At 30.8% G+C, this 52,764-nt stretch overlaps 4 protein-coding genes across 4 annotated transcripts in view; 3 read left to right on the forward strand and 1 right to left on the reverse strand.

The window, feature by feature from the left end:
* Nucleotides 1–5,387, forward strand: part of HELRODRAFT_73105 (hypothetical protein) — a gene marked incomplete at both ends in the record, with an annotated part of 15,643 nt that extends 10,256 nt beyond the window's left edge. The window contains 3 exons of the mRNA XM_009013743.1: nucleotides 4,323–4,402; nucleotides 4,942–4,993; nucleotides 5,297–5,387. Of these exons, the coding sequence (XP_009011991.1) occupies nucleotides 4,323–4,402; nucleotides 4,942–4,993; nucleotides 5,297–5,387 (223 nt within the window). The remainder of the gene's footprint in view (nucleotides 1–4,322; nucleotides 4,403–4,941; nucleotides 4,994–5,296) is intronic.
* A 3,552-nt stretch (nucleotides 5,388–8,939) lies between these two features.
* On the forward strand, nucleotides 8,940–14,608 carry HELRODRAFT_156400 (hypothetical protein; the record flags this gene model as incomplete). Its single annotated transcript, XM_009013744.1, has 10 exons — nucleotides 8,940–9,013; nucleotides 9,733–9,998; nucleotides 10,072–10,154; nucleotides 11,975–12,110; nucleotides 12,188–12,329; nucleotides 12,409–12,531; nucleotides 12,634–12,769; nucleotides 13,882–13,979; nucleotides 14,044–14,155; nucleotides 14,474–14,608. The coding sequence occupies 10 exons, from the start codon at nucleotides 8,940–8,942 to the stop codon at nucleotides 14,606–14,608; spliced, it is 1,305 nt and encodes a 434-aa protein (XP_009011992.1).
* Nucleotides 14,609–18,090: 3,482 nt separating this feature from the next.
* On the reverse strand, nucleotides 18,091–26,224 carry HELRODRAFT_73094 (hypothetical protein; the record flags this gene model as incomplete). Its single annotated transcript, XM_009013745.1, has 11 exons — nucleotides 18,091–19,435; nucleotides 20,325–20,449; nucleotides 21,101–21,183; nucleotides 21,241–21,398; nucleotides 24,322–24,433; nucleotides 24,568–24,675; nucleotides 24,944–25,133; nucleotides 25,215–25,360; nucleotides 25,452–25,586; nucleotides 25,784–25,918; nucleotides 26,116–26,224. 11 exons carry the CDS (start codon nucleotides 26,222–26,224, stop codon nucleotides 18,091–18,093), a joined length of 2,646 nt encoding a protein of 881 aa, XP_009011993.1.
* A 6,639-nt stretch (nucleotides 26,225–32,863) lies between these two features.
* On the forward strand, nucleotides 32,864–36,955 carry HELRODRAFT_168052 (hypothetical protein; the record flags this gene model as incomplete). The annotated part of the gene is made up of 5 exons (XM_009013746.1): nucleotides 32,864–32,961; nucleotides 34,912–34,927; nucleotides 35,095–35,181; nucleotides 36,369–36,495; nucleotides 36,594–36,955. The coding sequence occupies 5 exons, from the start codon at nucleotides 32,864–32,866 to the stop codon at nucleotides 36,953–36,955; spliced, it is 690 nt and encodes a 229-aa protein (XP_009011994.1).
* Nucleotides 36,956–52,764: the final 15,809 nt, after the last annotated feature.

Below are 52,764 nucleotides of genomic sequence, written 5' to 3' on the forward strand. Positions count from 1 at the left end.
AAGCGGGGTTCGTGATACTGAGGCGAGTGACAGATGTGGATGGCGTCGAGGGGTATTTCGCGTTTCATCATAGGTAGCCAAACGGCAACCCCCGATCTCGGGGAAAATGCCGTCTAAACGTGTTGTTGTTGTTGTTGTCTCACTAAAGTTTTTTGGTGAACGTTTAGTTTATTAAAATTCAAAATAAACTTATTTTTCGAATTCATGCTGCAAATAAGGCCATATTTCGATTCCGAATGAATCATCATCAGTGCTCCTTGCTGTATATATAGGGAAATATTGACTTTGTCAAGATGAACTTTGACGTTGTAAAAATTAACTTTGGTGTTGTAAAATTGAACTTTGATGCGAATTAGGTGTCAGGTTTCTTAATTGGCTGGTCATCTTCTTTGGTCTCCTTTTCTTCATCGATAGCATCATATTCTTCTTTGTCACTATTTACGATGCTAGTTTTTATTACTTCTTTGTTTTCGTTGTTGGTTGAGCGCCGGGTTGGAAGTGAGGTTGTCATTTTTTTTTTTTTTTTATACTACAGACATATTAACGCCAAACATTCGGTAGAATTTATAGAATATTGTAAAAATTATGGTCTATTATATATATATATATATATATATATATATATATATATATATTGGATTATGACTCTCAGAAATGTAATTATTGATGAAAATCACACCATGTTCTGTGTTAGTTAGCTTCTTATTTATTTTTTTTTAATTTTTCATTAATAATTTTTATTTATAATTTTTTTATTTTCAGCATGATAGAAAATTTAAGCATGATAGAACAAAAAAACGTGAACCCTTTGAACCCTTCCCACCAATAAATTTAGAAACAGAGGAATCATGGTATTGATGACGTGTTATATTGGACGAAGTTGAAGATTGTAATAAATATTTAAATGGCCGTTAAGTATTCAAAGAATAAGCATTGTAGAGGCACAGGATATATATATATACTTGAGCATTCGGCCACATACATAACGTATCAATTCGAACACCGAAGATTGTATAGAATACGGAAAAAACCTTTTTTGTTCTATCATGTTTAAGTGTTCTATCATGCTTAAATTAAATAAAAATTTTGCTTTTGAACTCAAAAAACTTGAGAATGATTTACGATATGCCGTTAAAAAAATTGAAAAATTAAACAGAAAGCTAACTAATGTGGAACATGCTGTGATTTTCACCATTAATATATATATTATTATAATATAATAAGAGTTTATGAAATTTGAAATGAAAATAGAAATATATATATGAGTTAAAACTATTAAATGCATGATCAGTAACATAAAAGTGAGAAATAAACATTATTATTAACATACTTATAATTCAAAAACTTTCTCCAAGAAAACGTTTCAGAACATTTTTTATATATGTACTTTATGTGAGGCTTCTCTTAACCTTTCACCCGCCGCTATATGTTCCCGTCAATATAATTGAATGAATTTTTTATATGTTTCTATGGATGACATTCTAAGATTCCTCACAAAATTTCAGTGACATACGTCATCAAAAAGTCGAGATGTAGGTATGTTCCCATTTGGGATCGTTGGCGGCTACAAATACAAATTTTATAAAAACACTTTTTGTTCGTAATTTTTATTATAACATTAGTATCATACAATAAACTTCAATGATAAAATGAAAATCAATTGTATTATGACAAAATGAAAAGTTTATGCATAATTCTATAAATCTTTTCAATTTTATAAGTTGTGAAATTTTGGAAAACATTTCTCATGCAAACGTTTGCCGCAAATTTCACACCATTTACGGGAATTTTTTTGGCATAAACTACATCTTCCTTGTGTAGTTGATGACAAATAATGTCCAACAGTTGATTCCTTGACGTTCTTGTTGATAGGACTTGTTGGACCACCTTTCCTGCTTCGGAAATCGTTCAGACCAACTTTCATGGCTACTGCAGCAACATCACGTCGAAATTCTAAATGGCTTTTTGCTTGCCGTGATCCTACAGCGTGGCAGTGAAGCCTCCATGCAGCTACTACAACCATATTCAAACCGTTTGCAAAAAGGTTCCACCACCATTTTTTTGATCGAAGAATGGGTCGATAAGAACTAAGCAAACGATCCAATAGGTCAACTCCACCCATATTTTGGTTATACATTGCAACAACTTTTGGTTGTTTCACTGCGACTTTTTGCTTCTGTTTTGCAGAATATCGCATGATGTTTTGGGTGGGTAGGGCACCAATCCAGTTAGAAATAAGGGTGACAACACTGTTGTCATTCCATCGTACGCAAATTATTTTACCATCACCATTGTAGTCGAAATCTCCGCGACTTTGTTTTCATGAGACTAATGGACATTTATTTGTGCGATTTTCTCGTATAGTACAAATTGCTTTGAATCCTTTTTGCCGCAATTCATCCAACAAAGCATACGATGAAAAAAAGTTGTCAAAGTAAATGCTATGTTCTTCTGGAGTTTTTATGACAGATAATAGTTCATTCACTACACGAGTTCCAAGCGGAATTTTTTCTCCAACCTTTTCTGATTGCGTGTGAGAATCCTTGGCACTAGTATAAATTTGCATAGGAAATGGGTAGCCATCGGGACTGCACATCATCCATACTTTATAGCCAAAACGAATGGGCTTACCACGGATAAACATTTTGCAGCTGTGGTGTCCATAATACGGTACCATAGATTCGTCAATACTAAGACTTTCAGTGAAAACTCCGAATTGTAAAAACTTTGTTGACAAATGTCTGTAAAACGGGGCAACTTTTGCAGCTTTACCATTTTCCAGATTCAAATTATCCACTAAATGAAAGTATGTTTTCAATTCTCTAAAACGTTTCCGAGACATGACTTTTGAAATTATGTTGTTGGACAAATCATCAGCAGTAGACCAATAGTGATCTTCTTCAGGAACTTTATGGTATCCACTGAAAATAAGGATTCCGAAAAAACGTACCAATTCATCAGCTGTAGTATCAACACTGCTTAGTTTTTGCCTGGCGTAAAGATTTGTCATTTGTGCAAGATAATCTAAGTAATCTTCTCCAATAAGTTGTATAAAAATTTCAAAAGGAGACTTATAAATAAGATTCGCATCCACCTGAGACAATGATTTAGGTTTCGATTTTGGTAATGGTTTTTCAAAATTATTCTTTTTCATCCATTTAGGTTGGGGACCATCTTTTTTTGACCGTTTTGCTGGTATCTGATGTGTATATTTCATAAAGGTTATGCTAACAAATAAAAAAAGTTATAAAATTGAGACCTACCTTTCTTGTTAAAATTTCCTCGTCTGAGTCATCTGAAATATTATTTGCCGAAGACGCATTTTTCACAATAACATCCAATTCGCCGCATACTTTGCCGGGATCAATGCTATCCAATTGATTTTCATTGATATCCTCAATGTCGGAATCCTCCAGCCGATCATTAGGTAGTAAAATTAAGATTTCACCGTCATCCTCAAGATCATATGCATTTTCAATCAGATTCACAGCTTCAGCTAATGTTAAACAACGCCGAGCAGACATATTTGCGATAATAAAGAACGTAGACTTGATATACAAAGAATCAATCAATCAATCAATAAAAAAAATTGGTTTATATAACGCTTTTTATGACACGTACATTTGCGCCCGGCTGAAAATATGATGAACAAATGAATAAACAAATAAATAAATGTTATTATGTGAACAAATATAAAAATATTTGCAAAAATTTTTTTTTATATTTTTGTATTCTGATCCGCCAACGTTCCCAATTGGGAACATTTAGATAAAAATTGACACAAAAATTGAACCTTATACTTTTTTTTACATGCAATGTGGTCCAAAATCATTGCCAGCATATTGGTAAATAGGAAAACAACAATAAATAGTATAATGATTGAATAATGTTGAAAAAAATTATAAACTTGAAAATGTACCCATCGAGCAAATTTTTGATGAACTTTGAACCTTCATTTTTATTAAACGTCAAAACCTTGTAATATTTATTTGTTACATTTATCGACTTTAATTCAGTATATCCACGCAATTTCATCAAGCTATCTAAAATATTTGAAAAAATAACTAACCATTGAACTTATGTTCCCGTTTGGGAACGTTGGCGGGTAAAAGGTTAACCTTTTACCCGCCAACGTGTGGAGTCATCGTGGGCATAATTATGAAACATTCTCAAATTTTGGTCAATTGCCATTTGGTCAATTGCCATTTCACCATTTGCCCTATTTATAGTGGCCCATTCGATATAGATTATTGTTCTTTGTATGCTTTGCTCTGAATGTTCTTGTCTGAACGATTCATAAAATGTGAAATGATGTTTGACAGGAGAAGACTTCCGGCTGTCATGGTGAGGAGTCACATGTGTGAGAATATGAAAGCTGCAGTCACGTTCATCGAGCAGGGACGTTAGTTCACTTTTTGTTATCAATATTTTCCTGTATATAAGCTATCAAATTTAAAACTTAATTCTAAAAATTAACTATTTTCTTTATTTCAGATTGAAAAAATTAGGAGTTTTAAAACACTTTTTCACGATTTTTGCAAATTAATTTTTAGAAGCATCCAAACACACCAATTTGAATACACGTAATTCAACACACCAGCCATGCTGCATGCAATGGGCAGGTATTTTTTTATTGCAATCCAGTCACTGCATCAGCAGGACCAGCTAGACTTTTAACCATTACAATAATGCCAAAGTTGGCTTCCATTTAGAAAAAGACAACTGAGTATGACTTAGGTTGAATGTTTAGAACGGGCAAAAAAGGTTGATAAAAACAGATGGCCTATCTTCTAAAAAAGTGATGAAAATGACAAGCAATGGATGGCCATATAAACTGCAATAGATACTAAACTGAAAATTCACTCACAATTTTTAATGCATGATCATTGATATTTTTGTTATTTAGTTTGATAATGTCTAAACATCTATCAAATCTCACAGATGTACGAGTAGGACCAGAAGTAGTTACTGATCCTGCCTTCCTCGTAACCAGGTAACTTTGATTATATTCCATTTTTCTTGAGTAGCCCAAATAAACATTGGCATCAAATTTATGATAAATAACGTAATAATAGTGATCTATATATAAATAAAATCCATATCCGTTTTTTGTGGAATTATTCATTACACAATTTTTACTATCTTAACTAATAGAATTTAACAGAATGTTAGATTTTTCTTTTCAATAAAATTATGTCTTTTTGACACAAACTGACGGAAATTATCAGTTCTCGATAATATTTCAGTCTTTTTTTAATTGTTAATAAGCTTTTCAAAATAATTCTTACCTTTGAAGAAATATGGAAGATTTTGTAACATGGTCGCACGCATCTGCAATAAGAAAACATTTGATGGAATATAACGAGATGGTTAATAATTTTTTATAATATTATTATTTTCTAATATATTATATTGTTATAAATAAGAATGTTATTTTTCATTTCAGCGAGATGACTATGAATGAAGCAAGGATATCAATCCACTTTTATTCCGGATGAACTCTGTCTTTGTAAATAATTTTGAACAACTGTCCCACATAGTTTGTTAATGAATAAAAAAATAACTTTATTTATGGATCAGTTTTCTTTTTTTGGCTTTTTGGAAAATATTTGAGCAAGTTGATTAACAATAAATTATAAAAGTTTAGAAAATTGATGGATGTGACGAAATTTTTAGTTAGAGGTGTCTATAAATAAGGGATGTGAATCCTTGGCATGGGTCAAAAAATTTGCGACATTATGCCGAGGGGGGAAAATAAGAGCTAAATTTCTATTGTGAATTAAAAATTTGGACAAACTTTTGTTCGTCAAAAAAAATTAGGTTCGCTACTCATCATAGAATTTAGCTTCCTTGTTATTTACCTTCAAGCCCAAGTTAGATGAAGTTGATATTAATTTCCAATAATTCATTCGTGATGCTGGATTGTTTGCGTAAAGCATTTTAACAGGAACGAACAAATGGTAGCTATGTTTTCTGAAAAGTGAGACAGCCATCAGACACAAATATGCCCTACGATAAAAGTGAGGTCGGTCTTTTCAAGTTAGCTGTTTGCAAGGTGTTCATTGGCCTCGTTTTCTACAAGTTGAGTGGAAATGAACAAGGTAACGGAGAAGCCAACTTCAACGTTTGGCATATATTATAAGGCCCATGAATGACGTACTAACAAAAACTTGTCTAAATTTTTATTCAAAATAGAAATTTAACTTCTATTCCCTCCGGCACAATGTCAAAAAATTTTTAAGTCACTACCAAAGCTTTACATCCCTTATGGACAGCCCTGAGAATCAAGAGCAAATCAAGATAAAAATTATTTAAAGCAGTTGAATGTATTTTAGTCAGAAACAGCATTGCAAATACGTACTCAGTCACGTTGGATTGGATATGTGTTAAGACTTAATGTTTCGAAATGTTGCAAATTATTTACAGTGAAGCAGATTGTAACGTTTGTGGGCATGTTGCATGCAACAACTCGTTTTCGTTGCATTTTAGATATTGTTTCAATATTAATAGTTGACGCAACTTATTTCGCTGGTAATTGCTAATACTGATGACAATCCGGTTTCACTAATTTATTAAAAAAAACTATTTCAATTCAAGCTGCCTGTTTAAAACTTTTACTGAAGATATTGACGACAAAAAAACGGCATGTTCTTGCTGTCAATACACGATCATATCACACACATCCCGCTGGAAGATCCTCCACATGGATATATCCTCCGCATGGATATATCCATGTGGAGGATATCCATGGTCCAATCATAATGGGTGCATGATATCAACGTTTTTCTTGCTTCCAGTAGAGCGTATAATGGAAGGGATACGATAGGATAATTGTAGTTTTAAGTTCCATGGTTGCGACAGAATTTACCTGATTACTTAAATAATAATAAGAAAACATTGTCCCCAAGTATTTGGTCGTATAATTATAAAACGCGTGGATATATACATTACGCGGGTTTGAATAAAAATCGAAGAACATAAGCTAATGCGGCTGCATTAATTGAGCCTTTCCTAAAGCTGTAAAGCATCTTAATATTTTTAAAGATAATTTATTCGTATTTAATCAAATTATGTGCGTGAATGTATTTTAAATAAAAGGGTTTTATTATCGACATATAATTATATAACAGTGTCTTTGATAAAAGGGGTGGAATTTACATAAATTGATTATTATTTACATAATTTTCATAAAATGGACGTGCAGGGGAGCTGATTTTAGGTGACGGTTTATAATAATTCGAGTAGCGCTAATGATAATACCAATGAAATATTGTTAAAATTTTATTTTTTGTAATAACAATTTACAATAAATAATTAAGCAGTGGCTTCGGTCCGGACCGGTTAGTTAAGTTAGGGATAGAAGATAAAATAAATTATAAGATAAATGAGGCGATGATAATGAATCCGATAAATTATCGGATAATCAATAATGTTTTTCATTTTTATCAATTTCAAATAGGTATTTTTGAGATATTTCTTTTAGTTTCTAGTTTACATTTTTTTTACTTTTGAAAGTGTACTTTTATTATTTTTTATTTTGTTTCTAAAAACATACTAATTAAAATTATTTTATATAATTATAATATAATAATAATAGTAATAATAATTATAATGTCATTTGTTCATGTCATTTGACGCCTTTTATGCATAGTGTCCGAGGTACCTGGATGATAAACAAATGTCAGCTCGGCCAGTAAAGGCCTGTTTGAGCAGATGCTGTATCAATCGCTTCTTAAACTTTTCTATCGATGATTGTTAACAGATAATGAGTTGCAAACTGTTTCATATTGATGGTGAGCAATGTGGAAAGCCTTTGTTGGGGAGAGCTGGTTCGTTGATGCAGTGCTATAATGACAGTGCTAACTTCACTTGAAAATGTCAAAACAAATGATGTTTCAAACGTTTCTTGAAAACATGTCGGCTCATGTTGTTGAATTTTTTCAAATATTTATTTGTTTTAAAGCGCAGACGAAAAGCACATTATGAGATTGTATAACATATAAATATAAAATATAATAACATATAACAGCATATAACACGGTATTTATATGAGATTGAGATTATTTATTATGATGTTATCAGTCAAGGAAGATGAAGAGAGAGTAAACAAAAAAAGAAGTAAGATATCCAATTAGAGTAAAACTGTCATGTCTTGTTTCTAATCAATCATAAGTATTTTATATGGCTTTTGAAATTTTCCTTCACAAGTTTTATTCTGATATTATTTATTTTTCTCTTTTCGATTATTCTTCCTGCTAAAAAATTATCCATTGTTTTAAAATATGATTTTTGCCTATTTTACAAATTAAAATTTAAACATGGACTGGCTGCTAAGCCAACTCTATAATTAGGATTGTTTCAAATAAATAGCAATCTAACTTCTATTGGCCTAAACTCTAGATGTTTATGACCATCTAGCATGCTGTAAATCTCTGCAGAGAACACAAATTCACCACAAACAAATATCTCTAACATCTTGTCATCTATCCAGCGACTCACTTTATTTATGTCTTTTTTACTTTCTTTCATACTAATTTCTCATTAGTTGATCTTTCACATCTTCAAAATCCAGGACATCCAGGATTTGATTTTTCATTTTTCTCAGCATCTTCATTTTTATTTTTTCAATCCCCATTAAAATAATAATTTTTGCTAAAAACAATCAAATATTATTGTGAATGTACTAACTGTCGCTGCTTCATTTTTGTAGTTTTGTGGATGCCAGAGCTGCATAACAAAGAACAGAATTTCTTTACCAGTTTAACATCATGGTTTTATTTAAGATTTTCACCGCTAATTATATTTTTTTGATGAAAACTTTTTACCAATTAATTATGGAAGGTTGCTTGCGTTATTAATTTAATCTAACTTAACAAATTTATTTCTATTTTTAAAGATTATCGTTTTTTGGTGGAAAAATTGCCAAAGAATATTTTAAAATGATTGGTGGTTTGTTCATTTATAATCACAAGGGAGAGGTTCTTATTTCCAGAGTTTATCGTGATGATATCGGGTTGGTGAAACTTTATTTAATTTTAATGTTTAATCTTTTCAACATAGATCAGTTTTGATGAGGTTATACAGAATTTTAAAAAGGCATGAGTCAAAATTAACTTAAGACGTCAATCAACAAGCGAGGCAAATTACCAAATATTTTTTTTAGATTTGAATTTGCTAATAACATTGAGAAATAAGTGACTCGAGCAAAAGGTTCCTCAGAATTCAAAGTAGACTGGATTACTCTTTTTCTTCATGAATAGGCAGCAATAAATGGGTCTAAGAAATTGTTCAAGTTGTTTTAGCAGGCAAAAGGCATTGTAAGAAATATGAAATTAGGTTATACAATAAGTATGATGAAATTGTTTTTCCATATTATTATCCTTTAAAAAGTCATGTTCTGACAAATGTAGAATTTGTTCCAGCATTCAAATTGACGAATTAATAAAAGAAAGAATGTAAACAGAATGCAAAGTAATGAAAATGAGTTACATATGTATGATAAAATATTGAGTTATTGAGTCATTTTTTAAGGTGAAAGTAGGTGAAGAAAAATGAATGAATAAGAATTTTGTGACAATTTTGTTGTTAATGAAGCCCAAAATTATCTAAAGTTGGCTGAAAATGATTTTGAGTCATGAAAAGGGTACAGAAAAAGTACCTCTATAGGTTAAGCAAAAATCCAACAATATCTAGAAATGTTATTTTTAAATATTGATTATTTTACATTTTTAGTCGAAATGCAGTCGACGCTTTTCGAGTCAGTGTAATACACGCAAGACAACAAGTCAGATCACCTGTAACAAACATTGCTAGAACAAGTTTTTTCCATATTAAGAGATCTAATGTTTGGCTGGCTGCTGTCACCAAGCAGAATGTTAATGCAGCCATGGTATTTGAATTTTTAATTAAAATGGTTAACATCATGCAATCTTATTTTGGCAAAGTGTCAGAAGAAAATATTAAAAATAACTTTGTGTTGATCTACGAGTTGCTGGATGGTTAGAGCAGTACTTATATTCTATGACTAAATGACTAAAACCTATTTCTTTTAACATTTTTTACTAACTTCAGAAATTTTAGATTTTGGTTATCCTCAAAATACTGACATGGGAGTTTTGAAGACATTCATCACCCAAGCAGGTATCAAATCTCAGGTTGGTTTCCATATATCAAAATCCTTAAAATTATCTTTAATTTTTTTGACCAAATTAGGAATCTATGAATGCTAATAGCAATAGTTTTTTAAGTAACATTTCTTACATGCCTAACTTTAATAGAGTAACACTTTCAGTGTGAGTATATTTTTCCCACAATCTTTTTTATCCTTCAACAATGGAATTGTATTGTGGGGCAGTTTAACATTATGTGGTCAGGCCTCCTTATAAAGAACTTCTGTACAAAAAAATCTATATAACGAACTTTTTTATGTCCTTTGGAATTTTACATATAAAACTTTCTGTAGAAGGAAAATAATTTCTTTATGACGAACAAAATTTATAAAAGTTAAAAAAATATCCGACAATTGAAAAAAAATTGTTGATCATAGTTACATTTTTTTAACCTAAAGTAAGTATATTTTGCATTACTGTTTAACGTATTATGCTTTTTGCTACATACATCGTAAGTTCATACACATAATGTGTTATTTTTCCTATTTTTTGTAATTATACTGCTATGTAATATTACTCTTTGTTATGAAAATAAATTGTTTAAAGGTTGTTTTTCATAAATAAATAGCATATCTTTCATTCTTTCTCCTGCCTTATCCGTTCAGGACATTGACGACCTTGAATACCATCAACCTCCACAAAACTTGATTTTTAACACTTTGCAGTAGTTGAAATGTGGTGATATTCAACAGGTGACACAAGGATTTCACAAATGTTATTTGTTGTTTACCACGATCTCTTCTCCCTACAATCTTTCCAGTGGCTATTGGATTTTCCATTTCTTTCTTCTGCATGATGTGACCGAAAAAACTTTAACTGCATCTGTCATATTTATTTGTGGTATTTTCTTTTCTTCATAATCGAACTGTTTTAATTCTCTAAAACACTCAGTACACCCCATACACTCAGCCAGGCTCAAAAGGAAGAAATATATTCTAAGCTGCTACTTGATTTGTGGCAGTTGAAGTACATTTTGTTCTTTGAGAAGATTTATATGGCATATAAACCCATTTTTAGGCAGTATAGATTTTTTCCAGAGCAAATCTTATATAACAAAATTTCTATGTAGCATATTTTTTTCTTGGAACCATCAAGTTTATTGTACGGAGGTCCGACTGCATTCGGTTGAAGGAGAGTGACTAACTTTGAGCAGAACAGAATGCACTTCAACTACCACACATCAAGTAGCAGCTTAGAATATATTTCTTCCTTTGAAACCTGGATGAGTGATGTTATTGTATTCAGGCATTGATTCTGCAAAATTAGCAAATAGTTTGGCTATTGGTAAAATTGCAATTATTTAAGTTTACAACTATTTAAGCTGTGTGTATGTATGCATTTATTTAGGACAGCTTGTGTACGCTGATATATACAAGCATGAAATGAACTGCATTAAATTATTTTGGATGAAAATTATTTAAAATCATTAAAATTGAAATTTTATGTTATATAGAATGAAATCTTGTGCAATAAGAATTGTTTGTTGATTTTATCCATCTGTAATAAAATGTGGTAAATCTATTAATTGATCTGTTTTTTGCAGTTAGTTTTAATTCAACAAAGTTATTTAAAAAAGGATTTGCCTGAGAAGTTTTATAGACAGTCTTATATATTAGATGATGCTTATTTATTTACATAATGCTTAAAATAATGTTTAAATAGTGTTTTCATTACTTAAAATTTTTTCATAATTTTGAAAAAAAATTTGTTTACGAACTTTTTGGGACTTTTGGATAATAAATAATTATTAGGTTAAAGATTAAATTATTATGTTTTTGAAGCTTTTATTAATGAAAATTCATCAGACAAAAGAAGAGACAAGCCAGATTACGTCGCAAGTGACTGGCCAGATAGGGTGGAGGAGGGAAGGCATCAAGTACAGAAGAAATGAACTCTTTTTGGATGTTCTTGAATCAGTTAACCTGCTCATGTCTCCACAGGGTTCTTACATTATTTTGACTTGACTGTTAATTAATTCTATTAAAACACTCAAAAAATTTCCTCTTCCAAAACTCAAGGCCAAGTGTTGAGCGCTCATGTTGTGAGTCGGGTGGTCATGAAGAGTTACTTGAGTGGTATGCCTGAATGCAAATTTGGTATCAATGATAAATTGGTCGTTGACAGTAAAGGTCGAAATACAACTGACGAGCTCACAAAATCGTTGGTTTTTTGGTTTAGCTAGAAATTGATTATTATTTTATATAGTTGAACTAAAGCATTAATGTTATTTTCTTAAAAGAGCGGGAAAAACGTCAATAGCGATAGATGACTGCCAGTTCCATCAATGTGTGAAGCTGTCGAAATTTGAGACTGAACATAGCATTAGTTTTATACCTCCTGATGGAGAATTTGAGCTAATGAGGTTTGTTGCATATCTTTTTCATCATGATTGTTTCAGTTAGGTGCTAACGATGAATTAATTGTCTTCTGTTTGGTGATGGGGCTATGTTATTGAAAACAACAGGTATAGGACAACAAAGGACATAAGTTTACCATTCCGAGTGATACCTCTTGTGAGGGAGGTGGGCAGGTCCAAGATGGAGGTGAAGGTTGTCGTAAAATCAAATTTCAAACCATCATTACTTGCCCAGAAAGTAGAGGTTTCCATTTTTTTTCTCACTTTCATTTTTTTGATAAATTTCAAATGGACCGCAATGTAGATTCATTCAGTCAATTAGAAGGGTTAAAGGATTGAAAAATAATGAAATATAATAATTAAAATAGTCTACTAAATAATTGCTTTTGAAATGACCACAGTGACGGGGACTTGCTGCCAACACCCAATTTAGAATTTTTTTCCCCGCTATCAGCTGACCTGTATGTATAAGTTATTTTGTTTTGCATAATTTTTATTTGGCCCAGATATTTGCTGCAAATACTACTTCAGTCAACTTTGCAACTGGACATCTTTGCTTTTAGTTGTTTTTGTTAAGCTACTTAGACATTTACATTCAACATTCAATTATTTTTGTTGGAAATAAGGTTACCAACTTTATTGATGTTCCAATTTTTATGAGATATGACAATGGGAATGAATAGTGTTGAGAAAAAATGGAATTTGCATAAAAAACCATTATTTTCATGCCTGTGTGTGCGTACTTCTTTGGATATACTATTCATTAATTTTTTTAATTTATGATTAAAGTTTTCAATAATGTGCTGTTGATTGATCTGCTTTCGCCTTGAAAGCTCAAAATTCGTACCGACAGTTCCGTGAAAGATCACATAATGATTGGGGTAATAGTTTTGTTACATTCAGATTGTGGTCTTTTGGCGGCTGGAAGGTAATTTCATCTAAAAGAACAGGCTTTTTATGATGCAATCTATTTACTTTAAGTCCAAATTGGATTTGTTATAAATCTGTGTGGAGTCAGTGTAGACCAAATTAAAAACCACTGCCCGAAAATTTTGAATGCTGAATTAAATTAAACACTAATCTTTCTGATCAGTCCAGTACCTGATCTATTGACCTCACCTTTGCTTTTTTGTAGTAGGTTAGCAAGGAAGAAATTACGGATTTTACTCAATTCGTGCTCATGTTTTGATGTTTTAGTTAACTTTTTATATCTTATTTGCATTTTGGTTTTTTATTTAATGCAGGAGATGTGTAAGTTCTTCACATGACTTTGTGTTTTAAATGGATTAAAAATTCATATTTTAATTTGGTTGAAAAGTCTAATGTATCAACATAGTATGAAATGAACACACTTAGGTCAGGATCCCAACTCCTTTGAACACAAGTGGTGTTCAAGTCATTTGCATGAAGGGAAAAGCTAAATACAAGGCCAGTGAGAATGCCATTGTTTGGAAGTAGGTGCCATTTAGTTTGTCAAATGAAAATTTTATTTTTTATAAAATTATTTTCATTTTCAAGAATAAAACGAATGGGAGGTATGAAGGAGTGCCAACTGAGTGCAGAAATTGAACTTCTCAGCACTGGAGAAGGTAAAAAATGGACCAGACCTCCAATCTCTATGAACTTTGAGGTTCATCTTTATTCTTTAAGCCAATTTTTTAATATCTAACATTGTGTGTGATGTTTGCGATGTATAATGTCTGATGACATCGGCCAATCCAGTTACACCACTTTTGTGTCCACATTTTGAGGTTAGAAGAGGTTGTTACCCTCACTACTTCTATGCTTGATACCTGTCAAATTAACTTACACTTATTGAGATTTTGCCGCTTTGAATACAAACTGGGTACTTGTCTTACCTTGTCTTACTTTTATTCACACTCCCCCTTGGTTTTTAAACTTTTTGGCAAATTTGATTTTTGTATGATCTAGAATTATTTAATTTTAGGTTCCATTTGCTCCCTCTGGATTCAAAGTGAGGTACTTGAAAGTATTTGAACCAAAGTTGAATTATAGTGACCATGATGTCATCAAGTGGGTCAGATACATTGGGAAGAGTGGTCTCTATGAAACAAGATGCTAAACTTTCGCAGGCGGTTGCTGAATGAACAATATTTTAGTTAACGCATGTCGTGTATGGATTATTTCATGGAAATAATTTTAGTTGGAATATTAAATGGTTAGCTAGTTGTGGTCAACATAAGATTTAAAATTGTATGGCATATATAAAATACATTTTTGTTCGCAATCTTATGATACGGACCATATATGTGTCGCGACTAAATCTTTTGTGTAGTTCAGTTAATTTCGCTTTATTGTATAAAGATAAAGCCACAAAATCATGAACTTCGGGTCAAGCAATGTTCTGTTAATGAATTAATGCAACAACTAGTTTCTTCCTTTAAACCGAGCTATAAATCAATCAAATACGTTCATTTTTTGTTTCTTTCATTATTCAATTTACCCTTTTCAATTTTCTGTAGTAATTGTGAAAAATTATTATTTCCGACATATCTTTTATTTAAGATTGGTAATTAAGTTTTTTTACTTGTTCCATAATAAACAATTTAATCACTTTCTTTTACGTGTCGTATTTGTCAGGAACTTAGTGAAGGATTCACCCATGTCGTTATTATTATATGTCATACGCTTGTTTAAATAATTTGAGGATCATTTGTGACAGTCAGTGTTCTAGCTGTCATTGTTGCATATTTGTTTCAATAGTTGATAATTTGATGTAGCTTGTTATAATTGAAATTTATTACAATAAATATAGTTGAATGTTAACGACTTCAGCAATTTTCACTTTTTCTTTTCCTTACGAGTTAGACAAAACTGTTTTTGTAGCTGTAGAATGTAGAAGAACAACGTATAAAAGTGCTTGAAATCAAGAAGGGAAGTTTCGCAGAACAACGTGGTCATAATCAGTGTCGAATGAAAAATATCCGACTTCGGCCCTTCAAAAATTTCCGAATCCAGGTAAAAGCATGGAATCATATGATTCAATGGGTAAAAGTTTCCGACTCCCAAAAAAATATTTTCAACTTGCATCACAATTTTACTAAAATCTCACTATCAATGAAAAATACTTTTAAAACGCTTAAAATCACTTAAAATAATTGTTTTTGTTAGTAAAATTAATTTATATTTATGTTTTAAAACAAAAATGTGACTAATCACATATTTTTCATATTCATTTATTCAAAAAGCGATTTTCACACTTAAAATTTATTTCCAGTAATACAGGTGATAGCGTGGCTACTATATCTTCCAAAAATCATGATCTTAAAAAAATTTCAAAATAAACAACTTTTTTAAATTCCTAACATTTTCCCCGGAGTCGTTGCTTTTTTGCATATATGTATATATTACAATTTGTAAAAAATTATTGAAGGGAGGATAAAAAGTGGTTTGCCCCTTAAAGTTGGCACCTATGCTTAGTACTAATTAAATAATGGAGGGTGACCGAAGTCCCATTTACGCCATTAAGAATAGCTAACGCAAGTTCTTAAGTCCCATCCTATACCTAATAAAGCTGTTCAAGGCGGGACAGCATATGTTCGCTTCTTTATCAAGCAAAGATGCGAAGCCAATTTTTAATAAACTAGTCTAATTGAATCAAAACCTTGAGTTACATTTTACATATTTCTTGTATAATAAAAGTAATGTAAAACTTGGTCTTATCGTACTACTAAGTGTTGAGTGGCAGCGAAAATAGAATTGAGGCTCACGTCAAAGTAAATGCTTACGATACAAAGTTTGGTGACGTTAATATAATGGATACTCCCCAAACAAATAGATATCCTGTCAAACAAAAATTGAATTGCCTAATGCTCTTTTAAAAATACCTGTATTGCTGCAAGTTTCCAAGTTCACGTTAACTTTCAAGTTAATTTAATCAAGATGTGGAAAACCTAGCATTGTGGGATGTCAGTGAATTTATCCGTGAATGTGTAAAAGCAAAGGATAAGTTGATATATCGATAAACTAGACTTGTTTTTATAACGATTTATTGGGTAGCAAAATCGTTACACATCTCAATCGATGTTCAAAACATTTGTTTAATGGTCATGAAATAAGACGTAATATAATAAGTATTCTGAGAGTACTAATAAACTGTTTTGTGTTACTTACCAGCCATTCGGTGGCGTAACTAATATGAATAGAAAAATACAATGACTGTTTATCATTAGATAATAAACAGCAATAATAATAATATGTAATTTATACAATACCCAATGCATAGCGTTAGGGGCAATCAGGTCAAGTCGCGATCGATATCGTACCCAAATGCTCGACGAAGTAAGTAGTGCTATAAATGCTTTTTATATTATTTTTAATATTAGTAGTAGTAGTTTGGAACGCTTTAGGGACGCTTGGATGTTCCGCTGATAGTAACGTCGCCGAAAGCTTGTTCAAATAAAAATTTCAAAGTCGCTTATTTCGTGATTCCATTTTTGGACCCATTGAAGAAAAACTAAAAGGTGGGAAAGTAATTGCCACTTTTTATGATTGTTAAAGCATAAGAGTTGAAAGTTAGAGAAAATTAAATTAAAGATTTTGAGATTGGAGGGGATCAGTCATGCGTAGGTATTTTAAGATCTTACGCTAAATAGATTTATTGATGATTGTTCTCTGACAGATGAGGTAAATATAAAAGATCCTAGTTTAAAGACAACTTGTATTACAGATTAACAAATTTAAACTGCTTTAGGCAGTTCTTAAAGCAAGTGTGAAAGTAGCACGAAGCGTGAGGCCGAGAGTGGGAGCGGCGTCTTTTTCACAACCCAAGGAAGCAGGTGTTTAGATCCGCATCTGTCCGCCCTGGTTAAGGTGGCGACTTAACATCATTGTACGAGGATTAAAATTAAACATTTCACGCTAAATTTATTTTTAACAATTCAACGGCCGTAACCGTGGAGTAGATGTGACATTTCTTCTTTTAATGCTTTGACGAAATCTGAAAAATTTACATCTTTGGAACGCAAGAAAATATCCAAAATGTTATCCATGCAATAAGCTAAGCAGACATAAAAGCATTGCACAATAATGCTATAAAAATGATTACCTCCTTTCTAGAATATAATACTAAGAAAATATTAACTAATTTAAAATATTTTAATGATGTATAACACCAAAATGGAATGGCACTATTCAAAATTGCCGAAGTCGAGAAATTCTTTACGTAGTCCATCTTTGCCTTATTTCAGCAGAAAATAAAGAGGATGTGGCGTTCCGACCGTTGAATCATTTGGAAATGTCTCGCTAATGATTCGTTTTAGGGTGGTTTGACGTAAATATAAAAAATTCGCAAAAATCTGTGAAGGTACACATGGTTTATTTTTAGAGTACACAAAAATAAAATCCATTCGTGTTAATGTGAAATAAGAAAATGTTTACAAAAGTGGGCAGTTTAAAAAAATTTATTTATTTAAAACATTTAAACAAATTTTTTATAAGTACCCAACATGAAAAAGGCCAAAATTAAATCAAAAGATTGAATTTGGTTAATCTCTACTGTTTCAAAAAATATGATTTGATTTTAGCTAAAGAAATAAGAAAAATTTAAAGGCTAGTACAAATAACTGGTTGTAGACCGTGAACCAGAACGGTAGGTGGAATCTCTTGAGTTAATAATTCTAGTTGCCTGTAATATATTACCTGTTTTCTTTCTGAATCTGGTACAGTGGGCAAATAAAGAAAAAGTACTGCAGTATTTGAAGATTGACTTTTTAATATTTCGTTTACTTGTTGTATATAACTATCAGAGAATATTGGATCCGAATTGGATGTGAAGTCTGAAGATATGTGCATATGATGCATTAAATCGTCTATTTCAACCACTTTGATTTCGGCCCTAATTCTAAAAAGGTTCAAGAAGTCAACTAATAGGGACTCAATGCGCTTCATTTCTGAAGAGGAATTCTGACAGCAGGCAAATATTCTCAAGGACGTGTGTTTCCTCCAACCAGGTACCATATGAAGTATGCATGCCAGTTGCAGCAAAAATAAGCACGTCTTATCAAAATTTACCGATGTTGAATTTAAATTAAAAAAATTAACGGGCCATACATCGATAAACATTTTCTCGGAATAGCTTTCAATTTTAATTTTATCCAGAAGATGAAAATGTCTGAAAAGGCAAACATTTTTCTTCAACTTTATGGCATCTCGAATCATCAGTACGTACTCAAGTTTAGAAAATGATTTTTCTGTATTGACATGGTTGAAAATGTCAAACGCGTCCTGCTCTTGTGCTCGCATCTCGTTCCTCGTATAGAGTTTCATAATATTCATTTTTCTACTGTTAGTTTGTGGAATGAATTTTTTTAATGTATCTACGGGCATAGAGTCATCATAGAAGCCATAACAGACTGTGTTTGGTTTCATTCCACCAATACCAGAAATTCTAATTAAATGGTGAATACCTTGACGGATCGACGAAGACATCGTTAATTCAACAAATGCTTTAGCGTTCAACTTTTCTATCAATTTAACCCAGATAAGGTACTCATTTTGAAGAGGGTCTGTTTCATCATTATCAAGATTTCCGACTTTAACATGACCAACAATGTACAAGCCGCTTTTCTTCAAATCATTTATAAAATCAATAAGTTGGCTGCTCATTCGAGGATTGGCTACTAATAAAAGCATCTGAGGTCTCCAAAATTTTATGTGATCCTTTCTAAAATCTAATAGCAAAAGATATTTTCGAACTTGATGAAATATCAAGGCCTGACTAATGGAACCCCAGTTGTTTTCGAAGCCCCTCATATGAAGGGCAACAACCAGTATGATCAGACACGACAGAGCTATCAGTGCATAAACATAATTTATAAAAAAGCACATCACGATGCAGCCAGCCAAACCAAGGAGAGAGGTTAGAGATGAATAATACTTGAACATGGGTCTGAAATGTAAATATTAATATAAATTAGCCTACGTTTTTAATGATTATTTGATGATATAAATAAATTTTATGATTCAATGATGGTAACTTTAAATTACAGAAAAATTGCGTGTTCAATTCCTATTTCAGATGTTATGAAGAAGGGAAGCTTATTTGTAGGCGCCTAATTAAATGATTCGATGAGTTGGTTATGCAATACATTTCATTTTCGAAAAGTAAAATATTATTTTGGCAATGAAGTCCTATAACTTTCAACAACTTGGTTTTAAAGGTTATTTGTATATTTAAAATTTATTAATTTCAACTAACGATTCCTAATATGAACCTAATTAATCAAAAAATTTATTAAAGCTGATTTTGTGATATTATAAAACCATCAACCTAGTGCTTGTTTGCATGCCCTCGTCGGCTCTACAGATCGTTAATAGGACAAAAAAATTTGATTTTTTAAAACTTCTTTCAATCCAACAACGCGCCCCATTTCAAAGTAAAATTTTTTTATTTTTTCAGTTGAATAACATAATGTACATAGAATAGGCTATTAGATTGAAAATTATTATTCGATAACAAGCAAAGTGCTGTGTAGGTGATAACTAATGAAGGTTAGCCTAAGAAAAATACATTTCCTATAGTTAACTATGAAAAAAACGTGTTGCTTGAAGAAAATTAAATTTTCTTTTTTTTTCTAGGCTAAACTTGAGAACGCACGGGCTAGGTTTAATCAACAAAATTAACTTTAAAAAATATTAGACCCCCCGAACAATGAAAGGCTTTTTTCAAATAGCAGCCCGGCCACGCGAGTATGTCTAGTATGAAGACACAATGAAAAAAATTATCATAGATTTGAATAAACTGTCTGTGAAAAATAGTGAAGCGTGATAACACTGACCTAAAATTAGGAGCTGAAGTGAGTTCAAGTGCCAAGCAAGCCAGGTTGGTCATGGCATAAGCCAGCAGGAACATCTCAGAACACATGGGAGCAATGTTGTTCAACGATCCTATCAGTAGGACCAACTGAAGATGTTTTAAATAATCAATTATGAATGTTTCATATATTATGTTATTCATATCACAACACTTCAAATGTTATGCTAGACACGTTTTGAATCTGATTTATTCAAAATGCCTTTTTGCAATAAGGTGTCCTGAATCAACTTGAAATGCTGAAAAAAGAACTTTTCACAACAATCTTCTCTCAAATTTAAATTTAAATGAAACGAAAAAAATAAACTTTTCTATTAAATAACTTGGCATTCATTTCATTATTCAACTCGAAAACACACAAACGTTATTCATAAAATATTCCCTACCAGTCTCAATATCTTTCATTTCCTCATTAGCGCCACATCTCGCAGTTTTTGTTAATTTAAAAAAATCAGATTTCAGTCTACATACATTTTTTTTTATAACGAGAAAGGTACAGAGAGGTACGTTTAGATTTCTATAGCGATTTGGGGGAAGTTGAAATCATGAATGTAATTAAAATTTTTCGAAAAAAGTGATTAAAGTGAATAGGTGTGCCAGCTAAAAATAATGAAAACGAAAATTTATATGAATTTATAAAATTCTTTAAAATTGTTATTGGCTAGTTAAACTCATTCACATCGATGTCAATAAATATTTGAAAAAACAGCCAACGTAATAAAGTAAAAAGCTGAAACGAACCTGCGTGAGGAACCAGGAGATTAAAACTGCGACAACTGGATTTCCATTTTTGGTGGTCACACAGGCAGGCTTCAGCAGAATACCTAACAACAGAAATCAGCAGATTGACAAAATGAAGGAACTTTAAGAAATGGACTTACCATAAATGTTATCCTTAGCAAGAGCAAATAATATCCGTGACCCACCGATGAGGTTGCCGAGGGCAGCAGAGAGGGTGGCAGCAAACAGGCCGATGGCAACAAATGGAGACCACAAATTCACAGACAGTAGAAAATTATAATTACCGATTAACAATTCCCTGTTTTTGGTGTGCAAAATAAGGAATGATTCATTATAAACTGATTCAATACACATTAACGATTTGTGTTGAAAAATCAAAAACTTGTTCTAAATATGAAATTTCAAAAGTGTGTGCTTTTTTAAATGTAAGTTTCACGACGACAAAGAGTTCAGCAAATGCAGAAACAATTAAAAAGTGACAGTATTGGTTGTTTATTGTTTGATACCAGTAGCTCCACATTGCAGGTGTGAAAATGACGTGTCCATCGCATACGACAAGAAAAGCATTCAAAAACTCATGCAAGAATTGAACAAATCAAAATTAAAGATCCCAATAGAATGTTTTGTTGATAACAAACTAACTCTTTGTGACATGATAATTCAAAACTGCATTAACTTAATCAAAACATCTCTGTATACAAAAGCAACAAATAAATATTTGTGCCAAAATGTTGAAAGCGAATGACGCAAAGCATACTTCAATAGCTCCACAATCACACATTGTTGACAAAAGCCATCTTATACACTCGTTCATATGTACAGTCTGCAAGTGTAAATAACAAAACTCAAAATATATTGGAATGGCTACTATAAGACTAACCATGCCATAAAAAATCATTCTAAAGACAAACATGACGCTCCAACAGACTAATAAACGCAATTACAGGCCTGTTACTTTGAGTAGTGTTGTTTGTAAGCTGTTTGAATCATTTGTCAAGGATGCGTTGATAAAACATTTTGAAGATAAAAAATTGATGGATTACAGACAATATGGACTTACTAGGCAGAGGTCTACGGTGATACAACTTTTGAAAATTATGGTTATATGGACGGAGTTATTGGATGAAGGTGACAAAATTGATATAATTTATACTGATTTTGAAAAGGCGTTTGGCAAGGTATCACACAAAATGGTAATTAAAAAGTTGGCAACGTATGGGGTCAGTAATGGGCTGATTAGATGGATACAAAATTATTTAAAAAATAAAACTTTCTGTAAAAGTAGAAGATCGTCTGTCAGAAAAATATCAGATTACCAGTGGTGTTCCACAGGGGAGTGTTCTTGGCCCTATGCTTTCCATTGTTTATGTTAACAATATGTTCATTGTTTTAAATGGAGACAATGATATAAACCTGTTTCTTTATGCAGATGACGCTAAAGTGTTTAAACCTATAAAGAAAGAAGAGGATGTGATTAGCTCGCAGGGATGTTTAGACAGAATTGTTGATTGGTGTAATGTTTGGAAGGTTAGTATTAACAACATAGATAAGTGTGTTGTTATGAGACTAGATTACGGTATTCATAATAAATACCTAGAAAGCAAAGAAAAAGTACGGGATTTGGGTGTTTCATTTGATAGTAAATTGAAATTTACAACCCAAATATATGAATCAATTAACAAAGCAAATGCGATTCTAGGCATAATATACAAAAATTTTCGTAATTAAAACAAATTTTCTTTCTTACAGTTGTACAAGGGTTTAGTCAGACCAAACTTGGAATATGCAGTAAGTGTCTGGAGACCGTGGACCATAAAAGAAATAAAAGATATCGAAAGGGTCCAGAAGAGGGCCACGAAAATGGTAAAGAATTGTTCCAATTTAAAGTATGCGGAAAGACTGAAATATCTCGATCTGCCCACATTGAGATACCGTAGAAATAGAGGAGATATGATTCTACCTTTTAATATGTTGAAGAGTGAATCTGATGCTGGTCATCCTGTCATTGAAAAGGTGATTGACAACAGAACAAGAGGCCATAAATTAAAGCTCAAAGTTAAAACCTTCAATAAAAATCTAAGAAAGTATTATTTTACAAATCGAGTCATTAGATCGTGGAATGACCTTCCTGAAGATGTGGAGTGCTCTTGTAACATTGTAGAATTTAAAAAGAATGTGGACAATCATTGGTTTAACATCCCTTGGAAATTTGAATATGATTGTTATAAATGGTAAACAGTAAATGTTTGCCAGACGTTATATGTTTGTTTAATTTATTATTCAACAACTGAAAAATGATTGCCATTATTACTTCATTATTTTGTTTGTGGTTATTTATTATCATTAACAAAATAATGTATATTTTTATTTCAATATATATTATAATATCGTTATTTCACTGAAGTTTTCTTTTATTTATTGTTTTATTTATTTAAATGGTTATGTATCTATTTGTTACACTTCATGTTACGATTGTGTCTATACATATTGTATGTATGATGTGATGGGGTGTACACATATGTATCTGTGATGGATTGTTTTATTATAGAATTTCTATTTAGGTATATTTATTTACTATTTATTTAATTTTATGTGTAAGTATGTGTGACTATTTTGTGTATAGACAAGAATGTGTATAAGCAAATGAGTGTTTGGATGTATGTGTGAACTAAATATATTTATATTGTCAGGTTAATATATAGTTATTGACATTTAGTGGTTATTACTATACTTTGTGTGATATTTTTAATGAACATGAAAGTATTTATATGTGTTTACAGTGTGTATAGACGTCTGGGTAGGAGTGCTTTATTAAGATTATTTATTATCAGTATTGTTTTATTATATGTATGCATGTATTATAGATATATATATATATATCTATACACGCTATCGATTATTTATGTAAACTAGAACATACATGAAACACGCAAGAATTTCCTTTATGAACTCAATAAACTTGGAAAAATAACATGAAATTATGCCAGAAAAAATGAAGTGCTTAGTTATAAACAAAATGATGTAGACAAACGTTGTGATATATATTATATTTATACACAAACGTACATACAAACATACATATATAAATACACATACACAAAGAAATTAATAAATTATTACTCATATAAATGAAAATATTGAAAAGTCCTACGGCAAATAAATTGATAGTTATTAATTAAATTATTCAACAGTAACTAATCATTCAAATAATGGGAACCAACTTGGAAGCAGTGGCTGAACAAAGAAGCAAAATAATGATGAAAGTACTCAAGGTGAAGAGGGCAGCACCAATTGTCCCTCGTGGAATTGCTTTACTTGGATTCTTTAGCTCGCCTGTTGTACAATAATACAGCGAACTGATCATATCAATTGTATTTTGAATGATGACGTCTACACACGACATAAAAATAAATTTCTAATTGAAGTGGCTTTGTTCACTGTGCAAAAATAACAAAACAATAAGACACCTGACATGTTGGCTCCATTCATGATTCCAGTGACACTGCTGAATAAAACTGCAAAAACAACTGCAAAGTTCATCTGCTTGCCTGTACTATAATCTTCAACATACGAGCCTGCAGATTTATATTTAAATTCACATTTTTGTAGTCTAATTATAAATAACCTCTAATCCTAAAATCAAAAATCTTTCAGTTATTATAAATGACACAACCATAAATACGAAATAAAAAAACATTTAACACAGCAACTTATAATGGATCGTTGCAAAAGAGTTCAGACCTAGAACCCTGACATGTAACTAGGCCAGTTTAAGTATCGAAAAATTACTTTAAACACTTTTTATAAACGCAAATTTTTATGTGAACAGAACATACGACTGACTCTCAAGATTTTCTTTGAATGTTGCTGAACTGAGTCCAGTATATGGAGCAGTGTTTGGTGTACAATTTGGATACAGTGTCCCTTCATCAAGGGCCCACGTTGATTTGTTGTTCCCCGTTGGGTACTGCACGCACATACCACCCTTTGCAAGCATGCTAATTATCACAGATGAGCCACATATAATCACAATCTGATAAAGTTGGGTTTTCATTTGTGATGAAATTTAAAGATTTTTGTCACATTTTATTTTACCGATTTAAACAATAGTTACCAGAAAGGTGAAGACATTAGTTTTACCATAAAGATGACCTCCGATAAGGCAAATAGTCAAACATATGAGCAGTGACAAAGATGAATACAAGTAGTTCCACCAATATGACACTGGCAAGCCCTGTCCTCCCACTGCAATCAGGGTACCTATATATTTAGTAACCATGTGTTGGAATAACATATTTGCATTATGAGCTATTAGTGACAAAAGATGAAAAACGTTTCACATATAAAATACCGTTATGTCCGAAGTTGGCAGTTAGTGCTTCAACGAGACCAGAAGTGTAAAGGCCACAGCTGACTACCTGAGCTAAAAAAAATAAAAAACCAATACCTCCTCCAAACTCTGGGCCCAAGGCTCTGCTGATCATAACTGCAGTTTTATATGGCTGAGTTATTGAAAGTCAACTTTTAATATGACACTTAAAAAAACAATAATAATAAAAAATATAAAATAAGAACAAAAATACAAAAGATGACAAAAGATGTCAAAAAGACAGCAAAAGACACAAATAGACACCAAAAGACACAAAAAGGCATCAAAAGACACAAAAAGACATCAAAAGATACAGTATGCTCCTCCCCCCTCAATGGCTCCATTCGTTGAAACAGCACAAATAGATAAAATGGTCAAAATCATTATGAGATAAGCCAACATGAACATCAACAAAGCTTCTATTAATCCTGCTTGCCCTAAAACAAATCCTATAAATGGTGAAGTAAATTATCAGAAAAAAAGACATCATTTATTTATATTTTTTAAAAATCAGAAAAAATATTTGAGAAGTGGTGGTTCATCTTAAATTAAATTTAATTCAAGCAAACAAATTGTAAGACTTTTTCAAGACATAAGTAACCAAAAAATGATAACCTAATTAGAAGCAAGAATAATTTCAAAAAACCTAATCTAAGGAAAAGTAATGTACTGAACATAGCCATGGCTACTGGACAAAATACACCAGCAAATGTTCCTAGAGTTTGTTTGGATCTAACATTCTTGTTCAGTAACATCTGAACTTCTGAATGCTGCTTGAACATTATTTAATACAACTAATACCCACAGTTATTTAAGTTTAAATGGACTAATTTTGATTACAAATGCATTTTATAAAAGTACAAACAAATGAAAATAAATATTAAGTAAACAGAAATAGAAATGATCAGAAAACTGACTGGAGCACAAGTTTGAAAAGTCGGATTGCCTGCCTCATCATCACAGAGCTGCAGAGACGAGGAACTCATCAACAAATGATGATCCTCCTCCACCGAAGAAGCAACATCCAAAAGTTGTGATACATCGCTTGTCGATGACATTTTTCTAATGACACTTTTTGTTGTAAATATGAATATTCCCTCTGCATTCATTTAAATGTAGTGTGTTTGCAATTCAATTGAAGTATAATGAAATGATAACAGAAGCATAATAAAAGCTTCATATAAGATGGGATAAACCAAATAAAAATGATTTTTGAATTAGAGAACTATAATAAGTTAAATAAATCTTAAACATAAAAATAAAAATTTACTTAAAAAACTTAAAAAACAATTTCAGCAATGATAAAATTACTAAACTTAATTTTTTAATAATATATGTAATCATGTAATCCATTGATGTAATTCCTACCACAATATATATCTGATAACATCCTATTCATACAGAGGAATAATTTTTGAGGTTATAAATAACAATTCAAATTTGTCATCTTAAATTAAATTTGCTAAGTGAGTCTTACTTCACTGTAATAATTACTAATGGCCACATTATCTCACAGCATCTCACCATATTACATTGTGTCATTTATAATATTATATCATCATATTATATTATATTTCATATAAATGTTTTGAATAGAGAGTAAAAGAAAGATACCAGAACCACAAATCAGTTATAGCAATGAATATATCTATGATACAGATAATCGTATGAACATAAATTATAATATAAATAAATATAACGTTTCACTAATAAATGTTATAATTATATTAAAATAATGTATATATGACTAGAAAAATCAATGCAGATTCTGGTTTAAAAGGTAATGATTTTTTAAATTTATTTTAATTTTATTATGACTGCATTTATTTATATTTTATTTAGTGCACTTTGTTACTTGTTTTCTCGAATGAAATAAAGAAACGATTCCAAAAATCAATGCTTTTAATTACTTAAATACTTAGTAACATTACTCTTTTACAGCTTATATCTAATTTTATAGTTTAACACTTTTAACAGTTTATTTTATAGTTTACACAAGAGTCTTGTGACAAGACATAAATAAACTTAAACATAAAACCAAATATAATCTTACAATCAATGTCATTACATTACATACATTACCAACTGACTTTATTTAACTAACTTGGAAAAAAACCAAAAAATCAATTTGAACATTAAATTAAATCATAAAATATAATAAAATGATTATCACTAAAAATAAAATGAACCAGACTAACAAATAGACAGTAAAAAATGTAAGAACAAAGTAAAACGATTCACTTGCAATTTAATTTAATAATTTAAACAAAAATATCCATTAAAATCAAAAGAAAGTTTGATTTGATAAAAATAAAAAAGTGAGTCAGGCAACTGACTTCAAGCACAAGCAGTCAGGCAAAAAATGAGATGTAGTGTTGTTGAAGTGTAGTGTGCCTCAGGTCTGGAAAAGTTCATCATAAAATCCATTGCATTTTTAACTTTTATTAAGAAAACAAAAATATATATATAATCTATTTCTTGGACAATGACTACCCGAAAAAACGTAATGAGTGGGAAAACGCCTTTTCTTGTTAAATTTACTTTTAATCCACCCAGTCAGTAAAGTTTGTATATAGACAAAGATATTAGAATGTAATTACGTTCTAATATCTATGTATTTTGTAACCAAACATATATATACATAATCTATTTATTTATTTATTTAAGAGAAACGGCTTGGGCGAACCCCTTGCCAACAGTTAAAATGATCGAAGTCTCGAATAATTTAGAATCATCATAACAAAGTTCAAACTTAATCGATAAAGTCCTTTCTTGTAAAAAACGTTGAAATTAAATTAATAACAAAAGACATTCAAATAAACATAAAATTTCAAATTTGTGAAAAATTATTCAAATTTAAAACGATAAATAGTTCAAATGATAAATTCAAATTAAAATTCAACAAAATCAAAACCACCAAAATATAAAATAAACTTTAAAAAAATAGTTGAAACCAGCAGATATAATTGGTTTTTTTTACAGTATTTTATATTTGTTTCAAAACATACTGAGCAATTATTTCACATTGTTTTGCACTGCTTGTTGTTCTTGGCTTCTCAAAAGATAACGGCGACTTTTTTGCTGCGTCTCAAATATGCAAATTTTATAGATGGAAAATTTCATAACAGAAATAATAAAAGAAACGTTTCTACATCTTCTGCATTGCCAATTGTTTGAATTGAATGAACGTAATATCTCTATCCTTTAAGTAAAGTTTTCAACACTGCTGCTCGTCTAGTTGCTCTTGCCCCTATCTCTTCTCATGTATCTCCATTCCTTGTTTCTTAGCATTGTCTAACTATAAAATACAAAATAATTTTTCAAATATACATATATATGTATTAAATCTAGCAATAGCATTGAAATTTTCAATTTAACCCAAATAAAACTGAATTTATCATTAAGCTCTTACCGTTTAATTAATGCACTACTTGTTTTCAATTCAACTGCAGTTCCTATATCAAATACACTAAAAACGCTTGGAGTAATCTTAAATAAAAAAGACGCAAACTGCAAACACTGCAATATTTTGAATAGAAACTACAAAAAAAAAAAATAAAAAATTAGACTGTCTTATGACCAAGGACAGAAAAATAGTACACATAACACGAGGAATGTTTGCATCTTGAAATGAAAAAGTGGTAATGAATCCACCAAACGATGTACGTATAAATGAAATTATAAAAACACGTGTGTTCCCTACGCTGCTGTACGTATAAGCATGCAAATCAGAACATTAAAAAAGAGAGACAAAGACAGATTGAAGACATTTGAAATGGAATGTACAAAAAAAACTTAGAATCCGCTAGAGACAGATTATAAGAAGTGTTAAAATTTCTGTACAAAAGATCATTAACGAGTTTCCTGATGGGTTTTGTTCTGTACTAATAATAGAAAAAACCTGGAAACGCTAAAAATCTATGTAAGTTGTACGGGGCGAATGAAAGTACTTTGATGTTACGGGATGTCAAAACCACTAGTATCAATTAATTAATTTATTCATCATATTTGTTAGGTCACTGTCGCTGAAGATGAGTTTGAATGAAAAACTTTATATTAACCGTTTTATATGAAATACTGAGAGTGAAAAAACTGTTAATTTTTTTAAATTAACAAAAATTGTTCTAAAAGACCTAAAAAAAATAAAATAAATACTTCAATTATTTTTTTCAAAGTTATTACTAAGGAAATTATTCAAACAAATCAAAAAACCTATTTTACTTATATAGATAGCTCTTGAATGGAAACAATATATGTGATGAACTTGCTGAGAACATGCACCATCAAGACGATATATAAATTTCAATTCCGAGCGGATTTGCTGAGTTCATAATCAATTTATTCTTTTTCCAAGAGCTATAAATCTTACGTAAAACACATTAACGCCTCTTTCCCTATGAAAAACTGTTGAAGCATACGCTTGTATTAACGAATACACGAGAAACTGAGCAATGCCATGGCGTAATAACTCTTCATACTTTCCATTATTTATGTCAAACTATCTATCGCAACACGCTTTTTGTCTAAATATTATTAAAAACGCTCTTTTGAAGGCGCAGAATATTTTATACCTTAGTAGAATACATCTTTACAACCGTTGATTTAAAATGTAATAGTTAAATAACAAAAAATAATCAATTCATTAATGAAATAAATGTAATGTTGAATAGTCTATTGTTTTGCATTATAGCGAATATGAAATGGATTTTTCTGTAGCAGAACTTAATTATTATAGCGTATAAAAGTGGACAAAAAATCATGCCTTGCGCTATAATATTTTATCAAATAGACTGATAGGGCAGTTGATTTTACTTTCATACATTCATTTCTTTACCTTTAAAAGCTATAAACTTTGTGAACGGGAAAAAAACTAAAAATGGACTAAAATTTAGGAGTTGCTCGGAGGATGAGAGGTACATAAAATAACTAAATATCTTTCCTTATGCAGAGTTTTAGTGTCTTTTATTTTTTCGTAGTGTCGAATAAGCATCGCAAAATTTCAAAAAAGATTTGTTAGAATATTTTATAAACTCAAATTCAGAGATCATGTTACTCATCTATTTCTAGTGATTAAGATTTTGACAATAAAACAACTCTTCGCATACATATTATGCCTCTTTTTTGTTTTTAAATTTCTTTGCAACAAACTACCAGTATATTTTAAAAATTGCCTAAGCTTAACATGTGACTTGAATATCAGAACAACACGTCATTTAAAAAAATTTTACATCCACCCACAGAAATCTTTTATGTTTCAGTCAAGTCTGGACCTAAGCTGTGAGACAATACCATTCCATGCAACATAAAGAACATTGCTAACCTTGTTTTGTTTAGGAAAAAGTTATTCGAGTTTTTATTAACAATTGACCCATCATAATATCATATAAAAAATATATGGTTCGATTTTGTTATTATATTAATTTAATTTCATATGTCGAAATAATCGTTTATTTTGTTGCCACGTTTTGTTTCGATTTACTCTTTAAATCTTATTTCACTGTTTTGGTTGCATTTTTTTGAATGGACGCATAATAACTAATTATTATTTAACATAATAGTTCTAACGTTCATATTATTTTCCTCTTCACATTTTTCTCTTTACTGAACTGAGACGGGTGGCCTATACAAGTTAATTTTCTTATTTAGTCTCCGAAGACCATTAATTGCTATTTTTTTGTGCAGTTTTTCGGTTTTGAATAAATAAATCAAATCAAATTAAAATCAAGCAGACGACGAAATCGTAGCACTGTTGTTAGTTGTTACCAGGTGGCGGGCGTTGTATGTTGCATTCATTAAGCCGTCACGAAATATGAGTGAATGTTGAAAAAGAAATAACGTAGAGGAAAGAAGCGGGCGGGTTGTATTTTCAGCTAACAACAACAACACACAACAGCATCTGTTTTACTAAACGTTATAGTATTTTAACAAATGACGATCACTGAATTAACACAAATGTTTGCAATCATGTTTAAGGAACAAGAAAGATAATGAGTGTGCAGATGAACGAAACAATCAATGGAGTCATTATTGATTATCTATTAATTGTAGTTGGAATAATTTCAGCTCAACGCCAATAAATGCCCCAGCGGCCTAACAATATTTAAATGCTAATAAGAATTATTACCATTCATACACTAAACCACAAGCTTTTATTCAAAATTTGTTACATATAGAAATTGGATTGAGACTTTTATGAATAAATGAATGAATGAATGAATGAATGAATAAATAAAAATGAACAAATGAATAAACAAATACGTGAAATGAAATAAAATAAATCTACGAAACATAATTGATACAACTTTGATATTATAACTATTGCAATTATATTTTTATTGTTAATTAAATTTATAATTCTTAAAAAATTGTTGGTGAAGCTTATATAATTCAAAGACGTTTTATTAATTAATAGAGGAAAAGATGTTTCCAAAAAATTGTCATTTTCAGTGTAATATATAGTATAGAAGTTATTAGTGTATATGTAAGTGCCCTTTAAAAAATCTCAAAGGCGCTAACGATTATAAACTTACCTTGCTTAGTTCTTTATTAAAGCAAATCATTAGAACGATTAAGCTTGGACAAAAAAAAATGGTGTTTCAACTTTCCACAAAATTAAATAACAGAAAACGCAGAATCACAAAGATTCTTAGGCAAATCATCCCAAACAGCAAGACACATTACGGAGAAATTCCTACGACCAATGGCCAAGTTTGTATCAGACACAAATAGTAAACCCGAATGGTCAGAGCGCAAAGTTTGACTCAGCAGTGGCATTGTTCTAGGAATGATTCTGTCAGTTAAATACTTAGGGGCGGCTCTTTATATACATTTAAAAACTGTTGAACATATCTTAAAAATAACTCTTTGATGAATCGAAAGCCAGTGAAACAGCGAAAAGAATTGGTTTAACTTTTGAGTTGACTGGCCGTAATATAGACATTAGGTATATATAGTAAATAAGAACGACCTCAATAAATTTTTCAAAAAATAATTGTAACAACACCTTAATGAATGATGAAAAAGATTTTCTCAATGAAGGTTTGAACTGCCATTACATCTAAAATCGTATAATGAAGAATAAAGAACTAAATTAAAAAAAGTTAATGAATAACTTAATTTGGTTGCATTCTAACCAAACCATAAACCCTACATACACTTGGGCACTCATACTGATATTTTAGACAAAATGCGACAACCATTTAACAACTGAATTAACAACTAACCAGTGTGAATCACTTGTAAACAAATTTCAGCTATGGTTAAAATAAAGCGAGTGGACGACTTGTTAGCTTTTCCAATTACTACATGTTCGTCGTTCGTCAGATTCTTCAATCAATCAATCAATCAATTAGTATGTAAAGCGCTATTTCTGCGATGTTTAACAGAGCTCCTCAATGAATTTTGCCAACAGATGGGTCTTGAGATTTGCTCTGAATTTTGTAAGTGATGAAGAAGTAGTCAGAGAAGTAGGTAGAGAGTTCCAGAGAAAAGGGTCAGAAAAAGCAAATGCAGGTTTAGCAAGAGTGTTTAACACGAATTAACAAGAAGTGTCAACAAGAAGACAATCTTAAACCGGGGCGTTTAGGTTCAATTAATATATCTGATAAGTACTTAGGAAATAGTTTAGATTCAGATTTAAACATTAATGTGCAAATTTTAAATATTCTTTTATATTTTATCAGTAACCAGTGCAAGAGAACGAGATATGTGAGAAAAGAACACACGGGCAGTTAATAAATATTTTATTACAATTTTTCTTTTTAAAGATCTTCTATCTTGTCCGTTAACAGATTTTTGTCATAAAATTTATTTTATTTTTTCTTCATGATATACTTAAAATCTTAATCGTACTTTAACTTTACTTATTGTTACTAATATTTTTCTATAATCATAATTCTTATTTTCCACATTTCAGATCTTGCGTGTTGTTACATTGTCTGCTTTTGACAGAGTTTGATTTACAGAATAAAAAAATTAAATAAAAATTAGCGAAATGTTTAGATTTTAGCCGAAATAAGTTATTCATCCACTGAACCATTGTTCAGTGACTGCACTCAATTCATTGTACTTCATAATATGTGTATGTGAATCAATGTTATATATATATGTGCGTGCGTGTTTGGGACTGTGCGCAAAAGATTGTTGTATATTGTACGTACGTATATGCATATTAGTGGATGCGCCTATATTTGTCTTAAATTTTTATCTCGCGAAAGAACATGCGAATTGTGTGTTTCTATACTTGTAAGACTACTGTTCATTTGTCAATCTGATAAAAATTGTTTTTTTAACAAATTTTTACACAATCTGGATGAAATTGTTATAAAACATCAAATGTTAAAAAAGGAAACGAATGGAACAAATAGCCAAACAAATGGATGGACTAGTTAATGTTCGTAAATATTTGAACACTATGTTATCAATATTCAATTTCCTAATTACATTTTTCGCCTTTGTTTGGTCGGAACCAATAACAGGTTAGAACTATATTATATTTTTTGAATTTTTAAATAAATTCTTTCAAAAGTACCCGTAATTACCCAACATTTTTATTAGGAATTATTTTTTGAGATCATCGGTAAGTCATCTTAAAATAAATTGTTAAAATCGTATCGTCAATACTGTTTGTTCATAAAAGCCTAAATTTGTTGTGTAATTGCATACAAAATTATTTACATTTTTTACCATAATTAATTAAAAAGTTTATGAACATACAAATAATATTAATTTATTTATTCAACGCACGGAAAATAATGCATTCTTACATTCATTTTACACTTGCTTAAACTCGTTCATTTGACACTTTGTGATACTTGCATCCATACAAACATGCATGCACCCAAAAAATTTTTTATTCAAAACATTGTTCCATTTGCTTTTCAGCATCAGATACAAATAAATGATCACACACTTTTCAGATTAAAACATTTTTCTGCCGTGTAGTTTTTCTAAACAATGTATAATTTGATTGGCGTTGATGGCCCGATGTCATTACCACCGTTCAGACTGAATTTGTTTGTTTATTAAAAATCTTACAAATTATTTTATATGTATTTATTTATAAAGCAAGATTTGTAAATTTTGTTATAAAAATTATTTTACCTTTGATTTTGTGTCTGAAATTTTTGGATCTCGGCTTATAATATTGAATATGTTAATGTTAAAATACGCCATGTTCGTTTTTCCTTTTTCAATTGTTTTAATTCACTACCAAAAATAAAATTTTTTCATCATTAAAAATAAATTTTTTTATTTAATTTTTTTCACACAAAAAGGTCTGACACAAAAAAACTAATTGATAGAAATGTGATGAACTAATCAAAAAGAAATTAAAAAAATTAGTTCCTTTTTTTTATTTGGTGAATTTACCGCGTTTAATTTTTCTATGCTGCCGGTAACAATCCTATTAATTACACAAATGACGCTGAAATAATTGTTGCAGGACAAAAATTGTGGAGGTAGGTTACAAAGAAATCAATGGCTGGATACAACTGAACAATAAAAACAGGACTTGACTGACAACGTAACTTAGTATGATGTGTTATAGAAACTTAGAATTAAAATTAATTGACAATTTCGCAGTCAAACTTACTCGTTAAACAAGAATTCGAAACACAATGTCTAGCATCTCAGTTCCTCTGGCTGTGTAGTTGCAACTGGCACCTGTCCCACACTTGACAGGCACATTCGTGATGTACCGTCTCACGGGAACGTATGATGGCGATTTTCGAGGCATTCAAGAAAACAAAATTTAAAAAGAGATAGAACCCATTTATTTGAAATTTAACTAAAATTAGAAAATTACATGGGGCAAAATATGATTACATATTGTTTTGTGTTTGAATATAAACTTATTATCATGCAGTTTTAAACAAGATATTTGACGTGGACAAATTGCAAAAGCAAAATTAAACAAAAATAACTAATTTGGTTCATTGTTTTATGTTATGGGTGTGGCTACATCAATTGAACATGAGTAATTGCTCGGTTTAGGTGACAACGTCATGGAAAGAATAGTGTTAAAAATCTCGCACGATAATAAAGATTGAATGTTGACTGCCCAACACTGTTTTTGTATCTGAACCAAAATTAGTTCTTTTTTATGTATTTCCACCTGCTGAATCCGAAAATGACATTAAAAATTACATATTAGCTCTAGTTCAAGAGATAAAAGCAAAACTCTATCCTCAAGAGTATAAATTTTTAATTTTTAGAAATTTTTTTTTAAATTTTTTTTTGCCTCTTGGCTATCTATAATGTTTTATTTATGAAGGCACAAATAAAATAGAAAAAGTAAAAACTTTTCACAGCAAATGATTCAGATTTTGTGTTAACAGATGATGCACCACACAGATTGAGTCAAGCAGAATTAAGTGACCTCGTTCGAGATCTTGACTTGTCACAGGAAAAGGCAGAACTTTTATGGTCTAGATAAAAACAGTGGAATCTTCTCCAATCTGATGTCAAAGTTTCTTATTTCAGGAAACGGCAACAAAATCTTTTTCGTTTTTTGAGAAGAAAAATAACCTTGTTGTTTGTTGTTTGCGTTAATATCAATGGACTAATGTATTGTCTCAATTTGAACTATGATCCAACTGAATGGAGATTATTCATAGATTCATTAAAGCTAAGCTTGAAAGCTGTATTACTGCACAATGGAAATCATTTTCCATCAGTTCTTATTGGCCATGCAGCTCACATGAAAGAAACGTACCTAAATATAAAAACTCTTCTTAACTCAATCAATTATAACGAACACAAATGGAAAATTTGTGGTGATCTAAAAGTATTCCTAAAAGTATTGCCATACTTTTAAGAATGCAATTAGACTATACCAAATACCGCTGCTTCTTGTGTATGTGAGACAGTAGAGACAAAATTTCACATTACACAAAAAAGGACTGGCCTTCAAGAAATCTCAATAAAGATGAAAAAAATGTTGTTGCTGAACTACTCGTAGATCTAGAAGATGTACTTCTTCAATCCTTACACATTAAGCTGGGTTTAATGAAAAATTCTGCCAAAGGTATAAACAAAGAAAGACAGGTTTTTAAGTATTTAGAAAACAAATTTCTAAAACAAAGTGATGCAAAAGTTAAAGAGGATATTTTTGTTGGACCATAGATACGGAACTTGTGAAAGATCCTGCATTTGATGAAGTTTTGAAGGGGCAAAAAAAAGAAACTTGGGAATCTTTCAAGGGAGTGATTTGTGGATTTTTAGGCAACAGAAGAGATGATAACTACATCCAATTGGTAACAGTATTTTTGCAAAAATGCCATCAACTAAGATGTAACATGTCCTTGAAGATTCACTTCCTCCACTCACATTTAGACTTCTTTTCCCTTTATGGAGCTGTTAGTGATAAACATAGAGAAAGGTCCCACCAAAATATTTCCGTAATGGAAAAAAGATATCAGGGTCGTTTGAAGGAAGCTATGCTTGCAGATTACTGTTGTTTATATGTAGGGATGCTCCAGAGCTAGCATACAGGCGAAAAGCAAAAAGAGCACAATCGCGTGAAAATATTCCATAATGATCTTTATAATTATTAGCTTTCATTGCTTAAAACTGTTAAAATGTGATCTTTATTGAAAAAACTAAATGAACTTTAAATATTATTAAAATAAGTAAATTATATGTCACTGCTATTTTGTGAATAAACAAAACCAAAAAATGTTTGTTGCTGTATATCTCAGAAACTAGAGCTAATAAAAAATTTTCGTTTGCATTTTCGCTTTTCTTACCCGATAATTAGAATAATTTGACTAAAAAAGTTATGGATACAAAAAAAAATATTTTTTTGTTGTCTAGTGAACGTTTAACGCAGGGTGTTCCAAACTTTTTTGGACGGTGAATTGACTGGACGGTGAATTGACTAGACGGTGAATTAACTGGACGTTGAAACGAGAATGAACTGACAGAACGAGGAACCGAATGGATGATAAACAACAACGCGCAGACATGAGTGAAGAGAGCCAAGCGTGTTTGCTTCTTCTTTTAACACTATAAATAATTGATAGTACGAATAGCATGCAACATTTTAAAGTTCGTTGAACATATTTTCTTCTGTTAATTTTAAACGATTGCAATTTTTCTTAAATGAATTTTTTCATGATTGGAGAATTTTCAAAAGTTCACGTTTAAAATATATTAGGATGATTGTGTACTATTGCACACAGTGTTGTTGAGCTTTTCGGTTCATATTATTCATTGGTAATAATAAATAATAATAAATAACCCAATAAAAAAAATAACGTTTTTCCGAAGATAATATTTTATCAATATATAGATGAATAATGGTTTGTTAACAAGCGATGTTCAATTATTTTATGAAAAAGTTGCCAAATGTAATTATCAGCAGTTTAAAAAAAATATCGTCACATGATATTTTTGAAAGTTTGTACTTTTGTGCTAAAATTGTTAAATAACGTTAAAATCTGATTATTTAAAATTGAAGTATTTTTTTTTACAATTCGTATTTTTAAATAGTTTTTACGTCATGAGAAATTATCTTAACGTGAATCAGAGGTCTAGACGGGCTGCAGTGATTTGTTGATAACTTATGAAAAATTTTTCAATAGTTCTGGTCTCTAAAAAACAGAGCCTTAGAGTCAAATAACAATTTTTTCGATTCCGTGACAAAAATTTTCGATTTTATCTTTCTGGTTATAAACTTTTTGAAATAATTATAAAATCAGATTTGAGATGAGTATTAGAAAAGTTATAAACTTTTTAAAATCAGTCATCTACAATTAAATTTTGCCACTACATTGTGTTTGCCCCAGCTGTTATTGAAAAATATAATTGCGGGGAAGTGTTGAGACAACATGTTTAACAATTGAATCGTATACTTTGGATAGTTTATTCCATATGCAACATAAGCTCTGAACCACGTTCACAGATTAATTCCCTATCGATCAATAAAACAAAACTCTACCATCCCCCGGTTAACTGCACGGTTCTTCTTCTGTAGTAGTAGTACACACCTCACGGTGGAATTTTATGAACTGTAAACATGCAGCTGGCACGCCCAACCTCCATGCAATCGTTTGTTATATACATTGTATATAAAGTAATGTGATAATATAAATTTATAATTTTAACTCGAGTACGTATTATACTATTTGATGACCCAAAAAGAGTCTGTCTATAAATCAACAACGGCTTGTTCAATATTATGCAAGTTGTTTCCTTTCATCAGCATAATTATGGTTACTAGGAGCCCGCTTTATAAAGTGCCATTCATTTGAAATGGCCAATAATGCCACTTGAAAAAAACTGCTCTGCAATCGTTTAAAAGCCTTTAGTGCACCAATGCGTTCACTGTCCGAACACAAAGTTATGGTTGTGATAACGTTTACAATAATGCCGTAGGAATTTTTTTTTTAAAGTATTTCAACTCGTCTTACTAAGTTATTAGGCCTTAACTTTTCAAGTCATGGTTTGTCCGTCGAACTGGCTGCTAGATTCGGAGATTTGATCAACAATATATATTAGAAAAAAGATAACAGGGTTGCCAACCCACCGCACAAAGGTGCAATTCCGCAAAATTATGACACTTCATTTGAAAATGTCAGTGGAAAGGACCATCTTTTTTTGCGTTCAGGCAGTTTGGACTATTTTTCAGTTCTATCGACTCAGCACTTCTGCTTGCTTGGCTCTAGAGTCTGTAACAACCTTCTTAAAGACTTTTAGGACCTGACTCTAAGTGTTATCAAGTTCAACATTTTTATTCACGCTATAATAATGAACAACAATGTTAATTAACTACTGATTTATGTAACGTTTCGATTGATTTGGTTTTTAGGTGATTGACAACTGTTGTTTTTTGTTTGTTTTTACTACTGTATGTGTTTCTGAAAAACTAAAAATTTATATAGCGCTGTATAAATATTATTGCATTAATCCAACAGACAAAAAAAATCCATTCTATAATGCCGTAATTGGAAATTTTAAATTTCAGAATCTGATTAAAAGTGAAAAATTTTAAATTTAAGGGACCAAGAAACTTTCAAATGAACTCTTACAACTTACACCGAATGCAGAGAAGAACATAAATTTGTTATAAGACTGGCTCTGCATCTTTGCATTGATGTACTTAGTCTCCTAAATTCGTTACAAACAATTCTTAATAATTTTTATTGAAGCAAGAAGTATTTGCGTCATAAGTTGGACTCGTAGCGCTATAAAAATCTGAGAACGCAAATTTATTATATTAATCTAATGATATAACTTCAAATGATTTAAATGGGTTGTGTTCACTTATAATGTTTTTTCAAAAATTTCCGCTTTTTTTAAACCAATTAATTAATATCAATAGAATCAGAGGTTTCAACGATATTAATTAAAATATCGATTTAGGTCTTTTATCTACATGGCATCACAGAATTTGTCTTTGCTACAAACATCATCACAACAATCATCATCATCATCATCATTACGACAATCGTCATCACCGTCATGATCGCAATAGTTTTTACAAAGACATAAGCTACATATCATCGTGGCAAGCATTATCGTCTCGTCATTGGCAGCAAGTGCGCCTGTATTGATGAATTCCATCATGTCAAACTACTTCCAACTGGTCGCCAATCTTTCGTTGCGCAGACAAAATCGATGAATATTTTGAGTTCATTTCATAATTGGTTGTTTGCATTGAAAAGTACTTGCAACTTAAACAAACAGGTCTACAGACTGTGAGGCTTACCTACAATTATTTATAATCATTATATTTATCAAAAACTTCGTTTTTCTTGATTTGGTTTAAATCTAAATGTAAATATTGCATAAAATAGATATGTAGTGATTTATGTTTATTCATTATAGATTTTTTTTATCCATCTACAAAAGAACAAACACTGGTTTGACAGTCAGGCTGGTGAATTGGATGGTTGGCAGTGGCATACGACACCGAAATTTCAGACAAAACATAAAACCAAAGTTTTGACGATGTGAATATTACAATTAATAGAGCTACTCTATTAAAAAAATTTAGTGCCAACTTCACAAAATTATTTTTCCATTTCTATAAAAAATTGCTATCTATAATAATCAATTATTATATTAGAATAAAATACCTAACAGCCTAAGTTTTTAAAATCAACAGGTTTTCAATTTTCGCTCTTTTGAAAAAGTGTCTTTCTCTTAGAAGGAAAAAAAGGATAAACTTTTTCAAATATTCATAGCAGACGACAGAGCATAAAATGAATTTGAGCAGAAAACGGAACAGGTCATTAGAAATGACGCTATGGTATAAACAGTTCTCAAAATATCGGATGCACACAAAAATATTTGCTTCTCCATAAAGCGTGTATTTACATTTTTTGATTCTTTTTCTTATCCTCCCATTTTGTTGCATTCTCGAAAGATGGCTGACGATGTGGTTCTGGACAGTTTTTTATGTTGTGTGTGTAATTCAGAGGGTTCTAGAGACAGAGTTTTGCTTTATAATGCCGTAATTGAAAGTTCTAAGATTCGATTCAAATTATGCAAAATGCTAATGCAGGAAGCTCTGATTTTTATTTGATTTTCCAAATATTCCCAAAAACAAAAAAAGGCGCGAATTAATTTAAAAATGAAATACTGGAACAAAAAATAATTAAATGATTAATTATTTATTAACACATACTAAATCGGATAGAAGATGGCCATGAATTTGCCTTAAACTAAATTTTCACCAGTCAACTCTTAAAAGTTTTACGTAGCCCGTACTAGTGGTTCATGAAAAAATTGAAGTTTTTTGAAGTTTTATTACGGCAAACACAAGTTGTCCGTGTTTTAAATACATAACAAAATGATTAGGTATTATTTATATATTATATATTTCATATTTGTATAGGCTGATATTGGCTTAAACAGTCTCTGTCTTTACAGATCTTAAGGTCCTTCCTTTACAAATGGTGATAATTATTATTATGAAAAAGATACAGGAAAACAATAAGTCTCCACGCCCAACTCTCCAAATGATGAAATAATTAATGTATGCATAATATATATATAACTGAAAAAATATTTACACATGCATATCGATGTTTATTTAACAGATAGAAAATAAAATAAAAAGTAGTATAACGGTAATTATTCCAAATGAAGAAACATAAAACGTTGTCACAAATATCAATTCTAGGCAAACACGTCATCAGTCATCCTATACACACATTGTATTTCAAAACCTCAAACTTGTCATTACGGCCATACAATTCGGTTCACTTCACACATATAATTGGGAAAATAATTATGTCAAATCCACTCTCCAACCAATAGTGTTTCAAATGTAATTGCAAATTAATGTTAACAGTATAAATTGATATAGAAAATAATTTTTTGACGTTGTGTCACATATAAATAAATTGAAATATCTGAATATTTGAAAATTTGTAGGCAGAATAGTACAAAACAAAAATTGCTGGTCTTATGCGTGAAAAGTTCCTTGAAATAAAAATTATTACCTTAAGATATAATAGCAAAATGAACTGCTGTCTACAGAAGAATTTCATTCGATGCATCTTCGTAACCTATTGAAATAATATTTCATCGCTTCAGTCTCATATTGCGCACAAGAATGCTCCATATCTCATCATTTTTATGGCACTGAACTCTCAGTAGAGAAATAAAGACAACGATAAAATGTGTATATTTCAAACAAAAAGGTAACAAAACACTGGAACGCTGTACTAAAATAATGATAAAACTTTGCTGGACAATAACGATTTCAAATAACTGAGAATAATCCTCAATTTCAGCTACTAATACTATTACGTCACTTTTCTCGGACCAATTCTTCATCAAATGCCGAAATACGCATACGCATAAATTTTTGATGACAAAATGACTTTTCTAAAATCAACAAAACATTTTTTCCACAATGCCTAACAAACTATTCCAATGTAAACAAACAACAAAATGTGCATAGTGTCCAAGTTGATATTGCTAATTTTTCAAAAAATGACGATTTCTGCCTTTTAACATCAAGTGACCGGTTTTAAATAACATTTTTTTTCTTTAGTCTGGTGCACATTTTATCTAATATTATTGGCTTTTTCTTATTATAAAACATAGTTTTGGTTTATTGGCCTGAATCAAATTAAATGGATTCTAAGCAGAAAACAAATGAACGAACGAAAGAATGAAATATAGAATTGAAGTATTCGTGAAGAACAAGCATCACAATTCGCAGTAATGTTACAATATTTGAATACTTTAAATTTTTGTTACGCTAACAGTCGTAACAAATGTTTACATCGTGAGTTAAGAATTTTATATTTTGTGAAGGTGTGCTTTATTTGCATTTTAGAGTTTATTATGGTCGGAAGAAAGTTTTTTGAAAAATTGTTAGCATTTTTATTGGAAAAATATAGAAAAAAAACTTTCGGCACTTAACTGCAATCAAGTTGTAATTTAATTAGTAATAATGTAAGAGTGCTTATTGAAAGTTTTGCATCATCAAAATTATTTTTCGAATGCTGCATACTTTAATGGCTGCCTGTCATATTCATCTGTTGCTGGTCGCTTGGATGCACAAATACAAAGAAGAAAGATCCGACCATTATAAACATATTTCAACGTGCTGTAATGTCAGATTGTGATGTCAGAACCTCAAACATGTGTATACAAAAGATGTAAGAATGAATTGATACTCTTCTTTTGCACCAACATCCAGCGTGCTTTTTGAATTTAATTGAACCATGTTAATTAAACCATATTAATCGATTCACCTTTGGTTGCTTCCATGTTCATCAAACAGACATCAACTGAATGCTCGCATAAAAAAAGCCGAAATGAAACACGATAATAAAGCAATGATTCTATTGCGGCAAGTTTCTGACATACAAAGCGCAGACCAAATGGAATGAAAATAATGAAGCTGGAAATTGTAAAAATATTATAACAAAACAAATTTTCCAGAGCAAAAATATTTTTTATGACGATATTCGGCTCTGGAGAGTTGATATTGACCAGATATCTATCGTACCTCTCGTAAATCTTTACAGACCATGTGTGCAGTTTTTGCTTGTAATTGTTTCTAAAAGTTTTCAACAAAATTTTTCTTTTTTATGTTTCGCAGTTGCATGTCATAATTCAAATGTTCAGCTTGACAACTCGTGCACTAAATAGCATTTACTTAAAAAATAATTCGTTAAACCACTGATCCATTAATGCTTTTTAGTCTGAAATCGATAAATGATATTTTGAAAAATGAAAAATTTATAAGTATAAAAAAATATTATTAAACGTTCTATTAACATTAAACAAAGAACTTTAATTGTTTAATTATTTCATTTGTTTGGCCTAATTAAGTTTACTTTTAATATCTATATTTCTGCACTTTCAACAGCTATTTGGAATCGTTAATTTGGTGTTATTATTTTGATTATGAATTTATTAAAGCAAACAACTCAAAAGTAAATAATAATAAACAAAAACAAAAATAAGATAAAAAAAGAACAGGAGCCTGAACAATGTCGCAACGTCAACAACAGCAAGACGACTTTTTTCAAGAATGTTGGCGTCAGTCAACGCGAGGAAAGATGGCGAAGGATGATGAGGCAAAAAATTAGGTCAAATAAATTCAATTCGCCTTTCCATAAAAAGTTTCAAAATTTTCAAACTTTGATTTGCAATTTTATTATGTTTTTTTATTATATATAATTAAAATAATTATTATACATACTTTGATTTGCAATTTTATTATGTTTTTTTATTGTATATAATTAAAATAATTATTATACATAATTATATTAATGTAAATGGTTGTATGTGTAAGAAGGTACAAAGTTTTATTATCACTTTATGTTTAATAATTTTTAAAAGATGACAAAATTATGCTTATTTATTTGTTTATTGATGTAGAGGGTGGTCTTTCCGCTTCGATTTTATGCACGATATCAAGTGACGACTGAGTTTTTCAATATCAATAGATGGGAAACACATCACAATGACTAAGGCAGGCATGACGGACACACACATACACATGCACACGCACGCACATATATCTGCACTCATTTAAACACACACACAATTCCGTTTTTAAAATAATAATACAAAAAACCCTCAGTGAGATAAATTTGTAAACTTATTACAAAAACAATCATTATTTTTAAGTCACGAGGAATGTTCTGTGGAATGGGAGGAAGAGCTCGCGGTAATCTTAAAATAAATACCCTCTCAGAGGCTTACATGCATCCTTTTATGAATGAATATTAACACAGAAATGAAAAAATTATTTAAAATTATGAAAATTTTGAAAACAAATATTACAAAAATCTTAATAAAAGGTTGTTCACAAAATTTTTGACATGATCGACATACAGGTAGGCCTATTTTGATGATATTCTACGTTAAATTTGAAGATTTATCCGTCCAACCATTCAAAAATTGATGGTCATCGGAAAAATTACGCAAGAAATAAACACAAACTTAATAGGAAATTTAAAATATTTTTAAGAAAAACAAATTTGAATGCATTGTAAGTTAACATTGTCTCATGGCTGGCTATCGTTGGTCGTCAAAATTGAGCGTGACAAGCAATTTCTTGCTTCATAACGACTTGTTTTCATTTCTTCATGAAGGGAGCCAACACAAACTTAGAAAAAACACTACATACGCGTACAACATACCAAGTAGAACGTACAACACCCTACGAAGTACAACACACCAAGTACAGCATACAATACACCGGAAAGTACAACATACATCGTGCAACATACAAAGTACCCTCTGTGTGGAAATTGAGAAAAAAATTGACAACTGCAGCGTGGTCGCTTATTTTCGCATCTACATATTTATCGCTTTCATGCGTTCTACTGGCCTGCATGTCATAAGCATATAGATAAATAATTATCTAGCATAATCATTAAATTAAATATTCAAAAAAAAAATAATCAACAAATAAATTGAAACAATTAAATAAAAATATATAAAAGTGTTACAGTGATTCACAGTCGTTCAAACAAGTCAACCATCCTTCCTGGTAAACGGTAAGCAAGTTCAACGGCTAGCAACCAACTGACTGGATCTTTTTGCATGGAGTTTGAGCAAAATTTCGGAGGAAGGAATAGTAAACACAACATTCACTTTGTCAGCATGTAAAAAAAACTCATTAGCATGTTATGTTAAGAGATGCGTAGTGGTGTTGGATTGTATTTTTAGGAGAGATCGGTTAAAACTTGCGTTGCTAGAGCCCTTCCATGCGGCCCTCTTGGTTGTCTGGTTCACATGAATCTCACTATCCAGCTGCTTGCTGCTGAGTTTCTGAACAAAAATAATTCACAACACCAAATAACAGAAAATTATTTGAGAAGAAATATTTTTTTGAACGGTTGAGTAACAAAGTTGAAAAAATAAAAAAAACTAAAATAATTGATATAAATGATCATTTACTTTTTTGTTAACCAGATCTTTTGATACAGTTGCATAAATGTTATATTATAGTTAAAATTTATTAGGATGTTGATGTTTGAAAATGAATTTTCACTTATCAAATTTGTCTGTGCGGTGTGCTTATGACTATTTGACGTGTAATAATGCTTGCTGTTGGGCAGTGACTCTTTCAAAATTTTTGACAACAACTCGTAATAAGCATTCTTTTAAGCGTTATCCGGAATGGAAGTAATACAGATAAATATTTCGATCTCCGGAGAACCAGATTACGTTATTGCAACTACACATTGTTTTATATATATATATATATATATATATATATTATATATATATATATATATACATCCACTTATATGCTTCTTTCACTTGCAATCAAACACACACACACACACACATCATATATTTAATGAGACGCACACCGAATATATTTTTATACATTCATTTTACATTCATTTCATATATGCAGCACACACACAACAACATACACACACAGATCACACTTACAACACACAAACACACACAGATCACACTCACAACCCACAAAAACACATACACACACACACACATACACACTCACAACACACACACACACAGATCACACTCACAACACACAAACACATACATACACACACACAGAGATCACACTCACAACCCACAAATACATACATACACACACACACTTACACACATTGATGGAAACATCAGCGAACATGAAATACATAACATGACGACGCACGTCGCACATAAGCCTGATGACAAATTGCCAAGTGTGGCGGTGACTGACGACTTATTAAAAAGTTGTCAATCTTCAATTCTTTCATTCAAAATTTCATTTTCTTTCCAAACTCTTCAAACGTGCCAAATTAACTTTTGAGTTAAAAACAGAAGATTCGTCTTCGGAGTTTTTAAATTAAATTTTCGAATGTTCGAACAATTAACTTGATAAAATATTCAGTACCTTCGAGTAACACGGAATAGCAACTGCAGACTTGCTACGTTACAGCAGCCACTCACACACGTGGTACATTCAATTCTGATTGCGCAAGCCCCTCAAACCTCAGCTTGCCACGAAGCAAACAACGCAACCGTTGGGAAAAAAACGGCATATAATTCAACTATCACAACAACAACAACAATCAAAAAACAGCAACAGCAACAACAACAACAACTGTTAGAACAGCAAAGACAACAACAGTAAGATATTAGCAGCACACATTCAGCGTTTTTGATAGCCTTGTACGGTTTAAACATTTGTTTGGAAGCTCATTTATGAAATGAATGAAAATTTTAGAATGAAAGAGTTTGAGGCGTGATGCAATGTGCTCCATGGGGTGTTAAATGTTGAATTTCATGTTCTTTGCTTCTTGTTGATGGCATCTTTCTAATGTAACCAATCTTAATGTTATTGTAGCTGCTGTTGTGAATATCTTAAACCATCCTTTTTTGTTGTTGCCTATACTCTGGAATGATGAAAATATTGATGACGATGATGTTCACGAAGATTATGTTGTTGTTTTTGAAACTGAAGACTAGGACAATGACTATATTGCTGTTGGTGATGACGATGTTGATAATGACAACATTCTTATCAAGCGAAAATGAGTTTATGATGTTAATGTTCTGTTATGAAACAATCTTCAGACCAGTTCTGGTTTTTTTTTGTCGTTCCAGTAAGATTTGTGTTAACCCTTGTTCGCCGGCTGTGTCATATTTTGGTGAAAATGACAACGTCAAAACGCTGATATCGCCGATGCAAGGGCGACAACATGGTTGCTGTTGCTTCGCTGATTTTGTTTGCAAGGCAGCGATAGTATTGCACATCATGTGTCGTTTGTACTGTCGGCAAATTTGTCTTCAGGGAGATTGCGTTGTATCTTCTTCGTGCTGTCATCTGGCATTATTTGTAAGTTGAAGTCGGCGTTTGGTTTTAAAACGCAATTTTCTCTATATTTATAAAAGATGATTTCCATCGTTCTATTAAGTAATATATAAACTTTAATTTAGTTTTGTAGAATTGTTATTTTTTATATTGTATTTTTATTTATAACAGATTCGAGTTGAATACACTAGATAGGAACTATTTGTTTATTTATCTTTATTTAGTTTTTATTTATCGTTTCAGTTCTATTTGGTCAGCTGGAGAAAAAATTATACAAAATTATTTGAGAAATTTAATAAGAGGTGGTTGACATTGACAGGCAACATATGTTTCGGTTGTGACTGAGAAAACTTACGTTTTTTTAACAATCATTTTATTTAGGTATTTTGGATGTAGATCCAACAGCTCAATGGGACACATTATTGACAGACCACCTTAAATTCTTGATCTTAATTTTATTTTTCACAGGTTTTGCTACTTTTTCATAGAGTTACACTTTTTTTTTAAATGATGATAATTTTCAAAAATTAAAAAAATTCAACAAAAAATTAGAATCTTAAAAAACTGAAAATTACTTCAAGAACGTTATGTTTTAAACCGAGATCTATAGAATGACTAAAGATGACGAAAAAACAACAAAAAGGTGACTAATAAGTGATTATAAACTATGTATATCATAATACAAATTGTTATAAAATGTTCCCCATCAAATATCTGCAAATTCAGCTACCAAATGTTTTTAAAATCACACATCTAGAGTTTTGTTTCTGCTTGCAAAGTTATTAGCAATTTTAAATAACATAAATGTGTACCAAAATAAATTTGTCAATAACGATCAATTTTTAAAAAATATTGATAAACGACTTCAAAACTGTTTACGCTAATCAAACGTTTCAATCATTTTATATGTAAGCTTGAATGTTATAACAAATATCGGGAAAATATTTTGAAAACAAATTGTATGCAAAATTTTTTGTCAACCAGAATAGAGAACTCTTCCAAAGAATATAACACTTGTGTCGGTTCTATTGTGATGTTGTTGTATGTTGATCGATGAACGTTCTGTCGAGATATCTCATTGATCGCTCCTTCATTTTCTTCCCCGCTACATTCATGTATGTATGTGTGTCTGCTACATTTTTTGTTGTTGTTCATGCTGTTTCATGTACTTCTCATCAAACACGCCACTTCATATGATTTCTTATTTATAAGAATTTTTTTTAGAGAACATTCAAACATCAACATCTGTCATCATGACTTGCACAACATTTTATGTAACGCAAAGTTACTGAGGAGGACAAAATATTTATTGTTCATTGAAATATTCTCTTAAGGTCTTTCACAAACTATCTTCTTTCCAGTTCATTATTTTCATTATTTCTGATCTTTTCCGTGTCTTGATTATTCAATTTACAATATTTGACATAATGACCAAAGATGCATCCATTTGTTAATGGTCAATAAAACATTCATGAACGTCTTTATAATATTGCAGAAACCAATATAAAATTAGCCTTCACTGGTGGCGGATCCAGGGGGAAGTGCGGGAATGCATTCCTCCCGCCGCAAAATTTTGGATCGGCCACTGGCCCTCACTCTAAATCCTCAGAGAAGCAGAGTTCCTTTCCTGTCTTAAGTCGACGACTGGGATCAATTATTTTGGTAGCCAGCCCTATCTTTAAACAAATTAATAATTATATGATTGTGTTTTTATTATTAAGCCAATTTAGATAATTTTTTTCTAAAATGTTTTTCTATCTCAACCTAACATCGGTATGTTAACGGCATAAACCGACGAAAACAAAGAAGGGAAAAACTCATTTCAAAAGAAATCACCACGCGAGTTCAAGTTTCAACCTGTCAACCAAAAAACTACTAACCACATCACACATACAGAGAAAAAGCAAACACGAGTTAAATTCCAGATAATTTTTCACCGTTGTTCGGAATAACAAAGTAGCAGACTAATTTTATAATGGAGAGCAAAAAGTGTTCGTAATGAGAAGGAATTGATGATGGCAGGCAAAAGATGAAAAGAAGAGTGGGCTGATGCAAGACGTTCCTGGCGCGGTGCGCGTGTTTTTATACTTTAATGTGGCCTAGATATTTCAATTTGAATTAGTTGCTTCAATGAGTCTTTATTTTTTGGCAGTTGTGCCCCAGTTTAATTAGACGTTGCTTAACTTGGATACAATGATGTTGAGTTATTAAATCGTGATGTGTGTTTACATTGTGTGCGTGTGTTTACACCTTGTGAACGTGTGAGAATTGTGTGCGTGTGTTTACACCTTGTGAACGTGTGAGAATTGTGTGCGTGTGTTTACATTTCGTATGTAAACGCAAATGTTACAGTTTTAGCATGTAATATATTTTATTATTTTAAAGTATTTAATTAGCACCATAACTGTTATTTTCGAACCCCCAAAACAAATCTCTGGCCACGCCAACGTCGTTACGTGAACTGTTCATGAACATTTATAACTAGACTGTAAACTTATTGAAAACCATGTTGTTAAAATATTTAAATGTTATTTAATTTTAGCAACAAATAAAAATAATATCTCTCTTCGAATCGGAAAAATAATTAAAAAATCATTAAGAAACCATTAAAGTAGTAAGAAGAATTTAAACGCTGCTCCTTTGCAGTTTTTAATATTTTCGAGTAAATTCTTCCTGCTTATAAATTACATGCATCTGGAAGTTACAATTTATCTTTGAAAACAAAGAACAACGCTAATAATTGAAGCGGCAGAGACATCTCGCGACCGTCTATCACTTTACATGCAACGTGATTATCGATTGCAAAGAATGAGACGAGTTAGGCAGGCGTTCGTTGCAGCTATTTTTAATTACACGAGAAAATTATGTCCACCACATTCTTTTGGTGTTTTACATTTTCCATTCTTTTAATTCATTTTTTAAAATATTTAAGCCAGTATTTTATTTAAAAAAAAATCAATAAACAACAAACAAACACTCTCTCTCTCGCTATGTATAGAGAGAGATCATATTTTATAGTGTTCTGTATGAATTCTACCAAATTGTTGGCAATACTCTTGGACTAGCAATTCGGTAGAATTCATACAATACTATATATATACATATATTATATATATTAAAAAACAAATTATTAACAATACTTGTTGCATGTTATTTCATTAAACAGTGTACAACTATTAAATTTATCAGATATATTTATTTATTAAATGTATTTTTCTATTTCTCATCATTAAAATTGTATATAACGTTTCATTAAGTTAAGTTTGGCTTATCAGCAAGTTTTTTACAACTTATACAAATCAGTTAACTTTTCATTTGAATATCTAAATAATTATGAATAAATGAGGGTGTACATTTATAACACGTGAGAAGATTGCACCATGGGTAGGTTTTGGATAGTGAATATAATGTCGAAATTGAAATTGCGGGGTACTCCTTGAAAGTTCCATGTCTTTTTTGCTCGGTCGTAAAACACTTTGTAACACTTTCAGCCCCTAAGGTATATTGGAGAATAAACTTCTAGAAATAAATAAAATAAGAATGTAAACCGTCACGGAGCTACTTTTAAATAAATTTTTAAATAAATTTTCACAATTCGATCGATATTTGAATGTAATATATTGAAAAGCTATTTTGTTGCCGAGCTCACAAATTTAATTTTCTTGTTTTGGTCTCCAAATCATTCATATTTTTGATTTTGAATTGATTTGAATGTAACATTCTAATCACACGACTTTCAAAAGCAAAAATGTTTGCATGATTTTTCTAATAACACAATGCCGATAATAATTTTCTTTAAATGTTTCTAATTAATGGTTCACCTCGCGATGGTTGGTGGAAATATCGTTAAGGTTACATATAATGTTTCGTTTCAGCCTCTGTTGTTCTGAAAACCATATTAGCGAAACATATCGCACTAGACACCATGTATTTGAAAATTTAAATTTTGTTAAATTGCATTTGTTGTCGCTTGACTAACTTGAAAATAATTTTAATAATAGATTTTGAAAAATGAATTAGCATAGAAATCGAAGTTGGATGGTTATAAACAATATATAAAATTTGGTTATTCGTTACAAACTTTGTCGTGTTACAAGCGAACACGAGTATAATCCGATGTAGGCTTTTTGTTGCACCTGCCTGCTTTCAGTTCGAATGCAACTTGACAGAAACATCTGGCACACATGTTCACTTATGAGCAGTTGAGTAGTGCTGACATTTTCATTTATGAAACATTTAACTTGTTGAAAAACTATTTTTTATGTTGTAAGTTGCTCTATTCAAAAGCTCTGCATCAACTAAAATTTCTCAAAACAAAATTATATGTCAACAACATTTATAACATCAATATTTCAAACCTATGTTTTATAATTTACAAATGCACCCTTGGACATTCGTCTATCAACATTTTGCACTAGTAAAAAATATTGCTTTTATATGCAAAATATATTTTTACTTTGTCTGTGAAAAGAAAACCCATTAAGAAAAGAACAAATATTAAAATTTATATAAAAATTATTTACATAATCATAATATATATATATATATATATATATATATATATATATATATATAAGAATAGAATAGAATGATTTTGCAACACAAGCGCAGCTTCTTGCCGCCATTACATAAAATGTCCATGATGTTTGGCATTTTTACTTCCAGGCATAAAATTCATTTTGTCAAAATCCATTCAGCGCTATCTTGAAACCTGTAACATTCATTGATTCGACCACACCTTCAAATAGACGGTTCCACCCATTCCCAATTTAACTAGTTCTAGAGTTAAATGAAACCAAGAAATTAATTGGAACTTCAATACAATTTTAAAACTATTAAGCCTTTTCAGACTAAGACGTTTCAAAAATGAACGCAGAATGAGTGTTCATTATCCCAAAATATTAATTAAGTCACATGGCTACTGGTGATGTCGCAGTTTCATTGTTCAATGTGACATTTTTAGCTATTTCTTACCTTCAGTTATCTTCCACCAACAGTAACTTTACATTTTCATTTGGGTCATTCTCTGTCAAC

The sequence above is a fragment of the Helobdella robusta genome, assembly GCF_000326865.2.
Source record: "Helobdella robusta unplaced genomic scaffold HELROscaffold_12, whole genome shotgun sequence".
In the NCBI taxonomy this organism is placed as follows: Eukaryota; Metazoa; Annelida; class Clitellata; order Rhynchobdellida; family Glossiphoniidae; genus Helobdella; species Helobdella robusta.